The sequence below is a fragment of the Pleurodeles waltl genome, chromosome 3_1, assembly GCF_031143425.1.
Source record: "Pleurodeles waltl isolate 20211129_DDA chromosome 3_1, aPleWal1.hap1.20221129, whole genome shotgun sequence".
Classification (NCBI taxonomy): domain Eukaryota; kingdom Metazoa; phylum Chordata; class Amphibia; order Caudata; family Salamandridae; genus Pleurodeles; species Pleurodeles waltl.
Genome location: NC_090440.1, coordinates 786,905,301 through 786,977,389, shown reverse-complemented (window position 1 = coordinate 786,977,389; position 72,089 = coordinate 786,905,301). Strand labels below are relative to the sequence as shown.

Here is a 72,089-nt window from a genome sequence, read left to right as displayed (position 1 = left end):
AACTCTTTCTAAAAATGTCTGGCACAGGCCAAAATGTTGATCTGTCCAAACTTGCATATGACCACCTTAGCTGGAAAGGAGCAAGGAGTCTCTGTATAGAAAGAGGTTTGAGTGTAGGGAAGAATCCTTCCTTGGAATTATTGCTTAACATGCTTAGAGAACAAGATAAGGCCAAAAGGGCCCCATCTGTTGAAAAAGCAGCTAATGGTTCCCAATCTGATCCAGGGACCCCCCTAGGAAAAGATTCAGGAAAGAAAATTCAGAGCCTGCCCATTACTAGACAGTCTAGCATAGTTGGTACTGATGTAGAGTCACACCATACAGATAGTGTTGTCTCACATCATAGCAAGAGCATTCATTCTCACCACAGTAGAAGTGATGTTTCTGTTAACCAAGCTGTTAGGGTGCCTTCTGTAAGGGACAGGTCTCCTTCTGTCCATTCTCACCATACTTCTGTTTCAAGGCATGTCCCTCCCACCCACCCTGATGACAGATTGTTAGAAAGGGAGCTCAATAGATTGAGAGTGGAACAAACCAGACTGAAGCTCAAGAAGCAACAGCTGGATTTGGATAGACAGACCTTAGAAGTAGAGAAGGAGAGACAGAAGTTGGGTTTAGAAACCCATGGTGGCAGCAGCAGTATTCCCCATAGTCATCCTGCAAAAGAGCATGATTCCAGGAATCTGCACAAGATAGTTCCCCCTTATAAGGAGGGGGATGACATTAACAAGTGGTTTGCTGCACTTGAGAGGGCCTGTGCTGTACAGGATGTCCCTCAAAGGCAGTGGGCTGCTATCCTATGGCTATCATTTAGTGGAAAAGGTAGGGATAGGCTCCTTACTGTGAAAGAAAGTGAAGCCAATGATTACAAAGTTCTTAAGAATGCACTCCTGGGTGGTTATGGCTTAACCACTGAACAATACAGGATAAAGTTCAGAGAGACCAAAAAGGAGTCTTCACAAGACTGGGTTGATTTCATTGACCATTCAGTGAAGGCCTTGGAGGGGTGGTTACATTGCAGTAAAGTTACTGATTATGACAGCCTGTATAACTTGATCCTGAGAGAGCATATTCTTAATAATTGTGTGTCTGATTTGTTGCACCAGTACTTGGTGGACTCTGATCTGACCTCTCCCCAAGAATTGGGAAAGAAGGCAGACAAATGGGTCAGAACAAGGGTGAACAGAAAAGTTCATACAGGGGGTGACAAAGAGAACAATAAGAAGAAAGATGGTGACAAAATCTCAAGATAAGCATGGGGATAAGGGTAAAACCAAAGATCCCACTTCAAATCTTAAACACTCTTCAGGGGGTGGGGATAAAACAACTTCTTCCTCTTCTTCTCAACCTACACAATTTAAAAAGCCTTGGTGCTTTGTGTGTAAAAACAGAGGCCATAGGCCAGGGGATAAGTCCTGTCCAGGTAAACCCCCTGAGCCTACCACCACTAATACATCAAGCTCTAGTGCCCCTAGCAGTAGTGGTACTAGTGGTGGGACTGCTGGCAACAGTCAAGTTAAGGGTGTAGTTGGGTTCACTTATGGGTCCATAGTAGAAACTGGGGTAGTCAGTCCCAAGACAGTTTCTGTCACACCTAGTGGCATTGGCCTTGCCACACTGGCTGCTTGTCCCCTTACAATGGATAAGTACAGGCAGACAGTTTCAATAAATGGTGTTGAGGCCTTGGCCTACAGGGACACAGGTGCCAGTATCACTTTGGTGACTGAAAACCTAGTGGCTCCTGAACAACACATCATTGGACAACAGTATAAAATTATTGATGTCCATAACTCCACTAAGTTTCTTCCCTTAGCTATAATTCAGTTTAGTTGGGGTGGAGTTACTGGCCCTAAGCAGGTGGTGGTATCACCTAGCTTACCTGTAGACTGTCTCTTAGGTAATGACCTAGAGGCCTCAGGTTGGGCTGATGTAGAGTTTTATGCCCATGCAGCCATGCTGGGCATCCCAGAGGAATTGTTCCCTCTCATTTCTACTGAAATGAAAAAGCAAAGGAGAGAAGGTCTGAAAACTCAGGATCCCTCTCCATCAACAGGTAAAAAGGGCATCACAGTATCCCCTAACCACCCTACCATTCAGGATACCATTCCTGTGGTGGGAGAAACCTCTCCTGGGGTGGCATCTGTTCCAAGGGAATCATCAGTTGGCAAAACTGTACTCCCTGAGGTGGAAGTACCTCTCTGTGGGATAACTAACATTGGTGAGAAAAAGAGCACCATTTTAGTTAACATGGAGCATCCCTCCAACCCTCCCAGAGAAACTTTAGTGCAGAAACTCTGCACTGCCTCACAACACTTAGGACAGCATCCCTGCCCTAGTGTGGAGCTCTTAGGACAGCATCCCTGCCCTGCTCCAACCCAAGAGAAACAGCATCCCTGTTCTCTCTTCCAGCCATATGGACAAAGTTTTTGCCCAGCTATGGCTTTTCTGAGACAGCATCCCTGTCTGGCATTTCCATCACTACAAATAGGTTCAGTGGACAATTCCCACTGCTCTAAACTAAAACTTACTGATAGAAACTCTGAAAATACATCTTCACGTTGTTGCTTAGCTAAAAAACTTCAAACAGGGTGGTTTACATCCCCACAGGGAAGTAACCATATAGTGGATGATAAAGGGAGTAACCAGTCTATTGCAGAGCTACTCTCTACTTATCACCACTTAGACAATAAAGTCTCAACTGGCCAAGATTAGCCTTATTGTCCTTCGTTTGGTGGGGGGGTTGTGTGAGAAAGTAGCCTCTTTCTAGCCTTGTTACCCCCACTTTTGGCCTGTTTGTGAGTGTATGTCAGGGTGTTTTCACTGTCTCACTGGGATCCTGCTAGCCAGGGCCCAGTGCTCATAGTGAAAACCCTATGTTTTCAGTATGTTTGTTATGTGTCACTGGGACCCTGCTAGTCAGGACCCCAGTGCTCATAAGTTTGTGGCCTATATGTATGTGTTCCCTGTGTGGTGCCTAACTGTCTCACTGAGGCTCTGCTAACCAGAACCTCAGTGGTTATGCTCTCTCATTTCTTTCAAATTGTCACTAACAGGCTAGTGACCAATTTTACCAATTTACATTGGCTTAATGGAACATTCTTATAATTCCCTAGTATATGGTACTGAGGTACCCAGGGTATTGGGGTTCCAGGAGATCCGTATGGGCTGCAGCATTTCTTTTGCCACCCATAGGGAGCTCTGACAATTCTTACACAGGCCTGCCACTGCAGCCTGAGTGAAATAACGTCCACGTTATTTCACAGCCATTTTACACTGCACTTAAGTAACTTATCAGTCACCTATATGTCTAACCTTTACCTGGTAAAGGTTGGGTGCTAAGTTACTTAGTGTGAGGGCACCCTGGCACTAGCCAAGGTGTCCCCACATTGTTCAGGGCCAATTCCCCGGACTTTGTGAGTGCAGGGACACCATTACACGCATGCACTACATATAGGTCACTACCTATATGTAGCTTCACAATGGTAACTCCGAATATGGCCATGTAACATGTCTATGATCATGGAATTGCCCCCTCTATACCATCCTGGCATAGTTGGCACAATCCCATGATCCCAGTGGTCTGTAGCACAGACCCTGGTACTGCCAGACTGCCTTTCCCGGGGTTTCACTGCAGCTGCTGCTGCTGCCAACCCCTCAGACAGGCTTCTGATGGCAGAACAAAGGACTTCCTCTGAGAGAGGGTGTTACACCCTCTCCCTTTGGAAAATGGTGTGAAGGCAGGGGAGGAGTAGCCTCCCCAGCCTCTGGAAATGCTTTCATGGGCACATTTGGTGCCCATTTCTGCATAAGCCAGTCTACACCGGTTCAGGGACCCCTTAACCCTGCTCTGGCGCGAAACTGGACTAAGGAAAGGGGAGTGACCACTCCCCTGACCTGTACCTCCCCTGGGAGGTGCCCAGAGCTCCTCCAGTGTGCTCCAGACCTCTGCCATCTTGGAAACAGAGGTGCTGCTGGCACACTGGACTGCTCTGAGTGGCCAGTACCACCAGGTGACATCAGAGACTCCTTCTGATAGGCTCCTTCAGGTGTTGCTAGCCTATCCTCTCTCCTAGGTAGCCAAACCCTCTTTTCTGGCTATTTAGGGTCTCTGTCTCTTGGGATTCCTTAGATAACGACTGCAAGAGCTCATCCTCTGCATCTCTCTCTTCACCTTCTGCCAAGGAATCGACTGCTGACCGCGCTGGAAGCCTGCAAAACTGCAACATAGTAGCAAAGACGACTACTGCAACTCTGTAACGCTGATCCAGCCACCTTCTCGACTGCTTTCCTGGTGGTGCATGCTGTGGGGGTAGTCTGCCTCCTCTCTGCACTAGAAGCTCCGAAGAAATCTCCTGTGGGTGGACGGAATCGTCCCCCTGCAACCGCAGGCACCAAAGAACTGCATCACCGGTACCTTGGGTCTCCTCTCAGCACGACGAGCGAGGTCCCTTGAATCCAGCAACTCTGTCCAAGTGACTCCCACAGTCCAGTGACTCTTCAGTCCAAGTTTGGTGGAGGTAAGTCCTTGCCTCCCCACGCCAGACTGCATTGCTGGGAACCGCGACTTTTGCAGCTACTCCGGCCTCCGTGCACTTCCGGCAGAAATCCTTTGTGCACAGTCCAGCCTGGGTCCACGGCACTCTAACCTGCATTGCACGACCTCCTAAGTTGTTCTCCGGCGACGTGGGACTCCTTTGTGCGACTTCGGGTGAGCACTGTTTCACGCATCCTCATAGTGCCTGTTTCTGGCACTTCTGCGGGTGCTGCCTGCTGCTAAGAGGGCTCCTTGTCTTGCTCGATGCCCCCTCTGTCCCCTGACGCAATTGGCGACATCCTGGTCCCTCCTGGGCCACAGCAGCATCCAAAAACACTAACCACATGATTTGCAGCTAGCAAGGCTTGTTGGCAGTCTTTCGGCGGGAAAACACTTCTGCACAACTTTCCACGACGTGAGGGATCTGTCCTCCAAAGGGGAAGTCTCTAGCCCTTGTCGTTCTTGCAGAAACCTACGCTTCTACTGTCCAGTAGCAGCATCTTTGCACCCACAGCTGGCATTTCCTGGGCATCTGCCCATCTCCGACTTGCTTGTGACTTTTGGACTTGGTCCCCTTGTTCCACAGGTACCCTCAACTGGAAATCCATCGTTGTTGCATTGCTGGTTTGTGTCTTTCCTGCAGAATTCCCCTATCACAACTTCTATGTCCTTTGGGGAACTTTAGTGCACTTTGCACTCACTTTTCAGGGTCTTGGGGTGGGCTATTTTTCTAACCCTTACTATTTTCTAATAGTCCCAGCGACCCTCTACAAGGTCACATAGGTTTGGGGTCCATTCGTGGTTCGCATTCCACTTTTGGAGTATATGGTTTGTGTTGCCCCTATCCCTATGTGTCCCCATTGCATCCTATTGTAACTATACATTGTTTGCACTGTTTTCTAATACTATTACTGCATATTTTGGTATTGTGTACATATATCTTGTGTATATTGGCTATCCTCATACTGAGGGTACTCACTGAGATACTTTTGGCATATTGTCATAAAAATAAAGTACCTTTATTTTTAGTATATCTGTGTATTGTGTTTTCTTATGATATTGTGCATATGACACTAGTGGTACTGTAGGAGCTTCACTCGTCTCCTAGTTCAGCCTAAGCTGCTCTGCTAAGCTACCATTATCTATCAGCCTATGCTGCTAGACACACTATACACTAATAAGGGATAACTGGGCCTGGTGCAAGGTGCAAGTACCCCTAGGTACTCACTACAAGCCAGTCCAGCCTCCTACAAGCAATAAAGTTAAAGACAGAAATAAAGTCATCAGGAACTGTTCAGTTCCTCAGACAGAATAGAGTGAGCGACTCTACGGGGGAAATCAAAACAGGAATAAGCTCTCTTCTCCCTATGTAGTTAAAATCGTCTAAAGAATGTCCCACATTGCCATTGGTCAAAGGATCATACATTTACAATTAGTCCAATAAGGATTCATGTCCAAATCTAAGATATAACTAAGCTGTCTTTCACATGTCAATGATTGGCTCCACTTCTCCTGTTCTCATCATCAGACTAGTCAGGTAACACTTTTTGTATCCATCAGTACTCCAGTCAGTGCATCCATTGTTAGCTCCTGGGAACATCGTTGTCTCACGCTTCAAACTATACATTGTTTCTACTACTAGTACAAGAAGCACTTCTCATGAGAAAGTTAAAGACATCTGCTAATGTTTGGTCAACTCAGTGAAAACAATACATGAATTTATTTCTCTAGTCATACATTTCCCACAAAGTTGTTAGAAAAGTGCAGCTTACCATGAGGCTGTGCAAACTAGGCCCAAAACCTCGCTAACTTAAGGCGTACAATTAATAAAGCGAATAAATAATGCTAAATCATTAATATAACGCATTACTACAATAACCTAAACATAAGCACTTAAATTAATATTAATATGCATTTATTATTGACACTTTGTGATTAATAGAGAAAGACACTCAAGTGGGCACATTTGCCAAGTAGCACATTGTTTTCTATGTTAATCAAATTCTATCCCAATTCATAGTTTAAAGTACATGAATATTTATTAGTAGAATTCAGCGTTAACACAAGTATTCCAGCTCTACCGTCAAGTGGCCAGACTGGAGCACACTACTCCTTCTCAGCAGGGCAGCTGCACTATTAATGGCCGATTAGTGCACTTCTTGTCAGGTTTACTATATTTTTAAAGGATGCCTACAAGTCCCAGAGGAATTATGTACCTTTAATGGGCAGCACTTGCACTTTTCAGGGGGTTTGTTTTACCCTAATGAATAATAGTGGTGACTCTCACAAGCCTGCAACACTTTTAACCCCCTGGTTACCCGATACGAGCTGGTCTCGTCCTCGGCCACAGTTCCGTGTGCCGAGGACGAGACCAGCTTGTCCTGCACCTGGCCCACGGGGAGCACTAGCGCTCCCCCGTGGGCCTTCCACCCATACCCCCCAGTCAGGGATGGAAGGGGAAACGCTTCCCCTTCCACCCCTGACCTCCCCCAACCCCCTGATGACGTTAGTTCGCAAATCACAATTAATTATTAGGCCTTTTCTGACCCCCCGGGGTCAGAGTGGCCTATTTTAAAAAGGGGGCAGAACCCACTAGACACCAGGAAATTTTTTTTTTTTATATATGTGGGGAAGGGTCGCTCCCCTGCGGGCAAATTATTTTTTTGCCATTTCTGCCCCCTTTGGGGGCAGATCGGCCTATTTGTGAAACCACTAGACACCAGGGATTTATTTTTTGGCAGTTTCAAGCAAGAGGAGTGACCCCTTAGGCAAGGGTCGCTCTCCTGGGGGCCAAATTTATTTTAGGCCATTTCTGCCCTATCTGGTGGCAGATCGGCCTATTTTAATTAGGCCGACCTGCCTCTAAGGGGGATGAAACCACTAGGCACCAGGCATTTTAATTTTTTTATTTTTTTTATAGACGGAAAGTGACCCCTTAGGCAAGGGGGGTAATTTTATTTTAGGGCATTTCTGCCCACCTTGGGGCGGATCGGCCTATTATTCTTAGGCCAGTCTGCCCCCAAGGGGGACAGAAACCACTAGACCTCAGAGAATTTGTTTATATGTCAGTTTCACGCAAGGGAAGCAACCCCTTAGGTAAGGGTAACTCCCCTGGGGGGGGGGGTATTTATTTTAGACCACAAGGCAACAGGGATTTTTTTTTAAAAAATGTTTTTACAGACGGGGAGCGACCACTTAGTCAAGGGTCCTCCCTTGGAGGGAAATTATATTCTAGGCCATTTCTGCCCTCCTTGGGGGCAGATCGGTCTATATTTCTTCGGTCAGTCTGCCCCCCAGGGGGGCAGAAACCACTAGACACAAGGGATTTCTTTTATGTCACTTTCATGAAAGGGGAGCGACCCCTTAGGCAAGGGTCGCTCCTCTGTGGGTCAAATTTATTTTAGGCCATCTCTGCCCCTCTTGGGGGCAGATCGGCCTATTTTAATTAGGCCAATCTGCCCCCAAGTGGGGCAGAAACTACTAGGCACCACAGGGTTGTTATTGTTTACAGATGGGTAGTGACCCCATAGGCAAGGGTCGCTCCCCTGGGGGGCAAATTTCTTTTAGGCAATATCTGCCCCCCTTGGGGTCAGATTGCCTATTTCTATAAGGCCCATCTGCCCCAAGGGGGGGCAGAAACAACTTAGGCACCAGGGATTGGTGTGTGTGTGTGTATGTGTGTTTTGTTTGGGGGCAGCCATTTGGGCAAGGGTTGCTCCCCGTGGGGGCACATTACTGATGGCCATTTCTGCCCTCTTGGGGAAAGATCGGCCTATTTTGGTAAGGCTCATCTGCCCCCCAGGGGGGGCAGAGAGCCCACCAGAGACCAAGAAAGAATTTTTTTTTTAAAAGAGGGTGGCGGTATGGCCATACCCCCACCCCAAATAAATGGGGACAAAGTTGTTCTGCCCACCAGTGGGCAGATGGGCAATTACCCCCAATCCACTCCCCGGGGGAGGGGGGCAGAAAGCCTACTAGATGCCAGGGAGACTAAAGGGAATATTGGGTAGTAGGAAATTTGTGCCCAGGAGAGGATCCCACACAGAAATGTGGGAAAAGTTGTTTTTGTTAGATAAATTTGAGGTTTGCTGAGGATTCTGGGTAAGAAAACACTAAGGATCCACGCAAGTCACACCTCCCTGGACTCCCTCGGGTGTCTAGTTTTCAGAAATGTTGGGTTTGGTAGGTTTCTCTATATGGCTGCTGAGCCCAGGACCCAGAACACAGGTGCCCCCGCAAAAACAGGTAGATTTGTATTTGATAATTTTGATGTGTTCACATAGGGCCTGATTCTAACTTTGGAGGACGGTGTTAAACCGTCCCAAAAGTGGCGGATATACCACCTACCGTATTACGAGTTCCATAGGATATAATGGACTCGTAATACGGTAGGTGGTATATCCGCCACTTTTGGGACGGTTTAACACCGTCCTCCAAAGTTAGAATCAGGCCCATAGTGTTTTGGGGCATTTCCAGTTGCGGGCACTAGGCCTACACACACAATTGAGGTACCATTTTTATTGGGAGACCTGGGTGAACACTGGGTAAATTTGTGGCTCCCCTCAGATTCCAGAACTTTACAGCACCGAAATGTGAGGAAAATTGTTTTTTTTGCCCAAATTTTTAGGTTTGCTAAGGATTTTGGGTAACAGCACCTGATGAGAGCACCACAAGTTTCCCAATCCTAGATTCCCCTAGGTGTCTAGTTTTCAGAATGCACAGGTTTGGTAGGCTTTCCCATGGTGCTGGGTGAGCTAGAGGCCAAAATCCAAAGCTAAGCACTTTGCAAAAAACATATGTGATGTGTCCATGTTGCGTTTCCTGTCACGGGCACTAGGCCTACCAACACAAGTGAGGTACCATTTTGATCAGGAGACTTGAGGGAACACAGAATAGAAGAACAAGTGTAATTGCATCTTGTCTTTCTCTACATGTTTTCCTTCCAAATGTAAGACAGTGTGTAAAAAAGATGTCTATTTGAGAAATGCGCTGTAATTCACATGCTAGTATGGGGACCCCGGAATTCAGAGATGTGCAAATAACCAGTGCTTCTCAACACCTTATCTTGTGCTCATTTTGGAAATACAATTATTTCCTTGATACCTATTTTTCACTCTTTATATTTCAGCAAAATTGCTGTATACCTGGTATACAATGAAAACCCATTGCAAAGTGCAGCTCATTTATTGGCTCTGGGAACCTAGGGTTTTTGATTAACCTACATGCCCTATATATCCCTCAACCAGAAGAGTCCAGGAGATGTAATGGTATATTGCTTTTGAAAATCAAATCTGACATCGCAGAAAAAATTTACAGAGTAAAACGTGGAGAAAAATGGCTGGTTTTTTTCACCTCAATTTCAGTTTAGTTTAGTTTAGTTGGGGTGGAGTTACTGGCCCTAAGCAGGTGGTGGTATCACCTAGCTTACCTGTAGACTGTCTCTTAGGTAATGACCTAGAGGCCTCAGGTTGGGCTGATGTAGAGTTTTATGCCCATGCAGCCATGCTGGGCATCCCAGAGGAATTGTTCCCTCTCATTTCTACTGAAATGAAAAAGCAAAGGAGAGAAGGTCTGAAAACTCAGGATCCCTCTCCATCAACAGGTAAAAAGGGCATCACAGTATCCCCTAACCACCCTACCATTCAGGATACCATTCCTGTGGTGGGAGAAACCTCTCCTGGGGTGGCATCTGTTCCAAGGGAATCATCAGTTGGCAAAACTGTACTCCCTGAGGTGGAAGTACCTCTCTGTGGGATAACTAACATTGGTGAGAAAAAGAGCACCATTTTAGTTAACATGGAGCATCCCTCCAACCCTCCCAGAGAAACTTTAGTGCAGAAACTCTGCACTGCCTCACAACACTTAGGACAGCATCCCTGCCCTAGTGTGGAGCTCATAGGACAGCATCCCTGCCCTGCTCCAACCCAAGAGAAACAGCATCCCTGTTCTCTCTTCCAGCCATATGGACAAAGTTTTTGCCCAGCTATGGCTTTTCTGAGACAGCATCCCTGTCTGGCATTTCCATCACTACAAATAGGTTCAGTGGACAATTCCCACTGCTCTAAACTAAAACTTACTGATAGAAACTCTGAAAATACATCTTCACGTTGTTGCTTAGCTAAAAAACTTCAAACAGGGTGGTTTACATCCCCACAGGGAAGTAACCATATAGTGGATGATAAAGGGAGTAACCAGTCTATTGCAGAGCTACTCTCTACTTATCACCACTTAGACAATAAAGTCTCAACTGGCCAAGATTAGCCTTATTGTCCTTCGTTTGGTGGGGGGGTTGTGTGAGAAAGTAGCCTCTTTCTAGCCTTGTTACCCCCACTTTTGGCCTGTTTGTGAGTGTATGTCAGGGTGTTTTCACTGTCTCACTGGGATCCTGCTAGCCAGGGCCCAGTGCTCATAGTGAAAACCCTATGTTTTCAGTATGTTTGTTATGTGTCACTGGGACCCTGCTAGTCAGGACCCCAGTGCTCATAAGTTTGTGGCCTATATGTATGTGTTCCCTGTGTGGTGCCTAACTGTCTCACTGAGGCTCTGCTAACCAGAACCTCAGTGGTTATGCTCTCTCATTTCTTTCAAATTGTCACTAACAGGCTAGTGACCAATTTTACCAATTTACATTGGCTTAATGGAACATTCTTATAATTCCCTAGTATATGGTACTGAGGTACCCAGGGTATTGGGGTTCCAGGAGATCCGTATGGGCTGCAGCATTTCTTTTGCCACCCATAGGGAGCTCTGACAATTCTTACACAGGCCTGCCACTGCAGCCTGAGTGAAATAACGTCCACGTTATTTCACAGCCATTTTACACTGCACTTAAGTAACTTATCAGTCACCTATATGTCTAACCTTTACCTGGTAAAGGTTGGGTGCTAAGTTACTTAGTGTGAGGGCACCCTGGCACTAGCCAAGGTGTCCCCACATTGTTCAGGGCCAATTCCCCGGACTTTGTGAGTGCAGGGACACCATTACACGCATGCACTACATATAGGTCACTACCTATATGTAGCTTCACAATGGTAACTCCGAATATGGCCATGTAACATGTCTATGATCATGGAATTGCCCCCTCTATACCATCCTGGCATAGTTGGCACAATCCCATGATCCCAGTGGTCTGTAGCACAGACCCTGGTACTGCCAGACTGCCTTTCCCGGGGTTTCACTGCAGCTGCTGCTGCTGCCAACCCCTCAGACAGGCTTCTGATGGCAGAACAAAGGACTTCCTCTGAGAGAGGGTGTTACACCCTCTCCCTTTGGAAAATGGTGTGAAGGCAGGGGAGGAGTAGCCTCCCCAGCCTCTGGAAATGCTTTCATGGGCACATTTGGTGCCCATTTCTGCATAAGCCAGTCTACACCGGTTCAGGGACCCCTTAACCCTGCTCTGGCGCGAAACTGGACTAAGGAAAGGGGAGTGACCACTCCCCTGACCTGTACCTCCCCTGGGAGGTGCCCAGAGCTCCTCCAGTGTGCTCCAGACCTCTGCCATCTTGGAAACAGAGGTGCTGCTGGCACACTGGACTGCTCTGAGTGGCCAGTACCACCAGGTGACATCAGAGACTCCTTCTGATAGGCTCCTTCAGGTGTTGCTAGCCTATCCTCTCTCCTAGGTAGCCAAACCCTCTTTTCTGGCTATTTAGGGTCTCTGTCTCTTGGGATTCCTTAGATAACGACTGCAAGAGCTCATCCTCTGCATCTCTCTCTTCACCTTCTGCCAAGGAATCGACTGCTGACCGCGCTGGAAGCCTGCAAAACTGCAACATAGTAGCAAAGACGACTACTGCAACTCTGTAACGCTGATCCAGCCACCTTCTCGACTGCTTTCCTGGTGGTGCATGCTGTGGGGGTAGTCTGCCTCCTCTCTGCACTAGAAGCTCCGAAGAAATCTCCTGTGGGTGGACGGAATCGTCCCCCTGCAACCGCAGGCACCAAAGAACTGCATCACCGGTACCTTGGGTCTCCTCTCAGCACGACGAGCGAGGTCCCTTGAATCCAGCAACTCTGTCCAAGTGACTCCCACAGTCCAGTGACTCTTCAGTCCAAGTTTGGTGGAGGTAAGTCCTTGCCTCCCCACGCCAGACTGCATTGCTGGGAACCGCGACTTTTGCAGCTACTCCGGCCTCCGTGCACTTCCGGCAGAAATCCTTTGTGCACAGTCCAGCCTGGGTCCACGGCACTCTAACCTGCATTGCACGACCTCCTAAGTTGTTCTCCGGCGACGTGGGACTCCTTTGTGCGACTTCGGGTGAGCACTGTTTCACGCATCCTCATAGTGCCTGTTTCTGGCACTTCTGCGGGTGCTGCCTGCTGCTAAGAGGGCTCCTTGTCTTGCTCGATGCCCCCTCTGTCCCCTGACGCAATTGGCGACATCCTGGTCCCTCCTGGGCCACAGCAGCATCCAAAAACACTAACCACATGATTTGCAGCTAGCAAGGCTTGTTGGCAGTCTTTCGGCGGGAAAACACTTCTGCACAACTTTCCACGACGTGAGGGATCTGTCCTCCAAAGGGGAAGTCTCTAGCCCTTGTCGTTCTTGCAGAAACCTACGCTTCTACTGTCCAGTAGCAGCATCTTTGCACCCACAGCTGGCATTTCCTGGGCATCTGCCCATCTCCGACTTGCTTGTGACTTTTGGACTTGGTCCCCTTGTTCCACAGGTACCCTCAACTGGAAATCCATCGTTGTTGCATTGCTGGTTTGTGTCTTTCCTGCAGAATTCCCCTATCACAACTTCTATGTCCTTTGGGGAACTTTAGTGCACTTTGCACTCACTTTTCAGGGTCTTGGGGTGGGCTATTTTTCTAACCCTTACTATTTTCTAATAGTCCCAGCGACCCTCTACAAGGTCACATAGGTTTGGGGTCCATTCGTGGTTCGCATTCCACTTTTGGAGTATATGGTTTGTGTTGCCCCTATCCCTATGTGTCCCCATTGCATCCTATTGTAACTATACATTGTTTGCACTGTTTTCTAATACTATTACTGCATATTTTGGTATTGTGTACATATATCTTGTGTATATTGGCTATCCTCATACTGAGGGTACTCACTGAGATACTTTTGGCATATTGTCATAAAAATAAAGTACCTTTATTTTTAGTATATCTGTGTATTGTGTTTTCTTATGATATTGTGCATATGACACTAGTGGTACTGTAGGAGCTTCACTCGTCTCCTAGTTCAGCCTAAGCTGCTCTGCTAAGCTACCATTATCTATCAGCCTATGCTGCTAGACACACTATACACTAATAAGGGATAACTGGGCCTGGTGCAAGGTGCAAGTACCCCTAGGTACTCACTACAAGCCAGTCCAGCCTCCTACAAGCAATAAAGTTAAAGACAGAAATAAAGTCATCAGGAACTGTTCAGTTCCTCAGACAGAATAGAGTGAGCGACTCTACGGGGGAAATCAAAACAGGAATAAGCTCTCTTCTCCCTATGTAGTTAAAATCGTCTAAAGAATGTCCCACATTGCCATTGGTCAAAGGATCATACATTTACAATTAGTCCAATAAGGATTCATGTCCAAATCTAAGATATAACTAAGCTGTCTTTCACATGTCAATGATTGGCTCCACTTCTCCTGTTCTCATCATCAGACTAGTCAGGTAACACTTTTTGTATCCATCAGTACTCCAGTCAGTGCATCCATTGTTAGCTCCTGGGAACATCGTTGTCTCACGCTTCAAACTATACATTGTTTCTACTACTAGTACAAGAAGCACTTCTCATGAGAAAGTTAAAGACATCTGCTAATGTTTGGTCAACTCAGTGAAAACAATACATGAATTTATTTCTCTAGTCATACATTTCCCACAAAGTTGTTAGAAAAGTGCAGCTTACCATGAGGCTGTGCAAACTAGGCCCAAAACCTCGCTAACTTAAGGCGTACAATTAATAAAGCGAATAAATAATGCTAAATCATTAATATAACGCATTACTACAATAACCTAAACATAAGCACTTAAATTAATATTAATATGCATTTATTATTGACACTTTGTGATTAATAGAGAAAGACACTCAAGTGGGCACATTTGCCAAGTAGCACATTGTTTTCTATGTTAATCAAATTCTATCCCAATTCATAGTTTAAAGTACATGAATATTTATTAGTAGAATTCAGCGTTAACACAAGTATTCCAGCTCTACCGTCAAGTGGCCAGACTGGAGCACACTACTCCTTCTCAGCAGGGCAGCTGCACTATTAATGGCCGATTAGTGCACTTCTTGTCAGGTTTACTATATTTTTAAAGGATGCCTACAAGTCCCAGAGGAATTATGTACCTTTAATGGGCAGCACTTGCACTTTTCAGGGGGTTTGTTTTACCCTAATGAATAATAGTGGTGACTCTCACAAGCCTGCAACACTTTTAACCCCCTGGTTACCCGATACGAGCTGGTCTCGTCCTCGGCCACAGTTCCGTGTGCCGAGGACGAGACCAGCTTGTCCTGCACCTGGCCCACGGGGAGCACTAGCGCTCCCCCGTGGGCCTTCCACCCATACCCCCCAGTCAGGGATGGAAGGGGAAACGCTTCCCCTTCCACCCCTGACCTCCCCCAACCCCCTGATGACGTTAGTTCGCAAATCACAATTAATTATTAGGCCTTTTCTGACCCCCCGGGGTCAGAGTGGCCTATTTTAAAAAGGGGGCAGAACCCACTAGACACCAGGAAATTTTTTTTTTTTATATATGTGGGGAAGGGTCGCTCCCCTGCGGGCAAATTATTTTTTTGCCATTTCTGCCCCCTTTGGGGGCAGATCGGCCTATTTGTGAAACCACTAGACACCAGGGATTTATTTTTTGGCAGTTTCAAGCAAGAGGAGTGACCCCTTAGGCAAGGGTCGCTCTCCTGGGGGCCAAATTTATTTTAGGCCATTTCTGCCCTATCTGGTGGCAGATCGGCCTATTTTAATTAGGCCGACCTGCCTCTAAGGGGGATGAAACCACTAGGCACCAGGCATTTTAATTTTTTTATTTTTTTTATAGACGGAAAGTGACCCCTTAGGCAAGGGGGGTAATTTTATTTTAGGGCATTTCTGCCCACCTTGGGGCGGATCGGCCTATTATTCTTAGGCCAGTCTGCCCCCAAGGGGGACAGAAACCACTAGACCTCAGAGAATTTGTTTATATGTCAGTTTCACGCAAGGGAAGCAACCCCTTAGGTAAGGGTAACTCCCCTGGGGGGGGGGGTATTTATTTTAGACCACAAGGCAACAGGGATTTTTTTTTAAAAAATGTTTTTACAGACGGGGAGCGACCACTTAGTCAAGGGTCCTCCCTTGGAGGGAAATTATATTCTAGGCCATTTCTGCCCTCCTTGGGGGCAGATCGGTCTATATTTCTTCGGTCAGTCTGCCCCCCAGGGGGGCAGAAACCACTAGACACAAGGGATTTCTTTTATGTCACTTTCATGAAAGGGGAGCGACCCCTTAGGCAAGGGTCGCTCCTCTGTGGGTCAAATTTATTTTAGGCCATCTCTGCCCCTCTTGGGGGCAGATCGGCCTATTTTAATTAGGCCAATCTGCCCCCAAGTGGGGCAGAAACTACTAGGCACCACAGGGTTGTTATTGTTTACAGATGGGTAGTGACCCCATAGGCAAGGGTCGCTCCCCTGGGGGGCAAATTTCTTTTAGGCAATATCTGCCCCCCTTGGGGTCAGATTGCCTATTTCTATAAGGCCCATCTGCCCCAAGGGGGGGCAGAAACAACTTAGGCACCAGGGATTGGTGTGTGTGTGTGTATGTGTGTTTTGTTTGGGGGCAGCCATTTGGGCAAGGGTTGCTCCCCGTGGGGGCACATTACTGATGGCCATTTCTGCCCTCTTGGGGAAAGATCGGCCTATTTTGGTAAGGCTCATCTGCCCCCCAGGGGGGGCAGAGAGCCCACCAGAGACCAAGAAAGAATTTTTTTTTTAAAAGAGGGTGGCGGTATGGCCATACCCCCACCCCAAATAAATGGGGACAAAGTTGTTCTGCCCACCAGTGGGCAGATGGGCAATTACCCCCAATCCACTCCCCGGGGAGGGGGGCAGAAAGCCTACTAGATGCCAGGGAGACTAAAGGGAATATTGGGTAGTAGGAAATTTGTGCCCAGGAGAGGATCCCACACAGAAATGTGGGAAAAGTTGTTATTGTTAGATAAATTTGAGGTTTGCTGAGGATTCTGGGTAAGAAAACACTAAGGATCCACGCAAGTCACACCTCCCTGGACTCCCTCGGGTGTCTAGTTTTCAGAAATGTTGGGTTTGGTAGGTTTCTCTATATGGCTGCTGAGCCCAGGACCCAGAACACAGGTGCCCCCGCAAAAACAGGTAGATTTGTATTTGATAATTTTGATGTGTTCACATAGGGCCTGATTCTAACTTTGGAGGACGGTGTTAAACCGTCCCAAAAGTGGCGGATATACCACCTACCGTATTACGAGTTCCATAGGATATAATGGACTCGTAATACGGTAGGTGGTATATCCGCCACTTTTGGGACGGTTTAACACCGTCCTCCAAAGTTAGAATCAGGCCCATAGTGTTTTGGGGCATTTCCAGTTGCGGGCACTAGGCCTACACACACAATTGAGGTACCATTTTTATTGGGAGACCTGGGTGAACACTGGGTAAATTTGTGGCTCCCCTCAGATTCCAGAACTTTACAGCACCGAAATGTGAGGAAAATTGTTTTTTTTGCCCAAATTTTTAGGTTTGCTAAGGATTTTGGGTAACAGCACCTGATGAGAGCACCACAAGTTTCCCAATCCTAGATTCCCCTAGGTGTCTAGTTTTCAGAATGCACAGGTTTGGTAGGCTTTCCCATGGTGCTGGGTGAGCTAGAGGCCAAAATCCAAAGCTAAGCACTTTGCAAAAAACATATGTGATGTGTCCATGTTGCGTTTCCTGTCACGGGCACTAGGCCTACCAACACAAGTGAGGTACCATTTTGATCAGGAGACTTGAGGGAACACAGAATAGAAGAACAAGTGTAATTGCATCTTGTCTTTCTCTACATGTTTTCCTTCCAAATGTAAGACAGTGTGTAAAAAAGATGTCTATTTGAGAAATGCGCTGTAATTCACATGCTAGTATGGGGACCCCGGAATTCAGAGATGTGCAAATAACCAGTGCTTCTCAACACCTTATCTTGTGCTCATTTTGGAAATACAATTATTTCCTTGATACCTATTTTTCACTCTTTATATTTCAGCAAAATTGCTGTATACCTGGTATACAATGAAAACCCATTGCAAAGTGCAGCTCATTTATTGGCTCTGGGAACCTAGGGTTTTTGATTAACCTACATGCCCTATATATCCCTCAACCAGAAGAGTCCAGGAGATGTAATGGTATATTGCTTTTGAAAATCAAATCTGACATCGCAGAAAAAATTTACAGAGTAAAACGTGGAGAAAAATGGCTGGTTTTTTTCACCTCAATTTCAATATTTTTTATTTCAGCTGTTATTTTCTGTAGGAAAACCTTGTAGGATGTACACAAATAACCCCTTGCTGAATGCTGAATTTTGTCTACTTTTAAGAAATATTTAGCTGCCCGGGATCCAGCATTGGTTTCACACCCATTTCTGTTACTAACTGGAAGGAAGCTAAAAGAACAACAAATAGTAAAATGGGGTATGTCCCAGTAAAATGCCAAAATTGTGTTGAAAAATGTAGTTTTCTCATTCAAGTCTGCCTGTTCCTGAAAGATGGGAAGATGGTAATTTTAGCAGCACAAACCCTTTGTTGATGCCATTTTCAGAGAAAAAAAACACAAGCTTTCGTCTGCAGCCCTTATTTCACATTAAAAAACAAATGTTGCTGTATTTTGGCTAATTTCTTGGTCTCCTCAAGGGGAACCCAAAAACTCTGGGTACCTCTAGAATCCTTAGGATGTTGGAAAAAAGGACGCAAATTTGTTGTGGGTTGCTTATGTGGACAAAAAGTTACAAGGGCCTAAGCGCGAACTGCCCCAAATAGTCAAAAAAAGGCCTAGCACCTGAGGGGGAAAAGGCCTGGCAACGAAGGGGTTAATAGACAATGTCTGGGAAGAGCAGGTATGCCACCTATCTGGGAAATGTCTGAACTTCTCATCAGGGCGCTCATGCTTTATATGGGCATGGATAGCTCTTCTCAGGAGGGTCGCATTTGTTTGAATTAAGAGTACTAAAGATGTACGCTGTCCCCTTCATAGAACAGAACCTATGCTTATTGCCAGGTCTGCTTTATTTTGAATGCACCAGTCCTGGCACTTCGCCTCTCAGTGAGAAGAAGATGCTTGAGAATATCCACCTAATTACGCATGTTGATGAAGAGATTAATGAATTCATAATTTACAAAGTCTCTCGGATCGGGGTCCAATCTTCCACTAATCTTTCTCCATTTTACCTCTTGGCTCCAACTCCGCACCGAAAGGTGTCTGCAAAGGCGTTTGCTGTGATAAGTGGACAGCACCACCTGGCATGGACGAGAGCCAAGGATCCTTGGTAGCACTTGTTTGCTGGAGGGTTTACGTTAATGTGCTGTCATTCCTTTTTTGTATCGGGATGAAAAAAAGATTCGAAAACGTCTTGGTATTCAGTCATCACCATCGCCTAACTTTAAAACTTTAAGCAACAGAGTATGCAGTTCCCCTCTTACTTGAAGTCCTTAATTCCGAATAGAGTACATATCCATTTTACTCAACAGGAAATAACCACACAAGCCTGCCGTCCTGAGCTTCCAGCTCCAAGAAGGGGCACCCACGAACCCACTGGAAACTGCGGCTCTTTGTGACTTCGACAGGTGGACGAATCTACAAATAAATTCCATGGCGGGACTGAGAAATCAAAAGCGGCCCCGGCAAAAATGGTCAAACCAGCCTACACTTCCTCCCTCTCTCTCTATCAATCCATTTTCCCTCTCTTTCTCTCCATTCTCTCGCCTCCCTCTTTGATCTATTTCTTTTCACCTCTCTCCCTTTCAAACCCATGTACTTCCTCGGTTAGACTCGTAGGCCTGAGGCGAGGCAGCAGCAGCGGACACTGGTTTTCAAAATCAGACTCCAGTGGCTTCAGCCCACCAGTGAAATGCCCGATGGAATTAAAGGCCTTGTTGGCACCGACACTTCAGTTTTCATTTCCACGCGATTATACATGTAAATATTAGTTCATGTGTTCTATTTGTAAATCATCGAAGTTTTCCTCTAAACTTCAGATGTCCTTTCCACCTTAACGTTGATGGGTGATAGTGCGAGGCTATCTGCATTGGCCCCGTGGCACCAAATGAACCAGACTGCCTCTCTGAGTTGTGTTGACACTTTTTTCCTTCCTTCACAGAGCAGTGCAGTCCGTTTCGCATATGTTCAATGCCACAAAGTAGTTTTGTGGTGTACTGCATCCCTATCCCAGAGCTGTATACCATCCCTTTTCTAGTACTGGTTTGTCTGGTCCGTTTTACGGTTGCATATGCCATTCGGTACATTTCCAAACCATCCTTGTACGTGATCAGTGTATTTTTGTCAGAGCACTAAAACTATTTTGCGGTGTACTGCAGCTCCTTCCAGCTCAGTATCTTTGGTAAATAATTGGTTGGGGCTGTTCAGAGAAACAGACTGGTCCCTTGCTAGCGTATTAATCTGTTTTGTTAGACGTGGCACTGCTTTCTATCAACAAATGAGGAGTAAGCCAGGTCAGGTATGTAGCCAAACGTTTTCTAACACACTGAGATAAGATCATTTGCATTGGTGGTGGCTCAAACATTTTGGCAAAGTGTATATACTTGGGAATCCTTGCATCCTTGCATAGAGGTATAGAGGTGATACCGGGAATGTACATCGGAAGGAGGCAAAAAAGTGTTAACATTATTGTGAGTAGGACTCCTGCTTTCACTTCAGAGGAGTTGGAGAAACTGGTGGATGGGGTCCTCCCCCTGTACACGCAACTGTACGGCCCTCCAGACAAACAGGTGAGTAAACTGTGTGCATGGTGGATGGCACATTATTGTATGGAGTGTCGTGGATGGAGAGATGGGGGGGACAGGCCAGCATGTGAGGATGGTGTGTGTAGGTATGTCTGGGCCAGGGATGGAGGTTTGTGGGCAATGTGTGAGAAGAAGTGTACGGGAGAGTAACATCCATTCTAACTTCACTTTTCCTCTAGGTCAGCGCCCACAAGAAGAAGGGTATTTTGTCTGCCATCGCCAAGGGGGTGAGGACCCTGGGGGTCTACCATAGACGGAGCAACCACTGCCGGAAAAGATGGGAGGACCTGCGCTGCTGGGGCAAGAAGACGGCGGAGGCCCAGCTGGGGACAGCCTCCCAATGTGGAAGCGGTGCCCGTTGCACCATGACCCCCCTGATGTACCGGATCCTGGCATGGCATATCCGGAGTTGGATGGGCGCTTGTGGGCATCACAGCAGCCACAAGGGGGTGAGTACACTTTCATTCAGCTGACTCTGCGCGCTTGACGAGGTGTCTGGGTGGGGGTGGTGGGCTGTGGGTTCCCCTAGGCCAGGGCAGGCACGCAAAGGTAGATACATTGTTTTGCAGGGTCGTTCCGACTCCAACCCCAAAGGTGGTATTTGCCCTCTACACCTAGTCACGTTCCCATGGGTTCCAACTGTGCATGAAATGGGTCTAGACAGAGTCCCCCTTGGGCATGTACTTTTTCCCTGAACTGGTAGTGCATGGCTTATTGCATAGGGCTGCTCCCTGTGTGTTGTGTCCGCCATCGGTAGTGGTGTTGCATGCATTGACCATGTGTCTCTTCTGTCTCCCCCCCCCTTTTGTTTTGTCACCCTGTTCTTGCGTGCATTAGCATCATCCGGCGGAGAAGCAGTGGCACCGGAGCAGGAGGGAGCTGCATCCTACATGGCCCTGGAGGGTGAAGTAATGGAGTATGAAGGCACCGGTGGGATGGAGGGCGATGGGAGCTCCACGACGGGGACAGGAGCATAAACCAGCGACAGCGACTCCTCCTCTGATGGGAGCTCCCTTGCGGTGGCGGGCACCTCTGTGCCCACCGCATCAACAGGTACAGCCGCCGACCCCCTACCAGCACTGCCCTTCCAGCAGCCCCTCAGCGTGTTTCCAGTGCCCGCTCACCCAGGAGGGTGGGCATCTCCTTCGCCCCAGGCACCTCAGGCCCTGCCCCAGTCAGCCCTGCTGCCCTCAGTGAGGAGGCTATTGACCTCCTGAGATCCCTCACTGTTGGGCAATCTACCATTCTGAATGCCATCCAGGGTGTTGAGAGGCATTTGCAGCAAACAAATGCATACCTGGAGGGCATTCATTCTGGGCAGGCGGTCCAACAGAGAGCATTTCAGGCTCTGGCCTCAGCACTGATGGCAGCCATTGTCCCTGTGTCCAGCCTCCCCCCTCCAACTTCCTCCACCCAGACCCAATCCCCTGTAACTCAGCCTATTCCAAGCACACCATCAGACCAGCATGCACACTCATCCACACACAAGAGTGGACATGGCAAACATAAGCACCACACATCCCACCGGCAGTCACACAAGCACCATCCCCATGCAGACACACCAATATCCACTGCCTCCACTGTGTCCCCCTCCTCCACGTCCTCCTCCTCCCTCCCTGTCTCGTCTCCACTCACACCTGCATGCACTACATCCTCAGCCCCTACCTCCATCACCAGCACGCCCATCACCACACACCGCTCACATGCAATCACCACCCCCACTACCATTCACACATCCCCTGTGTCCTCTCCCAGTGTGTCTGTGAGCCCTCCTCCCAAACTACACAAACACAGGCACACACCCACCCAACAGCCATCCACCTCACAACAGCCTCTGGCCCATGCACCTTCACCCAAGTTCAGCAAACGTACACCTCCTACAACCACTACCTCTTCCTTCACTCCAAACCCCCTTCATCTTCCCGTCCCAGTGTGTCTAAGAAACTCTTCCTCGCAAACTTTGACCTCTTCCCTACACCTCCCCCCCATCCTTACCCTAGGGCTAGGCTGTCCAGGTCCCAACCCAGCACCTCAGCCACCAAATCCTCAAGCACAGTGGTCCCAGCAACTCCAGTCTCATCACGGGCGCCACCCATCAGGGCTGCCAGTGTGCCACCTAGCGAGGCCAACAAGCAGGCCACTCCGCCACCTGCCAAGGTGAAGAAGGTGCCCACATGACGGAGGGAGAAGCCGCACCTACCAGCAAGCAAGGGCTCCTCCAAGCCAAAAGGGGACAGTGGCAAGGCACCAGCAGCGACATCAAAGGTGGGGAAGGGACACAAGCCGAAGAGCAGGTCAGGACAGGGCAGGGTGGCTCCGGATGAGGGACCAGAGTCGCCCCTTCTGGCAACCACAACATCAACCTCTACCGAGGTGGACACCGCCACCTGCACCGCCACCTGCATGTCTGCTGCCTCAGCAACAGTCCCCAGCCTCATCCCCAGTGGCAGCCGTTTGAGGCTGCAGGAAACATCCTGCTATGTCCCTCAACAGGTGCAGACACATGCACCACCACCAGCACCTCCGCCACAGACACCGCCGCAAGCCCCACCAGCCCCGCAACGTGCTCAGACAGTGCCACCACAGCTGACATGGCAATCATCCCCAGTGGGCAGCCGTCCGAGGCAGCAGGAGACGTACTGGACCTGCCCAGCGTACATGAGGCATGACTCCAAGCACTGTTTGTACCTGCAGGTGGCAGGCGAAGTTGCAGCAGGGTGGAATGTGTCTGTGCCTCCATGGAGTATCATGCTACCAGTTCCCAGGCAATCTCATGGCACACACACCCAGGTGAGGGAATGGGACCTGCCACACTGCATGTGAAGCACTATGGGCACAAAGCCCACTCCAGAACCAGTGGAAAATGTTATCCACTTGAGAGACTGTGGCTTTGCGCTCCCCAGGATACAGCAGTGGGCAAACCACCCACTGGAAAGACTTGTGAGACTGTGGCTTTGCACTACCCAGGATACAGCAGTGGGCAAACCACCCACTGGAAAGACTTGTGAGTCTGTGGCTTTGCACTCCCCAGGATACAGTAGTGGGCATGGAGCAGTGGTGTCGTCCGTTCATCCGGCTGAGGTGCCCTCCCTCCCCCTCCTCCTCCCCCTGAGGTGCCTGTTTATTTTCCATCTGATGCCCCTGCAGTGCTCTCTCCGTTTCGAGTCAGGAATCTTGTGTCGGCTTCACCCATGCATTTTGGGACACTGATCCACGGACAATGATTTCATTTATATCTGGACTTGTGCAGTTGGTGTACATATTTGTATATAATATTTTTTTAATTTTCCCTATCTGATATTTCAATGATTACACTTGTTACAATCATTTCCTTTTGTCCTTGCGTTCTTCCAGGGAGTGATGGGGTGTATATCTAATGTTGCTGCATGTATTTGTGTGTATGGTGTTGTGGGTGAGGGTGTTGCATGTTGTTTGTGTGTGTCACTCTTTTTTCCCTTCCCCCCCTCCTGTGTGCTAGGTGCAGTACTAACCGTGGTCGTCGCCGGCGTCTTTCCTGCTCCTGATACAAGAGGAGGTAGACCAGCATGGGCAGGACCTGTAGTTCGGGCACCATGGCGTCCTGGTTCCTCGTTGGGTGTCGAGAGGTGAGTGGTTTCCGTTCCAAGTCCTGTTTCCGCCGTGCTTTTGATAGCGTTGGTACCACCCCGGAAAAGGTGACGGATAGGCGTGTTGTAGTACAGTGGGCGGAACCTTGTCTTCCGACTGTCTGTTGGCGGTTACTGCCACGGTGTTTGCTTCTACCGCTGTGGCAGTCGGAGTGTTAAAGTGGCTATCTATGTTGGCGGTTTCCGCCATGGTCGTGATTCCATTTTTTTTTCTGCTTGCCTGTTGGCGTTATTACTGCTGCTTTAACACCGATCACCAGGGTTGTAATGAGGGCCTAGGTGTCTTGTAAATCTGCCTAAAATTACAGCAAATTAAGGCATTAAGCTACTGAACTATTTTTAGGAGACCAAGTTGTATATGGTCAATGGATCCCTTACGAAGCTAGTGGTCATCTTCTAGGTGGTGCCTCCTAGCTAAACCAGCATCTCAATTGGCTCAAATATATCTATATAAATGGTATTACTCCATTGTCTATGGTATAAGTTTTGGGAATGACATGCTCGAAGTTTTGTCTAGGAACCCACAGTCAGTGCTGAAAAATGCAAAGGTTGCAGAGTATCACCACTGCATCTAAGCAGTGTCGCTGTGAACTCTGCAATTTATCAGATTGTCTGGGGCTGCTACTGGGACTGCAAATTATAACTTTATCGGCCTCTTCTGTTTATAGGGCTGCAGACAAAAGCTCATAAAGAACAATTCAAGTGAATGCCATGATCGAGCTGAATCTGTCAAGGACAGCAAGCCAGGGAAAATCTGTCAAATCTGTCAAGGACAAATCTGTCAAGGACAGCAAGCCAGGGAAAGTAAGAATGAAAACGTAAAAAGAAGAGAAAAGAAAGAAGGGTGGATAGGGCAAGAAAGGAGGCCACAAAGAAGAAAAGGTGGGAAAAATGTTGAAAGGAAGAAAATGTGATAGGACGGATGGTTGAGCGAATGGATGGATGGGGAATCAATGGATGAAAAAGGTGAATAGATACATGGATAACTGGATGAACAGATGAGCAGATGGATGGGTGAAAGGTGCAATAGCTGGACAGAATAAAGGATGGATCCATGGACGAAAACATGGATGTGTGGATGGATGGGCGAAAGAATAGAAGGATGCATGGATGTATTGAAACATGGATGAGTGGATGGCTGTAAGGGTGGATTGTTAACAAAGCGTTTAAAATTTTTGGAAGGGAGAAAGTATAAAATAATATTTGTTTAAGTGGATGGATGGAGTAAAGGGTGAAAAGGTGGAGGGGTGGCTGGAATTGTGAAAGGATGGAATAGGGAAAATGTGGATCGGTTAACAGAATTATGGTTTGGCGACTGAATTGACAAGGAATGGGTGGATGGAATGATAAAAGGATAGAAAGATGAAAGGAAGGCTGAAAGGGTGAATTCATTGATAAATGAACAGATGGAAGGTTTGGTGAAAGGACTGAAACATGGATGGGTAGTTGGATGGAAGCGCAAAGGTAAATTTTAAAGGGAGGGTTGGGCTCGCTTGCTTAGCTTATTGCCTTTAGAGGCATGGTTCAAAGTTGTGGGGTGGCAAATTTCTGGATAGTTGCTTGCTGTCTAGTCTTTATTCCACTTCATGTCTGTAGTTTATATCACCCTAAGTTTTGCCTCTCTTTATCTCACCCCTGCATTATTTTTTATCACAACTCTTCGCTCTTTTGTTATTACATTTCTATCTTCCTCTTCTTCCTTCTCCCTTTCTTTCTTTTTCTCTGGCCAATGTGTGATAGTGAAAAATGCGTCTGTCTCCGAAAATAAGCGCCTGTGGTCCCCACCTGCAACCACGGACACAAATTACGCACTGAGTACACCCCCCTCGGAGTGGTGCTGTGCCCTTGCACCAGAGACCCCCACTGTCCGGAGCCTGCTCCTGAGAGACAGAGCGCTCCCAAGATGAGCTGGTGCCCTCCTCAGCACCTTTCACTGTGTATTCCATCTGGGGGCTGTCCGCGGCTGTGGCTGTAACCCTTTGTACTGTAGAGGATGGAAGTCAGTTCGGACTACTGGGCGAAAAGCGTCTCCTTTCTTGTTAAGACTTGAGCTCAGTACCACATGCAGGGACAGCGCTATGGGTTGAATAACAAAGACTGAACCTTGGGAGCGAGGGCTGCAAAGGGGAAAGCGTGGAGTGAAGATGAGGAGATGTAGCAACGCGGGGAAACAGAAAGAACGTCAGACATTGAGATGTACGAACTACGAAAGAAAACTAATAAAAGAAGGAAAGATGCAGACGGGAGAGGAGGAAAGTAAAATGAGATGGGGAATAAAAATATAGAGAATGGAATTAATGAGGCGGTGGGAGAGTCGTAAAGAAAGAAAGAGAAAATTAAAACAAAAGGCAAGAGAAAAAAAGAAGGGGTGTTATAATGGGCACCTGAAAAAAAGAATAAAAGACAGTAGGAATAAGGTTGAGATACATTGAAAGAGAAGTTCAGGAATGACCCAATGAGAGATAAAATGAGTGATAGTGAAAGAGAGTGCTGGGGTTCGCCGTGGCGCTCCCGCTGTGCCTTTGACTCACACCTTTAATGGTAATGAGCCACTGAAGTAATCATGCTGAATATTCCCTAGAAGAGTCTTCTCAACTTTAAATTCTACCTTCCATCCATTCATCCGCCCTCCTTTCAACAATCCATCCTTTCTTTTACGAATCCATCATGTTACTCTTCCGTTCATCCATTCTCCCATATTTTCACCAATCCTATATTCTTTCTCCCTTCCAACCGTTTATCCTCTCATCCATTCAGCATCTCCTGCCTCCCTACTACATTGTATCCATCTTTCCTTTCAAACTTCTTTCCAACTTTCCCTTCACCGTCCCACAATACTTTTCTTTCCTACTTCCTTCATACGAAACTTTTCCTGTTTCTTCTTTGAAAATGCCTTTTGTTTTGGTTTTTCGTTACCTCTTTCTCTCTCGTGCTTTCTACTTTTCTCTTTGTTAATTTTTTTCTGATATTTAAAGTTAATTGCTAAAATGGATTCACTGCGCCGCTGGTTACCTGGCAGGGGTTAGGCGACCGTCGTCCTCTTTAACTCCGCCAGTTATCTTCACTGACGGGCACACATGCAAGGTGACATGGAGAGGCAGTACTACTTAGTGTAACATGTCTCTAGCTAGTGTAACATGTCACTCGCTTTCTCGAGTAAGATACTGCCAAGTTTCTGAAATTCATGCACAAGTGCTATTTAGTGGTGGCGCTAGCACCTGCGGGCTGCAGCGTTTTCTGTCGCAGACATCTAAATCTGCCTCAGTGAAAAGCGCGCCAAGTTTTTAGCTCAGCCCAAGATCCGCGCGCGTCTCTAGCGGTTCCATCCACAAGCGGCACCGCGTGCAGCTCACTGCATGCCACGGTGCGCTACGCCCCCTGTGCACCGTGCGTGCTCTTTCCATACACAGGGAACACCTGTGACAATGTGGCCGTCTGTGATGCGCGCTCTATGGGCCTCGTGAACCCTTCCCAATCACTCTGCCCAGGTTCGCGTGGTCTGCTACTGCAGGGCACCCGTTGCAGGCAACAAGCACGTGCCCCGAAGGCGGAGATAGGGCACACAGGGCGCGCACAGGTGTGCTGCAGCACAGGCGCTGACTGCCTAAAGCATTGTGCAACAGTGGTAGATGCGGACAAGCACATGCCGAGCAGGAGAACACCTGGGAGGTCTGCCTGCTCTGCTCCTATACTACGTGTCACCCCTGCCATGCCGCTCAGTGAGTGCAGCAAGCGTTCAGCAGTAGCCGCGCTGCAGCACACCTGCACGCACCCACAAGGACTGCAACATAACACCTCCGTGGTCTGGAGTCAGCATCCTGGCAGCGCGCGCGTCCCCCGGGGCATCTGTCCGCAAGGTATCTGCGGGAGCCCGACGCAGGGCAGCACCCTGGGAGAACGTGCAGCGAGCCTTGTCTACCAGTCCAGTAAACACCGTCTCCAAGTGCCTCGGATCCGGGACAGCCCGTGCTTGGAGCGGGTTCGCTCACACCCTCCGCAGCGCCGCCGGGTTTCCGGGACCGTGTTCTTCGAGGTGACTAAGGCAGCAGCAATGCTTCGGAATGCGTCCGCCTGTCACTCAGCGCCCGCGCGACACGCCCCCTAGCGGCGCGCTCTATAAAGGGCGACCCCGGCCGGGGATAGCCAGTGGTTTCTGCAGACGCTGAACACAGGAGCAGCAACCTAAGCACAGGGAGCGCGATACCCTCACTGCCCCGGGAATTGTACTAACTAGCAAAGGATCTGTGGATTTATCGACATCCAGGTAAGGATATCACAATGGACAGGTGTGCTGAACCTCTCTCTCTTAGTTTTAAACATATATTTAATTGCATGCGTGCATTAGGCAGTGACTGGCTTGGACACCCGTATAGCTCCCACCTGCAGAGAGGGATGCACCCTGAAATATAATTATTGCCACTTTACAGTGTTTTGTTGTGTATGTTGGTGGGAGGGCGCTTAGTATGGGTTTGGGGTCATTAGGCACATACGTGCAGGCAGTAGGATGACCCCCCCCACGGCGTATCTTGGTTGAGTGACATGTTGGGCTGCACCACATAGCATTCGACTTGCCATGGTTGTAAGGAGGGCCAAGTGATAGGAATGGGCAGTTCCTTTTGCACATTGCAGTACAGTATTTTGTAAGGGATTTCTATTTGAAGGGTCGTTGCAGAACACGATTTAATAATTGACTAAATGGAGGTTAGAACCTTAGAATGAGGCACCTGCTGCACTTTCTTGGATTTGGTCTAATGACAATGTAGCTTGGAAATTGAGGGCTTCCACATTAGACAGCACTGTGATCAGGGGCCAATTATGGTTTTATCCTACTCTGCCGAAATGAGGGTGCTAAGAAACAGGATAATAACTGTGTTGGAAAGTAGCCATTTGGAGGTTTGGCGCTCCCCTCGAGCTTCACACTTGTTCTGCAACGTGCACATGGTGCACACTGGTGTCTACAGCTCCCGCTGTCCTGACAGGACGTGAAGGAGCAGGGGGCAGGCATCTGGTGGCCTTCAGCTACCGCAGGCGGTAAATGGATGACAAGGACAGACCTTGGGGGACGACACTGTTGACTCTGTGATAAAATGCGAAGCAAACACGGGCGACAGATAGCACGGGGTAGAGGTCAGGGAGAACTCTGGACGTCTGTGGGATGAAGTGCAGAGTATTAAAATCCCATTATTTTGTATTTCCCTCACAGGGCCTGAGTAAACATGAAACTTCTTCAGGCAGTGATGCTCTACTTGAGCTACGTCACCTTTCTGGGCGCGGATGCAACGAGATTGGACCCTACGTCAGACATGAGAAAAAAGTGAGTATTCAAAAAAGGAGTTTGTATACCTACATGGTTCAGTGGTTGGCTTTGTGTGACTGTTGGCGCAACTATAATACATTAGGCTTTTTTTAAATCACGAGGCAAACAAACATGACATTTAAAATGGATAACGTTTGTGGCCCAACCTGCTTTTCGATTACAAGTGTGAAGTGAGCGCTTTATAAAAAAAAAACTGGGTTAACTGGCCTTGTATTGCCTTTAATACTGTCTGGGCTAACCTTCTCTGCGCTGTGTTTGTTTGCAGATGGATGGAGAAAGCGCTACTTCGAGTAAAACGAGACGCTAAACCCAGCGAGCAGGGGGCCTCTGATGCGAGGGCCAGCTCTGCTTTCATAAGGGCCGAGGACGTGAAGGACACCATGACCGCTGGCAGCAGGTACTTGGAGGGATTAAACTCAGGCTGCGGGCCTGGGAGGGTTACAGTGCCCCTGTGGTGAATGCTGCACTTGAAATGAATGCGCCTGCCTGCTAGGAGCTAGAGCAGTGCGCAACCCACTGCCGGGACAGGGCTCGGGGCTTCCTGCCCTCAGCCCATCAGCGCGCGTCCGGGTCACTCCTTTTATAGCTGTATTTGATGGTCCTGTTTGTGAAGTCGGTAAGACTGCAAGGTGTGTTATTATGAGGTGCCGTGGATGACACGTGCTCAGGAGTGGGCGTATTTGGGCCTCGGTGGCTGCACGTGAAATGCTATGTGCCTTCCTGCATGTGGTCGTGCGTGAATTTGTGAATACCTGAGGTGTGGTTTTGAAGTAGTTGTGTCTGCAGGTTGGCCGGTGTGTGGCTGTGAACGTAGTTTAAGCGTGCTCTGGCGTTAATTATAGTTTTTAATCGGGGTGGGTGCTTCTTGGGAGACCTGGCGTGTAAGATACCTGTAGGGTGGTGTGTGTGACTGGAGGTAAAGGGCCGGGCATGAGGTTTAGCTGGGCGTGACTGCGTCTGTGATGCCCAAGGCGTTAGCTGACTGTGAAGTTCTAGGTGTGGGATGGGGATGCGACCGATTGTGGGCGCCAGTGGGGTCACTCTGGGGTTAAGATGCTGTGGTGAGCCACTAGTTGCAAGGTGCAGGGGGCTCTTGGGTCCACTTGTAACGCCCTCTCCCCGCTTGTGTCCGCAGCTCGGAGTCGCACATTCGCGTCAAGCGCTACCGGCAGAGCCTGAACCACTACCCGCACCTGCAGTCCCTTCGGGTCGGCTGCCGCTTCGGGACGTGCACGGTGCAGAACCTGGCGCACCAGATCTTCCAGTACACCGACAAGGACAAGGACGGCACGGCGCCCGCCAGGAAGATCAGCTCCATGGGCTACGGGCGGCGGAGGCGCCGCTCCGCGCCCGCACTGCTCCCCGGGCCCTGGGCGCAGCTCATCCGGAGCCTACGGGGCCGGCGCCAGGCTCCGGTGAGCAGCAAGAGAGGGCGGCGGGGGAAGCTGCTGCCCTGGGGAGGCACCACAAAGAGATGAAGCGGCTGAAGCTCAGCATCAGGCCAGCGCCGCGCACGTCGGAAGCTTCACCTCTGGGGAGCAGCCGTGCCACGCGCCGGCCACCAGGGGGCGGCGAGGAGCAGCGCCCGCAGCACTGAGAAAATGGCGCGACGAGATGGGTGGGAGCGCCGAGCCTTTGGCAGGATGAAGATGGGCAATGACATGCCCGCAAACTACAGCACTTAGAAAGGGGAATGCCACTCGCTCTGTACTTTAACCCGGGCTGGGCAGGCCCCAGACCCGCCAGAAACCCTCTGTCCCTGACTGAACCTTCAGAACAGAGCCTCGCGCTCACTAATCACAGAGTAAGGACTTTATGGCACCATCAGTATCACTCAAAAAGTGACTAGTTTCAGATTGTGATTCGAAGATCTCCACATTTTCCTCGCCCCGCAGCTCTCGTGGGAATCCAGCTTAACCACTTACCAAATGGTGTACACACGAGCTCATCCCTATTTTGGACATTTGGTTAGGACTGGGCAATATGATCAGAAGAAAACTGGGGAGTTCTACTAGTCAATTAGAACTGGCAAGTGAAGTGGACTTCCATTTAAACACAACTGACAGTAGAAAGAAGTCCCGAGATGCATCTGGCGTCAACTAGAGTTTTCAGCACTGGATGCTCAGGTCAGGTGGGAAAGAATGACACTTCAAGACTTTATATGAAATGTCGGAGTGAACACCTGGCAACAGCCACTGGACTCTGGGTGATACTAGACTTTATCTCCTGATTGTGTTCGCAGTCACCTGGAAATCGAACTTTATTCGGTAGTCCCTGGAGGACGACTTTATACTTGAATGTCTACTGATAAAGTGCAATATATGTGGTATTGTCTGTATTATGAAGAAATCACCAATATTTAAATGCAACTGTTTCAATGTCTTGTCTTTTTGAAAACTTTTTTGTACATTTGAAAATAGAGTTATTTTTGTACGTTATATATTATATATGGGCATTCTATCATTGTATACCTTATTTTATTATTGTGTGTTCACTGTAAACTGCGTGGTCGCCGTCTACATTTTACATTCCAGTTGTGTCAAAGAAGTATATATAAATATATATATATTATTTTCTATATTTTTGGAAGTGAGTGACAAGAGATGAAATAAAAAAAAACATAATATTCAGTTGAGGTGTTTTTTTATTTAGTGGCAAGACTATAATGTACACTCTAAAGTTGTGTAGGTGTACATACGTACATATATATACATAATGCCTCAGGGCACTCGAACACCTAACAGTTTTGCTCTGAGGTACCTTCTGCCGAGGCAAACAAAACCACGTCTGCATGAGAACGAAATTCCTACCTCTTAAACTTACGATACAGTAGTCCCCTGTTCAGATTTTCTGCTCGAGAACTAGCTCTTGCAAGTCAGAGCCAATAAACTTGTAAGACAATCGCTCGCAGCTGCGATTCCCCAATAAGTGAGCTCGAGTCTATGCGCTCTCCCCAGACACACATTGTTAAAAGTCACATTCACCAACCTGCTGGCTATAAAGCACCTGTTCGCTCCATGTTATTGGCTAGAAATAGGTTGAGTTTTTGCAGTAAAATCGCACATGCATTCTCCACGTTTGCACCTGTAATATACTTTGAATCAGAGGGAACTTCTAATACATCCTTGGAAGTCCGTTGGTGCACAATATATGTCCTACCACCATTTAAAAGAGCCACCTTAAGTTCAACACATTAATGGGGGCGCTGCACCCTCTGCCCCGATCCTCTTTACGGGCCCACAACTCATTGATACCTTTCAACTTCCTGCGCCTATATATGGGAGTAGCAAATTAGTCTCACAAATCCTCCAAGGATTACTGACCAGTCTTCGAACCAACCAACGTAGTAAAGTATTGGAATATCGAGTTTAAAATATCGATTTACACAAATTTCGTGCCAGACAGCGACTACCAGAATATCGAGAAAGTGAGTTTATATGCCTTTGTTTACTATGCTTCACTCCACGTCTATGTACCTTGACGATATATGTATATATTCTTAAGGTACATATACATGGTGTTAAGAACAGTATAACTATACTCACCTGCACATACTTATCTTCTCACTATTTTGATATCTGATATTGTGGACACTATACTTTCATGGCGCTATATTTTCTCACTGCGTCTGCTACACGATGTTGCTTGACTGCAACACGGCACACAGTGGAAAAGTCCGCTCGGAGACGCTCAATAACAGGAACACGTGACCACTGGTATGAAATCCACTGCCTCAGCAAGCAAAATTTCCACAGCACAGAGGCTGATCTCTGGTAAACAAGCTGATACAGCTAGAAGCAACCGGGCATTTCCGCACCAAGCACACAATAAACACATATTTCTGGCTGCTAAGGCCACCCTCCCCCTTTCAAAACTCCCGGTAGTGTTCAAGGTTATTCGGATTCCTGGGGCCGTCGTTCAAACCTGACTCCGACGGGACCAATGAGGCTACTTAACTCTGATTTATTTCTTGCCTGCAAGTTCAAAGCGCAACTCACGAGACCCATTCAAGGCGAAGTGGGAAAGTTAACGTGACGCTACCGCCATCTAGTGGGCTTCACAACTATTGCAAAACTACAGTTTTTCGATTCCACAATACGTTTTGGGTAGCAGCCTACGTTCTAAACCCTTGTTTAGAGAGAAGGGGGAGGGGGAGGGGGGGAGGGGGGTATATCAGGGGTGCAACGCAGACCCTGGGGCGCAGGGGAGCCTGACCCTCCAGGGGGGCCCCCAATCTCTCACCGAAAGAGGCCACGGTCAATGAATATGAGATTTTAGGTACTCGGGGACCCCTCATCACATTCTGTTAAGAATGCTCATCATTTTGCGTTACACATTGAATTTGCTAAAAGTTGTCACAACTTGTGCATTAACTTTTTGCAAATTCACCGGTATTTTGCAAACTGACATATGCACAAATTGGTCGATTTACAAATCGAGTGGGTCGCAATTCGACTTTCCTCATCAATATTAATGAGGTAGGTGGCAAATTGCAACCTACTATGATTTGCTACCATCAAAGGTCTTGAAGCCTACTGGGGTCATCAGACCAACATCTCTGCACTTACTTTTAAATAAAGCAGTAAAAAAAAAAAATACAGCACATTTTCCTTAAAAGAAAACAAGATGTATTTACAAAAAAGAGATTTTTTTTTTTTAAGTAGGCAGTGGTCTCATATTTTGTGACCATTCACAAAGGCGAAGTGGTCCACTGATGACTCCTTTGCAAATGGGTTACCATCTCCTCTGAGGTGTTGGTAAAATATCAATGTTTTGAGACTGCATTTCGGGTTGCAGAATATTTATACATACCCTAAAAAATAACTGTATGGAAGGACACACCGACAGTCGCAAAACATTAATATTTCACCAACACCTAAAAGGACGTGGTTACCTGTTCACAAACGGGAAGCAGCCCCCGGTAATATGTTACTGAATCACTACGAGGGTTTAGTACATTTGAAAACCAAATTTCATTGTCTCAAACTGCTATTTACAAAACTACAGGGTTTGCAACAAAAAATGCATTAGTACATCTGGCCCATGATGCTGAAATCAGGTCTTCAGAAGAGTTGGAATTACCATTTGCAATTCCATTAAACAGTAGTAGTGATTTGCACATATGTGTAATAAATGTCTTGTAGTAATCCATGCTGTAAAATCCACCAGATTAAAACACATCAAGGAAAACTGGCAGAAATACTACCAGTTAAAGGTATGAAAAAGTTTCCACCCTCTGGCAAAACAGGAAGTGCTGTGCCAATATAATTGTTACTGGATGTAAGTTCACATCAGCATAGTGTCAAGTTTGTTCACATGCCCACATCTCGCAAACATTTCAGAGCTTTTGCCGACAGAATGCACCCACATGAGATTTAAAAATGGAATGCAAAGGTTGCGCTGGACTGACGAAAAGCAATATGATGCTCATGGGGCCACAGTTATATGGAAGAATGTCCAGAGTAAATGTCTTCATCCATAATCAGCATGTTTGGGTAGCCAACTCCTGTTGCAGATAAAGGTTGTTCCATCGAGTTTGGCATTTGGCAAGGTATTTTATTTTCTTCTATTTTTTTCAGATTCACGAATCGGAAATATGATTAATAAATCAGCAGCAATCTTCATGTTCTAAAGCTTGCAGTGAAATCACAATTCTGTTTATGACTCATGAATCCTTCAAATGGCCAAGGTCTTGGTACCACAGTTCCTGGCTGCCGTTTTACATAGAAGAGATTTGCTAGTCATAAACTGATATATATATATATATATATATATATATATATATATATATATATATATATATATATATATATATATATATATATATATATATATATATATATATATATATATATATATATATATATATATATATATATATATATCCAACAAAAATCCCCTCTCAGAGAAGAGCGCCGTACGCCAAAGGTTCACAGCTGAAAGAAGCACTTTATTTGCCACTCACATTACAGAAAACCAAAGTTCTTTCTTTCCTGACGCGTTTCGGCTGTTCACAGCAGCCTTATTCATAGGTGCATGGTTCTCAAAATCAAATTAATCACGTGGTAAAACCAACCACTCATTTATGTTGTGGCCTTAAAGTTATAGAGTCACTTTAATTATAACTTAGATCACGCATTGAAGTTGAGTGCATATAATTCTCTTTCCTTGCGCAGTGTTTGTTCCTCATTTTAAAATACACTGTTCATGTCATTATTTATTCTCAACGTTGCTATTGCCACTTATTCATTCTCCAAGATACTCTGCTGCGTTTCCTTAGCAGTATCGTTATCATATTTCCAAATGCTCAATAGACATATACGAGTACAGTCATGATAATCGGTTGGTTTCCCGTACCTTTAATTCACTGTTTCTTCGCAGTGAAAATGGGTATTTTAAAATGAGGAACAAACACTGCGTAGTTCGGCAGCAATGGGTACTGACGAAATCCCAGTATTGGTAATTGTAAGGAAATGCCTCCTTGGCATGGTTGCCCCCTGACTTTTTGCCTTTGCTGATGCTATGTTTACAATTGAAAGTGTGCTGAGGCCTGCTAACCAGGCCCCAGCACCAGTGTTCTTTCCCTAACCTGTACTTTTGTATCCACAATTGGCAGACCCTGGCATCCAGATAAGTCCCTTGTAACTGGTACTTCTAGTACCAAGGGCCCTGATGCCAAGGAAGGTCTCTAAGGGCTGCAGCATGTCTTATGCCACCCTGGAGACCTCTCACTCAGCACAGACACACTGCTTGCCAGCTTGTGTGTGCTAGTGAGAACAAAACGAGTAAGTCGACATGGCACTCCCCTCAGGGTGCCATGCCAGCTTCTCACTGCCTATGCAAGTATAGGTCAGTCACCCCTCTAGCAGGCCTTACAGCCCTAAGGCAGGGTGCACTATACCATAGGTGAGGGTACCAGTGCATGAGCATGGTACCCCTACAGTGTCTAAACAAAACCTTAGACATTGTAAGTGCAGGGTAGCCATAAGAGTATATGGTCTGGGAGTTTGTCAAACATGAACTCCACAGCACCATAATGGCTACACTGAAAACTGGGAAGTTTGGTATCAAACTTCTCAGCACAATAAATGCACACTGATGCCAGTGTACATTTTATTGCAAAATACACCCCAGTGGGCACCTTAGAGGTGCCCCCTGAAACTTAACCGACTGTCTGTGTAGGCTGACTAGTTCCAGCAGCCTGCCACACTAGAGACATGTTGCTGGCCCCATGGGGAGAGTGCCTTTGTCACTCTGAGGCCAGTAACAAAGCCTGCGCTGGGTGGAGATGCTAACACCTCCCCCAGGCAGGAGCTGTAACACCTGGCGGTGAGCCTCAAAGGCTCACCCCTTTGTCACAGCACCGCAGGACACTCCAGCTAGTGGAGTTGCCCGCCCCCTCCGGCCCCGGCCCCCACTTTTGGCGGCAAGGCTGGAGAAAATAATGAGAATAACAAGGAGGAGTCACTGGCCAGTCAGGACAGCCCCTAAGGTGTCCTGAGCTGAGGTGACTCTAACTTTTAGAAATCCTCCATCTTGCAGATGGAGGATTCCCCCAATAGGGTTAGGATTGTGACCCCCTCCCCTTGGGAGGAGGCACAAAGAGGGTGTACCCACCCTCAGGGCTAGTAGCCATTGGCTACTAACCCCCCAGACCTAAACACGCCCTTAAATTTAGTATTTAAGGGCTACCCTGAACCCTAGAAAATTAGATTCCTGCAACAACAAGAAGAAGGACTGCCTAGCTGAAAACCCCTGCAGAGGAAGTCCAGAAGACAACCACTGCCTTGGCCCCAGAAACTCACCGGCCTGTCTCCTGCCTTCCAAAGAACTCTGCTCCAGCGACGCCTTCCAAAGGGACCAGCGACCTCTGAATCCTCTGAGGACTGCCCTGCTTCGACGACGACAAGAAACTCCCGAGGACAGCGGACCTGCTCCAAAAAGACTGCAACTTTATCCAAAGGAGCAGCTTTAAAGACCCTGCAATCTCCCCGCAAGAAGCGTGAGACTTGCAACACTGCACCCGGCGACCCCGACTCGGCTGGTGGAGAACCAACTCCTCAGGGAGGACCCCCGGACTACTCTACGACTGTGAGTACCAAAACCTGTCCCCCCTGAGCCCCCACAGCGCCCCCTGCAGAGGGAATCCCGAGGCTTCCCCTGACCGCGACTCTCTGAAACCTAAGTCCCGATGCCTGGAAAAGACCCTGCAACCGCAGCCCCCAGGACCTGAAGGACCGGACTTTCACTGCAGAAGTGACCCCCAGGAGTCCCTCTCCCTTACCCAAGTGGAGGTTTCCCCGAGGAAGCCCCCCCTTGCCTGCCTGCAGCGCTGAAGAGATCCCTTGATCTCTCATTGACTTCCATTGCGAACCCGACGCTTGTTCTAACACTGCACCCGGCCGCCCCCGCGCCGCTGAGGGTGAAATTTCTGTGTGGGCTTGTGTCCCCCCCGGTGCCCTACAAAACCCCCCTGGTCTGCCCCCCCGAAGACGCGGGTACTTACCTGCTGGCAGACTGGAACCGGGGCACCCCCTTCTCTCCATTGGAGCCTATGCGTTTTGGGCACCACTTTGAACTCTGCACCTGACCGGCCCTGAGCTGCTGGTGTGGTAACTTTGGGGTTGCTCTGAACCCCCAACGGTGGGCTACCTTGGACCAAGAACTGAACCCTGTAAGTGTCGTACTTACCTGGTAAAACCAACAAAAACTTACCTCCCCCAGGAACTGTGAAAATTGCAGTGTCCACTTTTAAAATAGCTATTTGTGAATAACTTGAAAAGTATACATGCAATTGAAATGATTCAAAGTTCCTAATGTACTTACCTGCAATACCTTTCAAACAAGATATTACATGTTAAATTTGAACCTGTGGTTCTTAAAATAAACTAAGAAAATATATTTTTCTATACAAAACCTATTGGCTGGATTTGTCTCTGAGTGTGTGTACCTCATTTATTGTCTATGTGTATGTACAACAAATGCTTAACACTACTCCTTTGATAAGCCTACTGCTCGACCACACTACCACAAAATAGAGCATTAGTATTATCTCTTTTTACCACTATTTTACCTCTAAGGGGAACCCTTGGACTCTGTGCATGCTATTCCTTACTTTGAAATAGCACATACAGAGCCAACTTCCTACATTGGTGGATCAGCGGTGGGGTACAAGACTTTGCATTTGCTGGACTACTCAGCCAAAACCTGATCACACGACAAATTCCAAAATTGTCATTAGAAATTGATTTTTGCAATTTGAAAAGTTTTCTAAATTCTTTAAAGTCCTGCTAGGGCCTTGTGTTAGTCCCTGTTAGCATTTCTTTTAGAGTTTAAAAGTTTGTTAAAAGTTTGAATTAGAACCAGTTTTAGTTTCTTAAAAAGTATTCCAACTTTTAGAAGCAAAATGTCTAGCACAGATGTGAATGTGGTCGAACTCGACACCACACCTTACCTCCATCTACAGATGAGAGAGCTAAGGTCACTCTGTAAACTAAAGAAAATAGCAATGGGCCCCAAACCTACCAAAGTACAGCTCCAGGAGCTTTTGGCAGAGTTTGAAAAGGCCAACCCCTCTGAGGATGGCAACACAGAGGATGAAGATAGTGACTTGGAGGGAAATTCCCCCCCTCCAGTCCTACTTAGGGAGAGCAGGGCTTCTCAAGCCCTGACTCCACAAATAATAGTCAGAGATGCTGGTTCCCTCACAGGAGGGACCAACAACTCTGAAATCACTGAGGATAACTCCAGTGAAGAGGACATCCAGTTAGCCAGGATGGCCAAAAGATTGGCTTTGGAAAGACAGATCCTAGCCATAGAAAGGGAAAGACAAGAGATGGGCCTAGGACCCATCAATGGTGGCAGCAACATAACTAGGGTCAGAGATTCTCCTGACATGTTGAAAATCCCCAAAGGGATTGTAACTAAATATGAAGATGGTGATGACATCACCAAATGGTTCACAGCTTTTGAGAGGGCTTGTGTAACCAGAAAAGTGAACAAATCTCACTGGGGTGCTCTCCTTTGGGAAATGTTCACAGGAAAGTGTAGGGATAGACTCCTCACACTCTCTGGAAAAGATGCAGAATCTTATGACCTCATGAAGGGTACCCTGATTGAGGGCTTTGGATTCTCCACTGAGGAGTATAGGATTACATTCAGGGGGGCTCAAAAATCCTCGAGCCAGACCTGGGTTGACTTTGTAGACTACTCAGTAAAAACACTAGATGGTTGGATTCAAGGCAGTGGTGTAAGTAATTATGATGGGCTGTACAATTTATTTGTGAAAGAACACCTGTTAAGTAATTGTTTCAATGATAAACTGCATCAGCATCTGGTAGACCTAGGACCAATTTCTCCCCAAGAATTGGGAAAGAAGGCGGACCATTGGGTCAAGACAAGGGTGTCCAAAACTTCCACAGGGGGTGACCAAAAGAAAGGGGTCACAAAACCTCCCCAGGGGAAAGGTGGTGAGACAGCCAAAAATAAAAATAGTAAAGAGTCTTCTACAGGCCCCCAAAAACCTGCACAGGAGGGTGGGCCCAGAGCCTCTTCACAAAACAATCCTGGGTACAAGGGTAAAAACTTTGATCCCAAAAAGGCCTGGTGTCGTAGCTGTAATCAGCCTGGACACCAAACTGGAGACAAGGCCTGTCCCAAGAAAGGTTCCACTCCAAACTCCAATCCAGGTAACACTGGAATGGCTAGTCTCCAAGTGGGATCAACAGTGTGCCCAGAGCAAATCAGGGTCCACACTGAAGCTACTCTAGTCTCTGAGGGTGGGGTGGATTTAGCCACACTAGCTGCCTGGCCGCCTAACATGCAAAAATACAGGCAGCAGCTCTTTATTAATGGGACCAGTGTAGAGGGCCTGAGGGATACAGGTGCCAGTGTCACCATGGTGACAGAGAAACTGTTTTCCCCTGGCCAATACCTGACTGGAAAAACTTATACAGTCACCAACGCTGACAATCAGACTAAAGCACATCCCATGGCAATGGTAACTTTAGAATGGGGAGGGGTCAATGGCCTGAAACAGGTGGTGGTCTCCTCAAACATCCCAGTAGACTGTCTGCTTGGAAATGACCTGGAGTCCTCAGCATGGGCTGAGGTAGAACTAAAAACCCATGCAGCCATGCTGGGTATCCCTGAACTGGTGTGTGTAAAAACAAGAGCACAATGCAAGGCACAGGGTGAAAAAGTAGAGCTGGAGTTTGGAAGAAAGGCCCAGCCTACCAAGAGAAAAGGAAAGTCAGTTGGGAAACCAACTGCAACACAGTCAGAAAAAGAGAACCTCTCTTCTCAGGAAGAAGTTCTGCCCTCTGAGGGAACTGAGCCTTTGGAGCTTGAACCTTATCAGGTTGAGCTCTTAGGCCCAGGGGGACCCTCAAGGGAGGAGCTGTGTAAGGGACAAGAAACCTGTCCCTCTCTTGAAGGCCTTAGGCAGCAAGCTGCTGAAGAGTCCAAGGGCAAGAAAAATGGAACACATAGGGTCTATTGGGAAGATGGACTCCTGTACACTGAGGCCAGAGACCCCAAACCTGGTGCCACTAGGAGAGTGGTAGTGCCTCAGTCGTTCAGAGAGTTTATTCTGACCTTAGCCCATGATATTCCCCTTGCTGGGCATTTGGGACAAACCAAGACGTGGGAGAGGTTAGTCAACCACTTCTACTGGCCCAATATGTCCCAGAAGGTTAAGGAGTTTTGCCTCTCCTGCCCCACCTGTCAAGCCAGTGGTAAGACAGGTGGGCATCCAAAGGCCCCCCTCATTCCACTTCCAGTGGTGGGGGTCCCCTTTGAAAGAGTGGGTGTGGACATAGTTGGTCCACTAGAACCTCCCACAGCCTCAGGAAATATGTACATCCTAGTAGTAGTGGATCATGCTACTAGGTATCCTGAAGCTATTCCCCTTAGGTCGACTACTGCCCCTGCAGTAGCCAAGGCCCTCATTGGTATCTTTACCAGAGTGGGTTTCCCTAAGGAGGTGGTGTCTGACAGAGGTACCAACTTCATGTCAGCATACCTAAAACACATGTGGAATGAGTGTGGGGTGACTTACAAATTCACTACACCATACCATCCACAAACTAATGGCTTAGTTGAGAGATTCAACAAGACATTAAAAGGCATGATCATGGGGCTCCCAGAAAAGCTCAAAAGGAGATGGGATGTCCTCTTGCCATGTCTGCTTTTCGCTTACAGAGAGGTGCCACAGAAGGGAGTAGGATTCTCACCCTTTGAACTTCTGTTTGGTCACCCTGTAAGGGGACCACTTGCTCTTGTTAAAGAAGGCTGGGAGAGACCTCTTCATGAGCCTAAACAAGACATAGTGGACTATGTACTTGGCCTTCGCTCTAGAATGGCAGAGTACATGGAAAAGGCAAGCAAAAACCTTGAGGCCAGCCAACAGCTCCAGAAGTTTTGGTATGACCAAAAGGCTGCAATGGTTGAGTTCCAACCAGGGCAGAAAGTCTGGGTTCTGGAGCCTGTGGCTCCCAGGGCACTTCAGGACAAATGGAGTGGCCCTTACCCAGTGCTAGAAAGGAAGAGTCAGGTCACCTACCTAGTGGACCTGGGCACAAGCAGGAGCCCCAAGAGGGTGATCCATGTGAACCGCCTTAAGCTCTTCCATGACAGGGCTGATGTAAATCTGTTGATGGTAACAGATGAGGATCAGGAGGCAGAGAGTGAACCTCTCCCTGATCTTCTGTCATCAGACCCAAAAGATGGCTCAGTAGATGGAGTGATCTACTCAGACACCCTCTCTGGCCAACAGCAAGCTGATTGTAGGAGAGTCCTACAACAGTTTCCTGAACTCTTCTCCCTAACCCCTGGTCAGACACACCTGTGTACCCATGATGTGGACACAGGAGACAGCATGCCTGTCAAAAACAACATTTTTAGACAGTCTGACCATGTTAAGGAAAGCATCAAGGTGGAAGTCCACAAGATGCTGGAATTGGGAGTAATTGAGCGCTCTGACAGCCCCTGGGCTAGCCCAGTGGTCTTAGTCCCCAAACCTCACACCAAAGATGGAAAGAAAGAGATGAGGTTTTGTGTGGACTACAGAGGGCTCAACTCTGTCACCAAGACAGACGCCAATCCAATTCCTAGAGCTGATGAGCTCATAGACAAATTAGGTGCTGCCAAATTCTTAAGTACCTTTGACTTGACAGCAGGGTACTGGCAAATAAAAATGGCACCTGGAGCAAAAGAGAAAACAGCATTCTCCACACCTGATGGGCATTATCAGTTTACTGTTATGCCCTTTGGTTTAAAGAATGCCCCTGCCACCTTCCAAAGGTTGGTGAATCAAGTCCTTGCTGGTTTGGAGTCCTTTAGCACAGCTTATCTTGATGATATTGCTGTCTTTAGCTCCACCTGGCAGGATCACCTGGTCCACCTGAAGAAGGTTTTGAAGGCTCTGCAATCTGCAGGCCTCTCTATCAAGGCATCCAAATGCCAGATAGGGCAGGGAACTGTGGTTTACTTGGGCCACCTTGTAGGTGGAGGCCAAGTTCAGCCACTCCAACCCAAGATCCAGACTATTCTGGACTGGGTAGCTCCAAAAACCCAGACTCAAGTCAGGGCATTCCTTGGCTTGACTGGGTATTACAGGAGGTTTGTGAAGGGATATGGATCCATTGTGACAGCCCTCACTGAACTCACCTCCAAGAAAATGCCCAAGAAAGTGAACTGGACTGTGGAATGCCAACAGGCCTTTGACACCCTGAAACAAGCAATGTGCTCAGCACCAGTTCTAAAAGCTCCAGATTATTCTAAGCAGTTCATTGTGCAGACAGATGCCTCTGAACATGGGATAGGGGCAGTTTTGTCCCAAACAAATGATGATGGCCTTGACCAGCCTGTTGCTTTCATTAGCAGGAGGTTACTCCCCAGGGAGCAGCGTTGGAGTGCCATTGAGAGGGAGGCCTTTGCTGTGGTTTGGTCCCTGAAGAAGCTGAGACCGTACCTCTTTGGGACTCACTTCCTAGTTCAAACTGACCACAGACCTCTCAAATGGCTGATGCAAATGAAAGGTGAAAATCCTAAACTGTTGAGGTGGTCCATCTCCCTACAGGGAATGGACTTTATAGTGGAACACAGACCTGGGACTGCCCATGCCAATGCAGATGGCCTTTCCAGGTTCTTCCACTTAGAAAATGAAGACTCTCTTGGGAAAGGTTAGTCTCATCCTCTTTCGTTTGGGGGGGGGGTTGTGTAAGGAAATGCCTCCTTGGCATGGTTGCCCCCTGACTTTTTGCCTTTGCTGATGCTATGTTTACAATTGAAAGTGTGCTGAGGCCTGCTAACCAGGCCCCAGCACCAGTGTTCTTTCCCTAACCTGTACTTTTGTATCCACAATTGGCAGACCCTGGCATCCAGATAAGTCCCTTGTAACTGGTACTTCTAGTACCAAGGGCCCTGATGCCAAGGAAGGTCTCTAAGGGCTGCAGCATGTCTTATGCCACCCTGGAGACCTCTCACTCAGCACAGACACACTGCTTGCCAGCTTGTGTGTGCTAGTGAGAACAAAACGAGTAAGTCGACATGGCACTCCCCTCAGGGTGCCATGCCAGCCTCTCACTGCCTATGCAAGTATAGGTCAGTCACCCCTCTAGCAGGCCTTACAGCCCTAAGGCAGGGTGCATTATACCATAGGTGAGGGTACCAGTGCATGAGCATGGTACCCCTACAGTGTCTAAACAAAACCTTAGACATTGTAAGTGCAGGGTAGCCATAAGAGTATATGGTCTGGGAGTTTGTCAAACACGAACTCCACAGCACCATAATGGCTACACTGAAAACTGGGAAGTTTGGTATCAAACTTCTCAGCACAATAAATGCACACGGATGCCAGTGTACATTTTATTGCAAAATACACCCCAGAGGGCACCTTAGAGGTGCCCCCTGAAACTTAACCGACTGTCTGTGTAGGCTGACTAGTTCCAGCAGCCTGCCACACTAGAGACATGTTGCTGGCCCCATGGGGAGAGTGCCTTTGTCACTCTGAGGCCAGTAACAAAGCCTGCGCTGGGTGGAGATGCTAACACCTCCCCCAGGCAGGAGCTGTAACACCTGGCGGTGAGCCTCAAAGGCTCACCCCTTTGTCACAGGACCGCAGGACACTCCAGCTAGTGGAGTTGCCCGCCCCCTCCGGCCCCGGCCCCCACTTTTGGCGGCAAGGCCGGAGAAAATAATGAGAATAACAAGGAGGAGTCACTGGCCAGTCAGGACAGCCCCTAAGGTGTCCTGAGCTGAGGTGACTCTAACTTTTAGAAATCCTCCATCTTGCAGATGGAGGATTCCCCCAATAGGGTTAGGATTGTGACCCCCTCCCCTTGGGAGGAGGCACAAAGAGGGTGTACCCACCCTCAGGGCTAGTAGCCATTGGCTACTAACCCCCCAGACCTAAACACGCCCTTAAATTTAGTATTTAAGGGCTACCCTGAACCCTAGAAAATTAGATTCCTGCAACAACAAGAAGAAGGACTGCCTAGCTGAAAACCCCTGCAGAGGAAGACCAGAAGACAACCACTGCCTTGGCCCCAGAAACTCACCGGCCTGTCTCCTGCCTTCCAAAGAACTCTGCTCCAGCGACGCCTTCCAAAGGGACCAGCGACCTCTGAATCCTCTGAGGACTGCCCTGCTTCGACGACGACAAGAAACTCCCGAGGACAGCGGACCTGCTCCAAAAAGACTGCAACTTTATCCAAAGGAGCAGCTTTAAAGACCCTGCAATCTCCCCGCAAGAAGCGTGAGACTTGCAACACTGCACCCGGCGACCCCGACTCGGCTGGTGGAGAACCAACACCTCAGGGAGGACCCCCGGACTACTCTACGACTGTGAGTACCAAAACCTGTCCCCCCTGAGCCCCCACAGCGCCGCCTGCAGAGGGATTCCCGAGGCTTCCCCTGACCGCGACTCTCTGAAACCTAAGTCCCGACGCCTGGAAAAGACCCTGCAACCGCAGCCCCCAGGACCTGAAGGACCGGACTTTCACTGCAGAAGTGACCCCCAGGAGTCCCTCTCCCTTGCCCAAGTGGAGGTTTCCCCGAGGAAGCCCCCCCTTGCCTGCCTGCAGCGCTGAAGAGATCCCTTGATCTCTCATTGACTTCCATTGCGAACCCGACGCTTGTTCTAACACTGCACCCGGCCGCCCCCGCGCCGCTGAGGGTGAAATTTCTGTGTGGGCTTGTGTCCCCCCCGGTGCCCTACAAAACCCCCCTGGTCTGCCCCCCGAAGACGCGGGTACTTACCTGCTGGCAGACTGGAATCTCTCCATTGGAGCCTATGCGTTTTGGGCACCACTTTGAACTCTGCACCTGACCGGCCCTGAGCTGCTGGTGTGGTAACTTTGGGGTTGCTCTGAACCCCCAACGGTGGGCTACCTTGGACCAAGAACTGAACCCTGTAAGTGTCGTACTTACCTGGTAAAACTAACAAAAACTTACCTCCCCCTGGAACTGTGAAAATTGCAGTGTCCAATTTTAAAATAGCTATTTGTGAATAACTTGAAAAGTATACATGCAATTGAAATGATTCAAAGTTCCTAATGTACTTACCTGCAATACCTTTCAAACAAGATATTACATGTTAAATTTGAACCTGTGGTTCTTAAAATAAACTAAGAAAATATATTTTTCTATACAAAACCTATTGGCTGGATTTGTCTCTGAGTGTGTGTACCTCATTTATTGTCTATGTGTATGTACAACAAATGCTTAACACTACTCCTTTGATAAGCCTACTGCTCGACCACACTACCACAAAATAGAGCATTAGTATTATCTCTTTTTACCACTATTTTACCTCTAAGGGGAACCCTTGGACTCTGTGCATGCTATTCCTTACTTTGAAATAGCACATACAGAGCCAACTTCCTACAGTAATAAAACAAGATATTCTTACCTGGAGTAAAATCCTGTACCAGGTCTTTCAGTGCTGCTATGAAACTAGAAAAATTCCCCAGTCCCAGAAGGGTAGTATTATCATCCCTCTACGTAAGAAGGGGGACCACAACTGTCCCAGGAACTACTGCCAGATCACTCTGCTGGATGGGGTTGACAAAATATTAGCTAAATACTTGCTTTCCCAGATCAGTGACTGGGCAGCAAGGAACAAAATCATCCCTCTGGAACAATCTGCCTTCAAAGAAATGCATGGGACAATTGATAATATCTTGCCCTCCAGGTAATAAATGAGAAATATGTCTCTTTGAGAGGGGGATAATTTACGCAGCCTTTATCAATTTTGTTTTCTGCAGCATTTGATAAAGTAGACCGGGCCATGCTGTGGAGAAAGCTCTTAAGTTTAGGCATGCCAAGTACTCTTTTAGATTTGGTGATTGCTTTCCATTTCTCCACCTGGTGTAGGGTGCTGTTAGGGGGAGCTAGAGGCATGTCCCATGAAATCCCAAATCAGAATGGTTTAAAACAAGGTTGTATGTTGGCTCCATTGTTGTTTTCCTTGTACATCTCTGATTTACCCTCTCATCTAACTCGGGGCCAGGGGTTCGACCCCATATTGGGAGGAAGGCCAATATCCTGTTTGCTCTATGCTGATGATATAATAATTCTGGATCGTACACCAAAAGGGCTAAATAATCACCTCTAAGCCTTATGGCAATTCACAAAAGCCCATTTCTTAAAATAAACTGCTCCAACAGTAAAAATCTGTGTTTTCACGGAAAAAAGACTTAAATATGGTAATTTCTGCTGGACATTGGGAACTCAGAAACTTTAAAGGGGAAACTTGTATATTTTTTTGGATAAAATTGCGGGCACCTCAGCAACAGGGCGCACATATGACATAACCAACGCCTATCTCAAGCTAATGGCTTGCAAGGCCTCTACAGGGCAACATGCATGCATATCTCAAGCTAATGGCTTGCAAGCCCTCTACAGGGAAACACGCAGTAGACATTTTGAACATCTCTTAGAGGCCTACTGAGCAAAGATACCTCCCTCTTTACTTTAGGGTCCAGAGCATGTTGGAGTTTCTAAATGTTTTTTTTTAGATAATCTAGAAAGCCGCGTCCTGAGGAATCTATGGACTTAGGATTTAAGCCATAACCTTTTTTGAAACATGCCCCTGCAGTCCACATCTGGTGCCCTCATCGTTTAACTTTTTAACACAAAGATCTGCTTGTACCTGAAACTTCACTGGTTAGTTAACTGCGCCATTCAACTTTCAGCATACACAGTAGCCTCCATTCTTATATTATTTCCAATATATGTACCCACACGTACATACAATAATACTATTATATAAGTGGCTATAATCCCTTTCACTGCATGTGTGGTTTATGCTGTTCTGTGGTTTAATTTGCATTAGTTAACAAGCTGGTATTGACATTAATTTCACATGTGCATAAAGAAAGTGCATTTTTTATGTGAACGAGCAATCTCCATTTGCATGTGTTCCTGTGAGTGCTTCTCCATTTCAGAAAGTCACCAGAATAGATGCCCATTGTCAAGCACTAACCTGTTTGATCCCACAAGGACATAATGGAGCTTCGAGTTGCTGGTTTCCCACTCCCCCTGACACTAAAGCTCTTCTGCGAAGTTCACATAGCCAGAACTAGGGTATCCTGCGGGAAAGGGGAAGAGGATGAAGAGAGAGAGAGATAGATGATCTCGGATTCCTGGCGTCTGGGCGTGGTCCTCCCAAGGCATGGAGAAATATTGAAGCACAAGGGAATGTGTTAAATCTATACTGGCACTTCCATTAGTTATTTCCTCCCCAAACCTCAGTGTGTACCCGCATTGATCGCCATTCCTTTGTTTATCTCTCTTCCACTGAGTGGTAAAACGGTTCTGGCAATGCCTAAAGGGGAAAGACTATAGTTAGGATCTGAAATATTGCCTGCCCTTATGCCCCCCTCTTTATAGTGATACGCCACAACCAGAACTTTGCAAGTTAGTGGGTGGGTCCGTACCTAGCCCAAGCGATAAATTATTGTCCCCAGAGAATACGGCTTGAACCTTATTACTTCAGGTTCATCTCAACAATGCCATTGCACCATGTATTAAGTTTCAATCACATTGCTCGATAAATCACAAAAATATTCTCATTTAGAAACACAATGTTAGTCTCACAATAGTTTAATCACTGTTAGCTATCGTCATTAATACACAAGTAAAGTTACATCACTGTTAGCAATCGTGGGTAATACACAAGTAAAGTTATATCACTGTTAATATGCACAGTTGTTATGACAATGGATTTAATACTTTCTCTCCTTTCTTTACAGGTATATTGCTCAAGCACAAGATGAGTCTAAGCAATTCTACTGCACGTGCAATGTAGCGCGTTACCACCAAGTTAAGTCCTCGTTTTCTGTAAGTCTAATTCGGTGTTGTTTTCCTTTTTCTCACAGCTTAGAAGGCAGGCAGCACAGTACTGAGGGAGCAAATTGAGAGCAGGAGATAGGACGAGCAAGCTTCTTGGTAAGCATCTCAGACAGCAAGCAGCTTCTAGAAGCGGGTGTGGTCTTAAATGGTGGCAGCGCCTAAACATGGCCACCAAATCTTGCGACAGCTCCTGTCTCATGAGAAGACCTTTGCATTCTGTTGGTGTCTGAGTCTATTCGCTTGCAGGATTTTCTTCGCTGGGTGTAGGCACTGGGGAAAATAAGTCCTGGGCAGTGCAGTAGTCAGTTAAGTGATGGGCCCTCACGTCCAACAGTACACCCCTCTGAAGGTGCCACCGACAGGTGTGAGTTTGTCTGGGTTTATTTGGTGGAACAAGCAGGTCAAACATGGGTCATGGCCATGGCCTGCCGGCTCTCAAGATAGGTTTCGGGGCCATAACCCTTCCAGTCTAGCAGATACTATAACTTGTTTCGTATTCTTTTTCAATCGAGAGCTGCTTTAACTTCATACTCCAGCTGATTGTCTATTAGCAATGGAGGAGGGCCTTTAGTACATTGCATGTGTTCTGACATTGATTTTAGCAACAACATATGAACTACATGGTAAATGGGTAAGGTGTTTGGTAGCTCCAGATTTATTCGCACAGCATTCACTTTCTTGGCAATTTTGTATGGCTTGATGAATTGTGGATGGAATTTGCATGCTACCTTCAGAGTAATGTGCTTGGTCAATAACCACACTGATTGGCCTTCCTGATAATTGGGTCCAGGGCGTCTTTTCCTGTCTGCATAGAGTTTATACTGTTGTTTGGCTATTGCTTGTTTAGTTTGTGGTTTTTCTGGTTTTCAGTTATTTGGTCCAAAAAGTCTTGCACAGCTGGCATAGGTGAGTTTGATAATATATCCACAGATGACATGCACAGGTGAATGCCGTAAGTACAACAAAATGGCAAAAAGTCAGTGGACACATTGGTAGCATTATTGTATGCAAATTCAGTGGTCCATAAATGCTCTGTCCAATCGAGATGGAACTCCAAAAGGTAACAACATAGATACTGTTCCATGCACTGGTTCACCCTTTGAACCTGACCATTAGTCTGTGGGTGATCGCTAAAGGACAGGCACACATCTATAACAAAAATACTGCAAAGAGATTCCCAAAATTTGGAAACAAACTGTGTTTCTTGATCTGAAATTAGAACTGACAGGAGACCATGCAATCGTGCCTCAGCCTTTAAAAAGACCTTTGCCAATTGTAAAGAGGAGGGCAAGGCTTTGAGTAGAATGAAATGTGCTATTTTGGTAAAATGGTCAACATCTAGTTGAATTCTGGTGAACTCTGCCTTGATTTGGTTAATTGCACCACAAAATTCAACAATACAGTATGACAAGGTGTAGGTGGTATAGGTAGCAGCATCAATTAACCTTCAAGGATCTGATGGGACCTTTTGCTTTGAGTGCAAATGGAGCAGTTTGCTACACATCTCTTTTCATCTTTGGACATAGATGGTAAACAAACATGTAGTTGTAGCAAATCTATAGTTTTCTACTCCCGTGGGTGTCCCACCATTTCAAGGCTCTCTATTGTAAGGATTGGGTTGGAATGTAAAGCCCCCTTTTCACATAAATAAGCCCTTCCTTGACTTCTGTAGTGTGCCTTGTGCTTCTACTGCTTCTTGTTTCTGACATACCTGCTGTACGAAATCAGTAATAGGTATAACTAACCCCTGTACCTTTTTGGGGAAAACGATTAAGGGTGCATCTTCTGGATTTTCTGTGATTGCATGCCCATACCTGGAAAGCACATCAGCCTTTCAATTCTTACGCCCCAGGTGAAACTGAATGACAAAGCCAGTCATTAAAAATTGATTGTGAGGCATGATCCTACACAATGAAAGGCTGTGTTGAGTCTGGGTGTCTCAAGACTAGAGCTTGAATGAATCTGTCTTTTAGTTGACAGAAGGCCTTCTCAGATTCTTCTTTCCACTGGAATCTCACACCCTTTCATAACACTTTAGTGATTGGGGAGACCAGGGTAGAAAAATGGCCTATGAACCTCCTATAGAAATTGGAGAAGCCCAGGAAGCTCTGAACTTCTTTCACATTTTGAGGAGATTTCCAATGCTCAATCGTCTCAATTTGGGTTCATTTGTATCCCTTCAGGTGCCAAGAAATACCCCAGAAACTCAACCTCTTGAACATCGTAACAACATTTTTCCAGTTTAGTGTATAGATTGTTTTGTTGTAAGGTTTGTAGAATCGACCTAAAGTGTTACATGTTCTGAGTATGAGTTTAAGTAAATTAATATGTCCTTGACTTATAAGACAACACAATGGTCAATAAACTCTTGCAGTAATTCACTGATGAAGTATTGGAAAGCTGCAGGTGCACTGCAGAGTCCGAAAGGCATGACAAGATATTAGTAAAGGCCATGGTAGTGCAAAAGGCCATTTTCAATTCGCCACCCTCCCAGCCTTTTAGAAGATAGTAAGCACCTCACAGATATGACTTTCTATAAATGTGAGCAGTCTTAACCTGATTGAGTAAAGTGGAAATCAGAGGTAGAGAATATTGGTTTTTAATGGTGATCTTATTCAGGGTCCACTAATCAATATACATTCTCAGGCCCCCCCACCCCCCTCCCCTTTTGGGTACAAAAGATAACATGGAGGAAGCTGGAGAGCGTGAAGGCAATTTAAAACCTATTTCTAGCACTTTGTCTAGGTACTGGCATAAGTGTGTATTCTCTTTTTCAGTCAAGGCATATATGTGACTGCAGAGAATCTGTGAGCCTGGCTGCAAGTCTATTCTGCAATTCAAAAAGCCGATGCAGGGGACAGTAGTTGCCTTTCCTTTGAGAGAGACATTGGAATAATCCTTGTATATTTTAGGCAACTCACTGCTTCCAGCTTCCACTAAATCCCCAGTTGTGCAGGTATCAACCTTCGCGCTGAGTTATTTCCAACAATATTCTTGACAATAATTTGATCGTTAAGTTAATCTTACGTGTCACCCATCAATGTTGGGGTTATGAGTTTGAAGCCATTGAGTGCCCAAGATGGCCTTAAACTACAGAACGTTAATGCAATCAGACCTCACGTTTTCTTGATTTGATCCCTGAATAACTACAGTCACCTTGCAAATGGTCCTAGTAATTGGGCCTAACGACAATTCACTACCGTCAATGGTCCTTACTGTTCAAGGACCTCTTTAGTGAGAATAGTTATACACAGGTCTTTTGTAAAGGTTAAATCCAAGAAATTTCCTGAGGCTTTGGAATCTAGCAGTACCTCAATTTAGAATGCTGCCTTAACATGCTTCCACCAGATCTGAGCAGGAATGTACAAGTGTCTACAACCTTGACTTGAACTGGTTAGGGCTTGACTTTTACTGTTTGGGGCTAAAGTGTGGGAGATGTCATGGTATTCTAACCCCCAAAAACTAGCCTCCACTGTTGTCAGGTCCGTTAGTTTCCTGTTTCAGTCTTCTCTGCCATACCTTTTTTCTTAAATAGATTTGGCTAAATGATCTTTAAGAAAATTGTCCTTATTGCCACAATACAAACATCGTTTTTTTTCTTCTCTTTCGTGAGAGGCCCTCATCTACCTTCTATCTGCCTGGTTGTACCTTCTCTGAGGTTTTAGCACTTTTCTTATTTCGTTCCCAGGTCACTAAAACCTTATTGTTGGAACAAACCCGATCACTTTGTTGTTCAGTAAGTTGATGGTCTAATTTGACTACCAGGTCTACTAGATCTTCACAAGAGGCAGGGGGTTCACAACCTATGCCAATAGATCCTTCAACTCATCTTTTAACCCCCAATAGAATAATGGACCTCTTTTTTCGGCTGGTTATTCCGATTCAGCTATCAGCCAATTAAAGGCTGTGATATAAGTAAGGAGGTCTTTATTGTCCTGTTATAAGCTCAGTAATTCTGAATCTACTGACTGCATGATTGTATATATATATATATATATCGAAAAGTTTCTTCTTTTCAGATGTAAAAGCTTGGTAATTGTACAACAATGGAGAATCCTGTTCTACTATGGGAATGGACCATGAAGCTGGCTTGGCAGTTCGGGCTCGACTGTTCCCATGGGGAACAGGGTCAAGACTGATTTGCATATGGCTGGGTCCAAACTGGAATGGCATGGGTGGCAAAAAAACGTTGGATTTAGGCCCAGATCTCTGTACTGGGGGTGAATGTTTGACATTGTTCAGCATTCAGTCCATCACTTGCTCCTTTTCCATTAAGCTGCTGCACCAGCTAAGTAGGAGTGAACCAGTGCAACCTTGAATTATAATCTGGAAAGAAGGCCCGTCTGCACAAAAAGTGCAGCTGGCACCAGTTTGAAAAGACCATGGATTTAGCAGGAAAGCGTTCAGGGGTGCCAGAGGAACAGCTGGAGCTGAAGTAACATGAATAATGTGATTTTGAACACCCTACTCAGTAGAGGTTGGGACCAGATTCGGAAAAGTAAAGCCTAGTGGCTGCACAAGGTAGTTGGTCCTCACTTTTCCAGGAAAGGCATCCCAGGGGAATTTGTTTTCAACAGGTCGACTGGTTTGGAGATTGTGTAACCTTTGTCTAACCTTTGAGCCAAGACTTGAGTTTTAAAAGAGAATCTGAAAGAGTTACTCAATATAATTAGAGAATGGGAGAATGTGACCAGATATAAAGATGACTCAATAGAAGATACTGACAAGACTGTACAATAGAAAAAAGGAAACCAAAAAAAGTTATTAATGTGAGTGATTGTTAATGAGAAATGATGTTTGAAAAGGAATTTGCATTAGGAGAAGTGTCTAGAGGAGCATTTGTGAATGCACTTTGGTCAAAAAGTGATTTGCAGACTTTTACAAAGAATGTTTTGAAGCTTAGACACGAGACAGTGGTAGCCAGAAGTATCATCTTTTTTCCCAAACACTTTTATTATTTTAAATTGCCAATAATATGTAACATAGGCATGGTTTACATGAGAGATGTGTATAATTGCAATACACTTTACGTTTGATTCAACCCAAACATCTACATTTATTAAATGGCTTGTGGCCATGAGTGGAGTACTAGTAATAGCAACAGTCTTATGCAACGGTTGCCCATCTTCCAGTATAATTTTTAATCAATACAAGTGCTACCAGATCTACGGTAAGACTGATGGAAGTTCCCAACCTACCCAAGTTGTAGGCATTTCAAATAAACATGTGACTAATACATTGCCAGCAAATGTGCAAGGTTGTAATCTTTTGTGTTAAATTGCATGCCAGATGATTTTGGTATTTAAACAAAAGATGATGACATGGACTTTAAATTAAAAACACAAGAGACATGTCTAAATTGCTCTCAGGTCTCACAACAGAGGATTTACCTCCCGATTTAAGGCACACTGTGAAGAAAAGAGGTTTGAGAATTTCCATGAAAAGGGTTTGGGTTGATCAAAAGTGCAGAGCCAGTGCAGATCTCTGTCAGACCAAATACAGTGTATCCCTAGACTCCTCAACAAAGGCTTACACCTGTCATTAATAAAAGGCTCGGCCAGGGCATTCTAAAAGTAGTCTGGTAGTCTATTTAATTCACATATAATAAGCTTGAAGAAACCAGGCGGCAAATGAAGAATAGTATAGGGTTTGTGCAAAATAAATAATATAGTGATTACATGTTGTCCTGAGGCACCAAACCAGCAGTGATTTTATTTCAAATTCCAAACAATGCAGAACGTTTCACAGTGATTGATTTGTGTCAAGCCTTTTTTGTAACCCCACTTCATGAGGTTAGTCAGTATCTTTTGGAATTCTGATTTAAAGATAACATTTTGGTCTGCTGTAGAATCCCACAGGGTATGCAGAAATTCCTTCCATCTTTTTCAAATACTGTGGTAAAGCACTTTAGAGCCGGCTTAGTACCTCCAATTTAAAATGCACATTTTTTCTTAGCCTTTCCTTTCTCATGGTAACCTTTTACATGGCTTTCACTCATGCCACAATGCACTGGGAAATGACTGTACATGTTGCTTGTTTCTTGCAAGCATTGCTGCCACCTAGTCTGTTCTCTCTGTCCAAGGCTGAGCACACAGAACACGGTGCCCTAAGTATTCTGACTGTCTGAGGAAACAACTCCCCAATTGCTAACATATCATAACGTTGAGCCTGTACCTCTGACACAGTGTGACACGAATGGTGCTTGTATTATAAAAACTGCCTCTGCACCATATTCAGCAGAGGAGCATTTCCACTAGAATTATCGTGGAACATGGCACACAATGCCCGAGATGCAGCCTGTCTGACTCTGATCCTGAATCTGGACAATGGCCTGCACTCACCAGACCAGCTTCCTGCCTTCCTGGTACATCTTACCAGGTAGGGTGGGTCGGGCTATCCCAATTGATCTGGCAAAGGGTACCCCCACTATGCTCTTGATAGTGGAGGTAGTAGCAGAAAGGAGTGTACCAACACAATAATGTTACAGTGATTGAACTGTTCATCCTTTCATCATTTTTGTAATGCTGGTTACAATGGTTTGTCTTGTTTGCCTAATAACGACAGCTCATGTTTTTTATGCAAGAAGAAAGATTTGGAAAGTTTAAAATTGCAATGTGACTCAGTACTGGTGCAGTATATTCATGATTTGCTAATTGCAACCAAAAACCAAAAGGATGTAAGCTGGATCCAATATCTTTATTAAATCATTTAGCTGAACATGGTCATAAAGTGTCGACAAATAAATTGCAGTACTGCCCAAAAGAAGTCATTTATTCAACTCACATGACATAGCATGTGTATTTGTAAAGCTCATGTTCACCCAGAAGGGTATCTTAGCAGCAGTGGCTTGTACACTTTTAAAGTGGTGCGGCGAGTGAAGGGCCCCACCACTTCGCAAAAACAAAACCCAAAATATAACACCCCCTCCCTCCAAAACCCCAAAGTAAACCACCCCTCCCTCAAAAAGCCCAAATAACAATAACTATAACATAAACACAACCACTACATGTGCATGCACTACACACTTACATACATTACACATACATGTATTACACATTTAAAAAAAGGCACTTACCCATGGGCTGCGTGTCCTCCTCCGTGTTTTCTTCTGCTCTCCCATAGAGGAAGAGCTCCCCTAACCTATTCAGATGCTGGCTTCATGCTGTTAAAAAGCATGAGTGAAGTGCCTGGATTGGATGGAGCATTCTGGCTGGCCCCTCCTTGAGGCCCTGGAGGCCTGTGCCTGGTCTCCACCCAGCTGCCTGAAGACAGCTGAGTGGGGAGCTTCAAAGTGCACATGTCACTTTGCATGACGCAAAGGCCAAAGTGACATGCACACTCTTGAGCGTCCAGTCCAGGCACTGATCCATTCCTCTGCTGCCGGAAGCTGAGGTAGTCCTCTGCTGCCAGCAGCAGAGGACATGCCCAGCATGTCTCTGCGCTTTTGCGAGCTGTGTGGAAAAAATAAAATGGCAATGAAATCTTTTCATTGCCATTCTATTTTTTCCTGCGTGACTTCCGCCGCCTTTGAGAAGAAACCACTGCTGTATCTTGCAGCTGAATAACAGATGTTTATTGTTACCGAACTCAATGGTACTCATTTTATTGACCTAAGAAGGATCAAAGGCTGAGTGGACCAGCCGGGATTTGAACCTGTTACCATAAGGTTGAACACAGGCCACTTCAGTGAACACATTAGTCCACTAAGCCATCAGACCCCAAGACCACAAGATGCCACATTCACAAAGGATTAAAAGAAGTTTGAGGAAGCAGTACATAGAATGCATTCTGTGATTTTCTAAATTAACCCACAAACCACACAGAGAGAATTGAGGATGTTTCTTGGAATAGTTGATTACTGATGTCAGCAGATTAAGAACTTTTCCTTGATTATGAATCTCTTACAGAGGCTAATGCACAATGATGTTGGTGATCTGGTGCCCTGGTATGCAAACCTTCCTGGAGTTGAAACACTTACTGTGTACCACACCTACTCTTGGAATGCCTAATAGTGAGGAATGTCCACTTTCTGTTAGATCTGGGAAGAGACCCACAACATACTTTTCTTCAACTATATGCAGTAGCTGCAGCTTTGCCTGGTTCCTTAAAGAACATTGCATCTACTGGTTTGGCAATAGTACAGAGTGAGACAATTGTAATGTGATATACACTTATTGTGTTGGTTCTCCATTTGGTTGAGGCATTGCTAATTCACCCATGCACTCAGCATCTCACAAGTAGTTGTACAAACAGATTTTTTGGCAGCAGAGAACATTTCAATTAAACTTTACAATATCATAAATCCTGCAATGCTCTTGCATTTGTCCAAGAAGGAAGCAAAATTAGTTGTTGATGACATTTATGAATTATGCACCAAGACTAGATATTCAAGATGCACCATTTGTTTCGAGATGGATAGAGGCATACCTGACAAGGCAGTGCAATGCACTCACTGTAGTCAAGCTACTTTTTTTGCTGATGGGATTGATCCATAGATTTGCCCAACCAAGTTCTTTAGAATCGTATAGGGGAACTCAATTAAAAAGTGAAGTTATTGTGGTCCTATGCATGGCACTGAAAATAGACCACACTTTTTATTGTAGTTATCATCTCACAGCATCAGGTGTAGTGGCGTGAGTGAACAGTACAATAAAAGTAAAATTGACTTTAGTCAAAATTTGTGTTCTTTTACATCTTTTAAATGGTCAGGTGTCCTTTCTCTAGTTGTACTCGACATGAGATGCACCCCAAATAAAGGCACCAGAATAACACTGCACAAAGTGTTAATGGGGTGACGCAAGAAGATTCCTGATATTCCCTCAGCTCCTCTTGTGAACATTACTGATGATCTGATTCTTGATTACTGGAAAGGTTTGGCTGTCTCTCAATAACATTTCAATCTAAAAATGAAGTACAAAATAAAAAAAAATCTCCAAAAACGTTAGAATCAATATGATGCAGCCATTTAACAACAACAGTCCTTTAAGCAATAAAGGTGGGAAAATCTTCCAGGTGTCATTCCACCAGTAGGTACAAAGTGAATCTTCTAAGATGGGGACATACTCTTAAAATGCAGGCAAAAGCAACCTTATTAATCTAAGAGATTTAGGCAGGCCTACTAATAGAAATTCAAAAATCTAAAACTTTCTTCTAGAAATTCAAACATTTAATTCCATCACTTAATCAGGCAATTATTCAACATTGATCATCTTCATGTTCTGTTCCTGTGTCAATTAATGAAGGTTCTTCATATAGAAATTGATAATCTTTTAGATCACTGTCTCTTTTTTCTGTCTCAATCTTTGTCAGATATGCCAAGTCAGGAAATGTATAAGTCTTGTTTGGTACTCCTACTCTTGATGATCGTCTGACTTCAGACCTTCTACACTCTTTAGCATTTAGATCTGCCACTGCTTCAGCAGATTTGTCTTCATTTCTCTTTAGGCTGGTGAACCTTTGCAGCACTCTCTTTCTTTCTCTTACACTTTCAGACCATTCAACTTGTTTCAAGCTTTCATCTTCAGATGCCTTCTTTTCATATTCATGTGGTTCTTAATTTGCAACTTTTTTAACACAGATACTTTGATTTGCTCAAGGGGTTCAATTTTCTTGTTCTTGAGAACCTTGAATGCTGGCAGAGGTTTGGATGTGAGCATCAATTCTTGCTCTTCGATTTTTAAAAGTTTGTTTTACTTAATTTTGATTTTCTTGTCCACCTTGTTTAACTGTTGTCGTCCTTATTCTCTTTGTTCTTATAGAACTCTTTGTTCTCCCCTCTCTGGATCCACATAGTGTGCTCAAACTTGACTCTCTGAAACAGGAGCTTATTACATTGCTTTTTCATCTGTAGTCCATACTATTTCATGTGCGATGCTTGGGTCCAATACCGCAAACCTCCACAGTTCACAGCATTCTTCGCCACCAATATGACTTAGTAGGATCCCTTCCACCAAAGCACCAGGTAGGTTTTTCAAAACTGTTTCTTCACCAAAACATAGTCTCTGGGTTCTAGATCGATGACAGAGTTTTTTGCTTGTTGAAGGTATGCTTAGTTTCACCCCGTGGGAGATAGAGTGTTCCAAATCTGCCAGACTTTTCCAATAATTGAAAATCAGATCATCAGTAATGTTCACAATAGGTGCTATAACGAGAGAGACAACCTTTAACAATGGTTTTAGCGAGAGGCAGATGGGCCATAATGATATTATAACATTCCACATTCTACATGTAAAATGTTCTAAAATAAAGAGGGAGAAACATAAATCTAAACATTGAAATGTTGGAGTAAAAAAGTCTGTTTCAGCCACTATTAGCCCTGAGTCACTTCTGTCTTTCAAGGAGCCTTAAATATTACTATGTTATAATAATTAATTTTCTCTGTGGCGGCTACTCCTTTATCCTTTTCAGAGCTCAGGTCAGAGAATAGTAGAAGATTGTGATCATTGAAACTAACCTCCTTTTTATTGTCTGTTTCATAAGTCTAAATCTGTGCAAATTATCCTGTAATTCAGTGATTAGAAAACCTGCTCCCTTTAGTTGTTCCTTTCAAACCTTAAGAGAGATTCCAAAATCTCTCTGTAGGATCACTTAGGAATCATTGCCCCTATTTGGTTTGTCTGCTGTGTTGAAGATGTTTTCTATGTATATCTCCAGGGTCCTCTAAGAAGTACTTTAAAGTGGAAAGTAAAAGGTAGTGGAGGGGGTTCTAAAAAGGACATGGTCAAATACGCATATCTATTTTTGAAGAAGTGTGGCCTGCCTAGTTAAAGGTGTGGTTTATAATATATAAACTAAAATCCTAGGGTCACACAATATTTGGGGTCATCTTTCAGCTTTCTGATAATACATCGAAAAATATCATACATCAATTAACATACACTTAAAACAAGCCAGACCTATTGGGTCTGCAAGTAGTTGTTAACTAAATCAGATAAATGGGTAAAAATTAGTTGTTGTGAATAATAGGAACTGAACATGTTTGAAAGTATGAGCTTAGGAATAGAACTTTACTAAGGTCTGTGGCTGGGGTTGTGGTCTTTTGAGTGTCTCAATCAATCCTGTTCTCCACCTTCAATTTCCTTTGTTTCTCCCCACATCTTTTTAGAAAAACTCATACAAAACATTTTATTTTCCTTTAGCACTATCAATATTTTAACAGGGGTGTATATCTGTTTTACACAACTTTGCATAACATGGCACATACGCGACCATAGCTCAGTGCATTCTGCAGAGAGGCACGGCTGGGCTAGCATGTTTTTGTGGCCCACTGACAGGCACTGTGAGAAATTGTCCGAAACTTAAGTCTCAGCTCCAGACCTCTGCTTCATTTCCCGTTGGTCAGACTAGGGTGGGATATTTATCAAAGGGTCCCTCACATTGGTCAATAAATTCCTATATGTCCCAACATCGGAATTATTCATTTTGTGATAGATATCGGCAGGTAAAATGGTCTGACCTGGCAGAGTTTATCAAATAAAAACTTTGAAGGTCTGATAATTTTTGTCCAACTCGTAACTTCGGTCATTGTGCAAACTCTTTTTTTCAGGTTTTAGAATGTAGCCTTTATCTTGTAATGAGGGCCTTAATGCAGATTCTGTGGCCCTCCTTATAGGTTAAGGGCTCAATTCTGAATTACGAGTTTGGTGATAATTTTCACCCACCCACTATTTTCCCCTGACAGATTCTGAACAGCTCAAACAGCTTAAGTTTATCAGGGGGAAAAGTCCCATGAAAAAGCAAGATATATAGAATTTGGTGTGTTAAATACCAATTCCATGTTAAGCCTCATTTTGAAGTTGAAAACTTTGAATAAGAGGTGCTTATCACACATTTTAACTACCTCACGCTGGTGCAATGGTATTACCCACCCTATTCCACCTAACTTGTAATGAGGGCCTTAGCCTTTTCACTTTATACTATGTGTGTCACGATTGACTCATCAGAACAGTTCTAGAATTATGTGCATATGGTCTAACCAGATTCCAGGTTCTGCATTAATTTCTCTTACTCTTCCACATTAGTGCCTAAGGTCGTCACTTCCAACTTTGCTTTGGCCTCTCTGAAGCTCCATCATGACAGCTGCACTTCTGCTGTTGCTTTCATCTTGGTGTGCAGACGATATCCCTTTTTGTGAATGTACACAAATGAGGCCATTAGAGTCATTCCACTCTTCGATAACCTTACCCCGTAGTCCCCACACTATGCACCTATTAATATGGCTATGTATGCCACAGAGAAAAGTTGGTTTCACATGGGGCTCTCCGTTTTTCCTTTTCATCTACCCATTCACTTAACGCTAACCCTGTCACCAGACCTCCCCTTTTCATAGTCATCACCATTCTCTTGGAAACCCCCAGGGAAGTGAATCACTCTGGGACACAAACAAGCTTCACTTCATCTGCCCACCACTGGGGCAGCGGCCTGGCCACTTCTACAAGGTGTCCCCTCATTTGATAGAGAAAAGGCCACTGTGCCAATTCTTTAGGTGAAGCCGAAATGATGCCCTGCTCCTGTTTCAGCAGTCCCCGTGGTGATATGTGCGTGCTGTGAAGAGAACTTCCTTTGGATTAACAATGGCTACTGTAGAAACTATCTGAGCCTCTGCACCTTCCTTCGCGCAGCTCTTGCCCTGCTGGCACTCCACAAGTGGAGAGTCCATCTGTTCACTGTGGTGTCGGGTAGGAGGGAGAGAACATCTCATTTTCTCTGGTACTGGTGGCGACAAAGGAGGGCAACTAATTATCTGCTCACATAAGCCAGATCACCATGCCTGCCTTTTGACATTACCACCCCCAAAGCCTCTGTGACTTGTGCAGTCCAATCCCGAGGGTCTTTAAGAGGTTGTCTGCCTGAGCTCACAGTGGAGCAAGAATCTTATTTCTTGTATAGTAGTCCCTTTTTATTTTAGTTTTTAAAAATGGGGCAGTGAGGGGAGCACTAAAGCAGTGCTGGATTAGAAGACACACCCTTCTAAAACCCCCTTAGTTTATGGTAACAAATCAATTGCTTTTGTCCAAAATGGTGCAGAAATGAAACTTGTCACCTCCAACACAGGCTCTGATTGCAAATACCGGGCGGAACTTTCCTCTCTATGCAATCAGGTGTTTGAGCAGTGCTAAGAATTATGAGATGCGCAGTATTTACATTTATTTATAAAGTTTTATGAAGTGCAAGCACGAACCAAGGGTACTAGAGAGCAGTATAGAGAAAACCAAATACCCATCTATAAACACACGTCATCAAGTAACAGCAAAAACAAAGATAAACAAACTATGAGGTGTGTTCAGATAAAACTTAACCTATTCCCTATCATATATTATAACGGGGAAGGGGAGCGAAGTCTACACCAAATGGTTAGTTGCTCATTGATTGCTCTTCAGGAGATCCAACAACTAGGCTAATAGGATGCTCGCATTTTCCCTAGGTACATTTCAACAGATCAAACCTGCCAAAACGTTTGGTGGTGAAAAATGCAGGATAAATTCTGAGACATGCAACATTTGGAGCTAAACTTGCCACTTCTGCACGCTATTCCTCATTTTTATTTCGTAACCAGAAGTATTAACCTCACCTTTTAAATGCCTCACTCAAGGTGTTGATATTTACTGAGTGTGGAAAACACCTCACCATAATGTGATGCTGGGACTCTTATTCCAAGAGATTCCTTCTATTGAGTTCTTCACAATCCAGAAGTCTATTCTGACCCTGGTTTTCTATTTCTAAGTTTTCAAAAAGCTATAATTGTGTATCGGTCAGACCTGATTGGCTACAATACTGCCATTGCGCAAAGCATTTCTAATGTGGTGATCCAAACTTGGTACCCATTTTCCTTGGCAACATAAAAGGAAACAGCTATAGCAATACCAATATCAATATTAAAATAAATAATACATCTATAATTATCAGAAATTGTGAAGGTATGGATACACGTTTGACTACAATAAGCACATTTCGCACAGAGAACGTTGTATTGTTTTATAGTGCACCGATAACCATGGGAGCTTGGGGGTAGTGAGGACTTGCCCTGTCTCTCCCTGGGCATGTCGGGCATTGGTGATGCAATCCACTACGCAGGTTAAGTTTGTTGTTTGAGGTTGTTGGGTGGGGAGGGTCCATGTATGGCTATATACAATTAGGGCGGGTGTGGGTGGCCTCTTTTGCCGTTGTCATACCCGAGTTAGTCAGGGTGTGGTTTTCTGAGCGTAGGAGGTAGGCCTTAGATTTGCAGTTTTGTTTTCTAGTTTCAGTTTCGGTCTATTGTAACCAAAATTATGGCATAAGGTAGTAAAGTTGTGGATGCATTAAAGGCTTTATTAGAAGAGGGCAGGGCGGATCTATTAAAGGCAGGTGTCTTAGAGCAGGCGTGGGTGGGCCTTAAAAGGCCCAAACGAGCTTCCTCTGATGGTGTTGCTGCAGTGGTGATAGCTTGTGCCTCCCTAGTACGTGGTGGAAAAAAATATAAACAAAAAAGTGTCAGGCCAGCGGGCACGCGGTTCATCTGATTGTGTGGAGAATGAGCTTTCATTTCATGGTGAAGGATCCACAAAGGTGGTAGAGCATGTGGCATGTGAGGGGCATAGACTACCAGGCCATATGGGAATGTCCGGGAGGCAGCGTGTGGGTGGCAGAGGCTGAGGTCCACATGGCAATGGTGTGGTGTGCAGAGTGAGTCACTTGGGGGCTCAGTTTGTTGACGGTCATGCACGTTACGAACTCGGCATTGAGATTGAGGAAAGACTGTTTGAGGAGGCAATTTACAGGAAGGCATTTTTAAGGCTGGTGAGTTAGTTTATGCACAGGAGCAGCAAAACTAAAGGGGTTGATCACCCTGATTCACAAATTTTACATAGGTGGTTCAGCCCTATGGTAAATAAAGTGTAGAAATCGCAGGTTGATGAGAGTAGGATGGTGCCAGTTGAATTAGTTTCGATATCTGTATGGGTGGGCAAGCAAGTGATGGGGGGTGAGGAAGGTTTTGTCAGAGTGCGGCAGGGTCAGGTTGATGACAGCAATTCACGGGGTGAAAGATTGTGTTTAGAAGTACAGCACAGGGCGGCTGAGATATTAGCAAGGAAGTGTGGCAATGCCCGGGTGCAATGCGACTCTGGAGGTTTGGTCAAACTTAAGACGGCAATGGAGAGGTGATCGAGTTGGCATCTCTGGTGAAGGTTCGGGCATCTTTGGGACATCAAACGGATGAGAGGGTTGTATCTGGAGCGAACAACCTGACATCGAGGGAGTGACCTGGTGAATCTAAGGATTCAGGACACAGGCACAGCAGCGAGATGGCAACAATCAGCTGGAGCGCGGACTTCAGCATTTTGGGTCTTGCAATCCACGATGAAACCTTGGATTATGATGAAGATGGGAGATGGAGGAGGGTGAAATACGAGAGGATGGGGAGCAGATGGTGGATAAGGGTACACAACAGAAGGGTAGTAAAAATGTTAACAAGGAGAGGAGCTTTGGTGTTTTACAGGAGTCGACATCCGAGACGGTCCAGAGCGATCGGTCAGGCGGTAAGGATAACCAGATTCAATAAAAGGGGTATGGACATGGGGCAGGGAGATGTTGGTATAAGGGTTGTTCATTTAGTGTTGGTATCTGTGGGTAATAGTCCGATTGCTGTGGCATCAAAGGTTTTGGTGAATTTGGTTGGTAAAGAGGACGTTATTGGTGAAAGGCGGAGAGAGAAAAGCAATGATAATGTCAAAACTGATGGGAACACTGAGGGTAAGGTAGTTGGGTGTGTGGGGGAAGCTTCCACGTCGGAACAAGGTAAGGATGGGAGTGTGTCAACTGGTGGTAATCTGAAGAATAAAAAATTGCCGTATATGGGGGTGTCGATGCCTTTGGAGGCGGACTCAAACGGGCTATGAAAGACAAGATTTGTAAAGGTAAATTGTTGATGTTTTCAAGTTATTGCAGAGAGAGGTACAAGCAAAGGAAGGGTCTAACAAAGATGAATGGGAGCTATCTAGGAGACTGAGAATGCCCACTACAGTTGGGAATTGGACTGCTGCATTTTTAATTTTTGCTAGTGTATATTGCAAGAAGCATCCAGAGCGGCGTGTTTCTCTTTTTAAATACATAGATGTAGTTAGGAGGGCTCAAATGGATTACAGTGGTTTAGGCTGGTTCAGATACGATGAAGAATTAAGAGCCCAGATGGCATTATTTCCAGACAAGGTGTGGGGTGATATTGATAATGAGCTTTGGATGCAGTGCTTGCGTACATCAAAGACGGCCACAGCATTACATACAGCTAGTGAACTCCTGGTTCCATATAAGCCCTTCCCAGTGCATCCCACCCAAGCGGGGTGGGTATCTTTGCCAGAGGCCATTTCTCCCAGAGTAGTTCCTGTTGGTCTTTGAGCAGGGGTTCATGCACAAGATTGCAGTGCAAGTTTAGGCACGATTGCTCCAATTGTGGAGGAAAACATCCCTTGTTTCAGTGTTCTGTTGGCATGCAATGGGGATGGCAGGCAAATGGAGGTAGAGGTGGTGACAGGAGTAGGGGGCAGATCTAACAAGTGGTGGGGAAAGGGCCCTACTCCTATTAAATTGGAAATGTTGTTCTATTGGTTGCAGTTTTATCCAAAAGTTGAGGAAGCAAAGTTGTTGTGTTGTTTTTTTTTTAGAAGGTTTTAGGTTATGCTGTCAAGGTCTGAGAGTTTGTAGATGGGCGCAAAATTTAAACTCAGGAGTTGAGAGGCCAGAGGTGATGAGAAAGAAATTGGATAAGGAATTAACGGCTGGTAGACTTGTAGGTCCATTTGATTTTTGGCCTATCCCGAATTTGACTATTTCACTGTTGGGAGTGGTGCCAAAAAAGCAGCAAGGTGAGTTTACATTGATTCATCATCTCTCATGGCCAGCGGGTGAGTCAGTTAATGATTTAATTTCTCAGGAAGACTCTATAGTTCATTACACATCAGTGGAGGAGGCAATTAAATTGGGAAGGGCGTGTGATGGGAATGCTTTGATGGCAAAGCTAGACATTCAGGCCCTTATTACGAGTTTGGCAGTCTGAGGACATCTACGGTGGAGGTGGCGGGCGCACCGCCGCTGGCCCAACAGAGCAGACCGCCATATTATGACCATGGTGGTGTTCCAACTGGAACACAGACAAGCCACCGCCAGTGCGAACAGCCCACCGCAGCCGGCAGTAGGCATCTCCAGGCCAACGTGGAGCATGTTTCCGCTGACCATATTATGAGGTCCCACACTGCCAGGATTTCCGCCGCAGTTGCCAGGCTACGAAAAGCTTGGCGGAAACAAACAATATAAAAGGGGACACTCACCTTCAGGAACACACGCACATCCGCAGCCACTATGAAACCCAAACTGGAGGTCTTTTTAATGCTCCTCCTGGTCATACAACTTCAGAACAAGCGTGGACGATGAAGACACCAACCGTAAATACACCCGCCTAGCACACACTGGAGGGAAGGCCATTAGTACACACCCACACACAACACACACACCCGGCACGGCTAGCGACGGCCACACACACATGCAAACACCTGTAGCAACATACACACGTACACACACTCACACACAACAAATCACACATATGCAACACATACATGTGGCTGATTCAGATAAGACGAAGAATTCAGACCACAGATGGCATTATTTCCAGACAAGGTGTGGGGTGATATGGATAATGAGCTTTGGATGCAGTGCTTGCGTACTTCCAAGACGGCCACAGCATTACATACAGCTAGTGGACTCCTGGTTCCATATAAGCCCTTTCAAGTGCATCCCACCCAAGCGGCGTGGGTATCCTTGCCAGAGGCCAATTATCCCAGAGTAGTTCCTGTTAATCTTTGAGCAGGGGTTCATGCACAAGATTGCAGTGCAAGTTTAGGCACAATTGCTCCAATTGTGGAGGAAAACATCCCTTGGTTCAGTGTTTTGGAGGCAGGCAATAGGGATGGCAGGCAAATGGAGGTAGAGGTGGTGACAGGAGTAGGGGCCAGATCTAACAAATGGTGGGTAAAGGGCCCTACTCCTACTGGCTAGTCCAACTGTATTGTGTGCTCCAGGCACACAGGGCAATGGCCATGCCCTCAACTTGACTCCTGACTGCAAAGTGGCCTCCATATGGCAGGGGTCATCAATGGGGCATGCAGACACCTCAGGGGTGAGGGGGGTCTGAGGTGGGGGTTTAGGTTTTGAGAGGGGGTTCTTAGGTTTTGGTTTGGAAGGGGGTCCTTTGGTGTGCGTTGGGGGGTTTAGGCTTGGACTTTGATTTTGGCGGAGGGGACTTAGGTCTGGGTTTAGGAGGGGTAAACTTGGTCTTTGTGGGGGTAGAGGTCTTAGGTGGGGGAGAGACATGGCTTGTACCAGGGGAACCACTGGAGGACTGGGAGGTAGAAGGCAGGGGTTTGGTGAGGGTAACAGGGTGCCTGGGGGGAACAGAGACTGGCACAGTGGGAGGGAACATGGAAACTTCTTGCAGGAAACATTTTTTAGGGGCACAAGGTTGGTCATGGGATAAATGTTTGGGAGTGGAGGGAGAGGTAGTGGCTATGAGGTGAATATGGTGAGATGCTTTGGGTGCAGGTGAGAGCGTGGATGCCATGTGTGTGCCGTGTGGCTGTCGGGTGGGTGAGTATGGGCGTTTAGGTGTAGTGGGAGGAGGGTGGTTGTAGGGATATGGCAGGTGGCTGTGTGAATGTATGTTGTGGTGGTGTGTGCAGGTAGGGTGGATGTGCTGCATGTGGGGGGTGTTGACAGTTGTGCTGAGTGCGCATGTGATGTATGGGGTGCATGTATGGGGTCTGCTATTGTGGTGACAGTGGAAATTAGTGCACTTGTGGCTGGATCTGGGAGTGATGATGTGGTGACTGCAGGTATGAGTGGTGTGGTGTCTGTGAGGGGGGGGTGGTGGGGGGGTCCGAGTAGGGAGTGGATGTTGTTATGTCTGCATGTGTCTGTTGTGTGTGTGCATGGTGGTGTTGCCTTTTGTGGTGTCTCTTGATATGGATGCATGTTTGTCTGAAATTGTGCCTTGAATCAGTGAGGGGAAAGGGCAGTGGGATTGGGAACAGGTAGTTGGAGGGGGGACGGAAGAAGAAGGGACACTTGCTGCCAATGAGGAGGCCAGAACCTGAAAGGATCTCTGCAGGGAAGCCAGAGCAATGTAAATGCCGTCCAGGTAGGCATTGGACTGCTGCATCTCTGATGCCAGTCCCTGGATGGCATTCACAATGGTTAACTGCCCCACAGAGATGGACCTCAGGTGGTCAGTAGCCTCCTCATTGAGGGCAGTAGGGCTGCCTGGGGTAGGGACAGATGTGCCTGCGGTGAAGGAGATGCCCACCCTCCTGCGGGCTCGGGCAACCGGATGGGGAGCTACAGGAAGGGCGGTGCTGATGAGGGGGGCTAGACAAGGATGGTGCTGGGATGGACCCAGAAGGGTCTGCCACCGCCAAGAAGTGTCCATCAGAGGAGGAATCCGAAGATGTAGTCATCGATCCTGTCTCCCCGTGGCACTCCCCTAACCCTCTGTCCCACTGGTTCTCTCAGCTCCACTGGTGTCAGCCTCCTGGGTACAGTCGGCTGCAGCTTTCCCACTCCCCTGTGTCCCTTTTCCTTCACCCGATGATGCTGATGCACACAAAGACAGAGGAGGAGCGGAAGGAAGGGAGGGTGGCTGAGAAAGACAGGGTGCAATGGCTCAGTACCAACACAACAGTCACACAGAGTAACAACATCATTATCTGCTGCTATGCCATGGCAGGCCATGCCCTCACCTATACATGTTACAACAGTACGGCACCATGGGGGAAACTACAGCAATGCTGATGTAAACTGCTGATGGTGGAACAATAGCACTCATGTTCTTGATGAGGGTCATACTAGTCACACTTGCCCAGTGCTTGGCACATTCTCATGGTAGTTTATGGAGACATATCATGTACTCCTTACTCAACAGAATCCTGCATGGGTAGGTAGCATGCCCACTTATCTAGTGACAAATTGCACAGTGACCTCTGGGTCCACTGAGTCTTTCTACACATACAGTACGTGGCAGCTGATTGAGGACTCATTAATTACCTCTGTCACAGTGGTAGGCTGATGCTGATGGCAATGTCCTGACACCTCAGGTGTACTGATGCTGATGGTAGGAGCTGGGCTCTTAAACTTTGTTGAGGGTGACGACACAAATCCCAAATTGGAAGTAAATGCCCTAATAAATCACTGTCTGTATGGTATGGGCACACATCTTTGAAGCCAATCCTGCTAGGGTGGCTGATACCCATAGTTGACATGCATCTACCTATGACCTACGCTACATCTTCCCACTGGTAGTCAACTGAAAGCCATACAAGCATTACATTATTGAGGTGTGACTGTGTAATTACCCCCTTGTAGCTGCAGTGCTGCCCTCAAGCATCAATCCACCCCAGGGTAAGTCACTGGCAAAATGCTGGCCAATGGGGGGGGGTCAGGGTCCGACGGGCACCCCTCCCTCATAGGGAAAAGGGTCCCCATTTGGGCCTCTGGGGTCTTACGTGCCCAGCATCTCAGGTCCTCCCAACACTTTGTTCAGTGGGTGCTCCTCCAGATATGGACTGCCAGGGTCCACACTTGCTTGGCGATGGCACACCAAATCCCCTTTTTCTGATGGGCGCTGACTTGCTTGGGTGACACAGGCAGAAGGACAAAGTCATGTAGAGTAACATCACTGGGACAACAGTGGACATCAGACATCAGACACATCTCATGACCACATTTACGTGCCATCGCGCCACTAATGCTCAGACTTCTCACCCATCTCCATGCATCCACTCAGTCTTCCTCGTCCCAACGCCTTTCATCCTTACACACATCACTATCAGACAGAACAGTGACATAAGACTCACCTGCTGCTCTGGTGCCCCATATAACTGTCCATACAGGGGTAGGACCCCATCCACAAGCTTCACCAGCTCCTCCTGGGTGAAGGCTGGGGCCCTATCTCCTGCAGGACATGGCACATTGGTTTCCAGAGTCAGAACACAGCAGCACACGGAGTGGAGGTCTTGCTTGCACGAGTGTCAGGAGTCAAGTGAGCTATGCCACTGTAAATGGCGGTCATGCCCGCCGCATACATGACTGTCACAGCCGGCGGTGATCACCATTGGCCCCAGTCTCCCATAGGCAGCAATGTTATCCAGTGAGGAGCTGCACAGCGGTTGAGACTGCCTACGACTAACGCTGGCGGAATGAGGTCACTTCCATCTGTTCTATGCATGCAGGACAGGCGGCTGCCATTTTACATGCAATTAGTGATTAGTAGTTGAATTTTAGGTGTGTCATGGATGAAACATAGTGACTACTGAATAGATTGAGTAGGTCCACACATTGAATACATCAGCCTTTGACTTCTCCTCTCTCCTATCCCCAGATACGGTGCAATGTTGATAATGAGGCATGCCCCTGTGTACCGGCCCATAGTCGACCTTGCTACCGTGGAAGAGAGACACATCATACAGACATATCATCTGACCCGTCAGACCATCATGGAGCTGTGTACCCAGTTGGAGCTGGAATTGTTGCCTGTCATACGTCATCCCTATGCCATCCCTCCCACAATACAGGTGTTATTAGTTATCCACTTCCTTGCCTCAGGGTCGTTTCAGATTACAGTGGGCTTGGCAGCAGGGATGTCATAGTCGATGTTCAGTAATGTGTTGAAAGATGTACTGTGTGCTTTGCTCAAACATGTGCCATGCTACATCAGGTTCCCCCAAAGTGCAGATTTGGCCACTGTTAAAGCTGACTTCTACAATTTTGCACAGGTCCCTCATGTGATAGGGGCCATAGATGGCACCCACATTGCCTTGGTTCCACCCAGGATAAATGAACAAGTGTACAGGAACCGGAAAAACCTTTATTCCATTAATGTCCAGGTGATGTGTCTTGCTGACCAATGTATTTAACAGGTTACGGCCAAGTTCCCTGGTTCTGTGTATGACTCATTCATTCTGCGGAACAGCAACGTCTCATACATGATAGCACAACTACAGAGAGTCTGGCTCATCGGTATGTATCCAATAGTATGTGTGCCCCTGTAATCTCACCTTTCTTCACAATCTGGCCTGTGTCTCCACCGGTATTGAGATGGGTACAATCTTTGTGCACACAGGTGTCTCTGGCTACCCTAATGTTCCTTGGCTGCTGACACCTGTGAGATATCCTACTATAGATGCTGAAAACCATTTCAATGAGGCCCACAGTAGGATGAGGCGTGTCATTGAGAGGACCTTTGGGATACTGAAGGCCAGATTCCGGTGTCTACACATCTCTGGAGATGCCCTACTCTACAAACCACTTAAATTCTGCCAGATCATTGTTGCCTGCTGCATGCTACACAATCTGGCCCTGAGATGTCACATCCCATTGCAGGATGTAGAGGAGATGGCAGCTGGACCAATGGATGATGAAGGGGGCATAGTGAGTGATGAGGAGGAAGATGATGAGGATGCAGCTGACTCTATAGCAGAGTTAATTCAACAATACTTCCCATGAGAAACATGTTGTTTTTTATGTGACCTGTACTCCTGTCTGCCTTGTGACATAGCTCCTCCTGGTGTCTGTCATCAGTAGAGGTGTTGAGTGCAGCTCTCCCTCTTGGTGGTTTGGGGGGTAAATTTTGCCCATCAGAGGAGGTGTTACTGTTCAAATGTCAGTGCTATTTTCACTCTGCTGTTGCATCACTTATGCAAATTATTGTCCATGTTCTATGTTCCCTGTACTGCTATGTCAACTGCAATTGTAGTGCCGAACATAGGGATGTCATCAGTATTGCTACTTACCCTCACATTCCACAATGGGAGAATGTGTAACCTAACTGTTTCTGACTGTGGAACATGTCTTTAGTTGAGTTTTGTCAGCTTCAAGGGAAGGACCATTGGGTATGGATGCCTAGGAAATGTGGATCTGACATGGGCTTATGTTTGATATTCCACCTGCCAAATCACACTAGAGATTTCAATATTGTACTGCATGTGTGTTGAGTGACCAAAGTTGACTCCTATTGTGATAGTTGTCCCTATCTTGGTCTATTTTCAGGACATTCGTGTGGTGCAACTCTGGTTCCTGCATTGTCTATTGGCTTCTTTGACACATGTATCCAGAATAAATCGGGTCTACTATCATCCTTGCTGCATATTGTTCCCCCTTCTGTCTATCTCACATACAACATGTTTTACAACAGAAATTCTTACTCATTACAAAAAAGACACATAGGCAGTAGCTGTGTTCAAAAGTGTTTAATGTGATTCACAAGTGCAGTGGGTGAG

At 46.4% G+C, this 72,089-nt stretch overlaps 1 protein-coding gene and 1 non-coding gene across 2 annotated transcripts; one reads left to right on the top strand and one right to left on the bottom strand.

Moving 5' to 3' along the window:
• The first annotated feature begins 28,255 nt into the window (after positions 1 to 28,255).
• On the top strand, positions 28,256 to 32,066 carry ADM (adrenomedullin). The gene is made up of 4 exons (XM_069223620.1): positions 28,256 to 28,383; positions 29,323 to 29,433; positions 29,702 to 29,833; positions 30,572 to 32,066. Exons 2-4 carry the CDS (start codon positions 29,336 to 29,338, stop codon positions 30,912 to 30,914), a joined length of 573 nt encoding a protein of 190 aa, XP_069079721.1. The 5' UTR covers positions 28,256 to 28,383; positions 29,323 to 29,335; the 3' UTR covers positions 30,915 to 32,066.
• A 30,370-nt stretch (positions 32,067 to 62,436) lies between these two features.
• On the bottom strand, positions 62,437 to 62,583 carry LOC138286211 (U4 spliceosomal RNA). The gene has a single exon (XR_011201876.1). It is a non-coding gene; the product is annotated as a U4 spliceosomal RNA (small nuclear RNA).
• Between the last annotated feature and the right edge of the window lie 9,506 nt (positions 62,584 to 72,089).

Bases quoted from the DNA above. Each gene is read 5' to 3' on its own strand.
- ADM (XM_069223620.1), top strand. From the start codon at position 29,336: ATGAAACTTCTTCAGGCAGTGATGCTCTACTTGAGCTACGTCACCTTT. The intron at 29,434-29,701 runs GTGAGTATTCAA...GTTTGTTTGCAG, and splicing joins ACGTCAGACATGAGAAAAAA to ATGGATGGAGAAAGCGCTAC. The intron at 29,834-30,571 runs GTACTTGGAGGG...TTGTGTCCGCAG, and splicing joins ACCATGACCGCTGGCAGCAG to CTCGGAGTCGCACATTCGCG.